The sequence below is a fragment of the Pongo pygmaeus genome, chromosome X (assembly GCF_028885625.2).
Source record: "Pongo pygmaeus isolate AG05252 chromosome X, NHGRI_mPonPyg2-v2.0_pri, whole genome shotgun sequence".
Classification (NCBI taxonomy): Eukaryota; Metazoa; Chordata; class Mammalia; order Primates; family Hominidae; genus Pongo; species Pongo pygmaeus.
Window position 1 is genome coordinate 66,995,570 of NC_072396.2, and position 72,089 is coordinate 67,067,658.

General features: G+C 39.6%; 1 pseudogene; it reads left to right on the top strand.

Annotated features, from left to right (window-relative positions):
- The first annotated feature begins 44,888 nt into the window (after nt 1-44,888).
- LOC129024104 (heterogeneous nuclear ribonucleoprotein D0-like) lies at nt 44,889-58,660 on the top strand (annotated as a pseudogene).
- Nucleotides 58,661-72,089: the final 13,429 nt, after the last annotated feature.

The following is a 72,089-nucleotide window of genomic DNA, read 5'->3' on the forward strand; positions in this document are numbered from 1 at the left end:
TTCACTTGCTATACAAACCAGCTGGGCTCCTGTATTAGTCCGCTTATATACTGCTATAAAGAACTACCTGAGACTGGGTAATTTATAAAGGAAATAGGTTTAATTGACTCATAGTTCAGCATGGTTAGGGAGGCTTCATGGTTAGACAGCCCTCTGCTGTCTAGGGACTTGGTGCCCTGCTGCCCAGCTGCTCCCATGATGACTAAAAGGAGCCAAGGTGTACCTCAGGCTGTTACTTCAGAGGGTGGAAGCCCCAAGCCTTGGCAACCCTCACGTGGTGTTGAGCCTGTGGTGCACAGAAGTCAAGAGCTGAGGTTTGGGAACTACCGCCTAGACTTCAGAGGATGTATGGAAATGTCTGGATGCCCAGGCAGAAGTTTGCTGCAGGGGCAGGGCCCTCATGTAGAACCTCTGCTAGGGCAGTGTGGAAGGGAAATATGGGGTCAGAGCCCCCACACAGAGTCCCCACTGGGACACTGCTTTGTGGAACTGTGGAAAGAGGGCCACTGTCTTCCAGACCCCAGAATGAAAGACTCACCAACAGCTTGCGCTGTGCATCTGGAAAAGCCTCAGACACTCAATGCCAGCCCATGAAAGCAGCTTGGAAAAGGGTTATACCCTGCAAAGCCACAGGGGCGGAGCTGCCCAAGACCATGAGAACCACCTCTTGCATCAGTGTGCCTTGGATGTGAGGCATGGAGTCAAAGGAGATCATTTTGGAGCTTTAAGATTTGACTGCCCCATTGGATTTTGGACTTGCATGGACCCTGTAGCCCCTTTGTTTTGGTCAAATTCTCCCATTTGGAAGAGCTGTACTTACCCAATTTCTGTAACCCCATTGTATCTAGGAAGTAACTAACTTGCTTTTGATTTTACGGGCTCATATGTGGAAGGGACTTACCTTGTCTCAGATGAGACATTGGACTGTGGACTTTTGAGTTAATGCTGAAATGAGTTAAGATTTTGGGGGACTGTTGAGAAGGCATGATTGGTTTTGAAATGTGAGGACATGAGATTTGGGAAGGGCCAGGGGTGGAATGATATGGTTTGGCTGTGTCCTCACCCAAAACTCATCTTGAATTGTAACTCCCACAATTCCCACGAGTCATGGGAGGAACCCAGTGGGAGGTGACTGAATTATGGGGGTGGATCCTTCCTTTGTTGTTCTCATTATAGTGAATGAGTCTCATGAGATATGATAGATTTAAAAACTAGAGTTTCCCTGCACAAGCTCTCTCTCTTTTCTTGTCTGCCACCATGTGAGACATGCCTTTTACCTTCTTCTATTATTGTGAGGCCTCCCCAGCCATGTGGAACTGTAAGTACATTAAACCTCTTTCTTTTGTAAATTGCCCAGTCTCAGGTATGTCTTATCAGCAGTGTGAAATGGACTAATACAAGCACCTAGATAATAAACCAAACCCCCAAAGGAAAAAAAGTGTAAATGCCAACAGTCAGATCAAAATATCTAAGGTTGGCAAACACAATCAATGCAATAACCAGACTAAAACAATAACCAAAATAAGTCAGACTGTAGACAAGTGCACTGAAATGGTGTGGAAATTGTCATTCTGGTGATCCAGCCCTGTAACTGATGACATAGCTTTATAGAAAACTAATGCTATTAGAGAAATTTAGGCCTCCTAACATTAAAGATAAGCACCATGGAGTTTTTTTTGTTTTGTTTTTTTTGAGGCTGAGTCTCACTGTGTCACCCAGGCTGGAATGCAGTGGCATGATGGCTTACTGCAACCTCTGCTTCCCGGGTTCAAGCAATTTTCTTTCCTCAGCCTCCCGAGTAGCTTGGATTATAGGCATGCCCCAACATTCCCAGCTAATTTTTGTGTTTTTAGTAGAAACAGGGTTTCACCATGTTGGCCATGCTGGTCTCGAACTCCTGGCCCTAGGTGATCCACCCACCTCAGCCTCCCAAGGTGCTTGGGATTACCAGCGTGAGCCACCATGCCCAGACAACACCACAGACTTTTATCTCAAAGTGCACACACATGCACACACACACACACACACACACACACACACACCTCAAAGGAATAAATAACCCAACGATAATTCCACAAAGCATCTTATTAGTGAAACTCTGATTTCTTCTTTTGATTTTCCCATCATAGAAAAAGACTTGTTTTTATGTCAACTAAGGACACATTTCCTTACAATTAGGACAATTGGGAACCTTGAGGTTTGATTCCACTGAGAAACAGTGGTAAAAGAGACACTGAGCTGGGGTAGAAAAAAGAAAAATAATGATAAGGATAAAAAAAATACTCTAGTTGGAGAAATCATATATATACAGATGATCCCCTACTTGTTTTGGTTCAACTTATAATTTTTTTTATTTTACAATGGTGTGAAAGCAATAGGCAAATAATTATCAATACAATTATATGATAAAAATATTGTAAGTATTTTCAATTTATGAAAAGTTTATCCAGATGTAACCCCATTTTAATTTGAGGAGCATCTGTATGTGAAACTGACAGCACAGGATAATGATCTAATACATATAAAAATCAGATTATTGTTATTAGGAAAAGAATACAGAATTTTGCTGTGTGACCTTGAACAAATCCCTTCTCTTCTCTGTGCCTTGGATTCTTTATTTCTAAAATGAAGAAATTGGATTCCATTTTTAGAGTGACCTGCTGCCCCTGCTGCTCTTTGGCACTGTAACTGGGGACATTCTGCACTGTGCTAGTGTTGGTACAGACCCCTGAGATCTTGCTCAGAGCATGCATGGGCAGTTCAGTGCTCTCTGACAAATAAAAGAAAAAACATGAAACAAAAACTAGTTCTGTGTAACTTAAAACTGGTGATTTCAGAAACTGAGTGGTCTGGGACCATGAGTTACATCTCCTTGCCTCCCTTTTCATCCCTGTTCCTCTTCTGTTTCTACTCAGCATTTGCATGCATGTGGTCACACACACACACACACACACACACACACACACACACACACAAAGACAAATGTTTCCCTGCCTTTAGATGACTGAACTACTTAGACCAACATCTCTCTGCCTTTAGATTACTGAGCTATTTAGACCAACATCTTCCAGAACCAGGCAGGGAAATTAAAGAGCAGCACTCACCCTGGGACATCTGTGTTGTCTCAGGGGATTTATTTGGCTAAGGAAGTGGCAGGGGATGGCAGCAAAACAAAATTGACCTGTAGGATTTCAATTATCCAGGTGTTTGGAAAGATTGATGTGTGCAGATTTCAATGATCCCACTTGTAGGTGAAATTGATGAGTGGGGATTTTTATGATTTAGATTTTAGATGAAATTGATGGGCAAGATTTCAATGATTTAGGTTTCAAATAAAGTTGATGAGAGGGGATTTTAATGCTTCAGGTGTCAGGTAAAATTGATGTGCAGAGATTTCTATGACAGAATTTTGCCTATTTCCTATGGACATAAATGAATGAAAATACATTGAACAGGATCAAGTGTGTGTCCTATGTCAGACAGTCTTGGGATCAGGCTGCCATTAAGGCTAAGTAAGCTGTTGCTTCATGCTAACTTTTCTTATTTTCAATCATGTCACCAGGCATTCATTGTGGAAGAGGAATTAAAATAAATTAAAGAATGTGTAAGCAGAAACTCAGTTGTATGTAAGAAAACTCAATTCCCCCTGAGAAAGAGAAAGAGCTGGAGTCCTTTAAAAATTAACTGCCTGTTTTTCTGTGGCTAGTGAGCCTTATCTCTCCTCCTTTCTCAGGCATTGTGAAGACCCTGTTTCTCTAGCTGTGCAGCTGTAAGGTCACTAGACAGATAAACTCACATCGTAAAACAGGCTTTTCCTTGAAAAGTAAGAAATGATGTAATGCATGTCTCAATTAATTGAATAACTCTTTGTTTCTCACTTCTGTAATATGCTTCCCCCTGCACAGATCTCCCTATATCCCACAAAATGCTTAAGAGGTAACTTAACTCTTTGTGCAGGGCTCAGTCCTTTGGATGTTAATCGGACTGGGCCAGTGCACCTAAAAAATAAATATCCTCCTGAACCCCATTGGTCTTTCTGATTCCTTAAAAAATCCCACTACAGTTGGGGCCCTTCTATGTTCAGTATGGGGTAGTAAAAACTACAGCAAACTGAGTGTTAGGAGAAATGGATTTGAATTTCTTCTCTGCTCTGCGACCTTGACCAAGTCTCTTCTCCTCTCTAAACCTAAATATCCTCTTTCGTTAAATGGATAAGACATTTGTCATGTCACATTCACAGGATTTCTTGAGGTTCAATTAAAATGATAGAGAATGAAGTGATTTTTATACTATAAAACATCATATTATTATGAGGTGCCCAGTCTTTTGAGCACTATAAACTACCTACCCTTGAAAAGTTTACAATTCAGTAGAGGATGTGAGAGATATAGGTGAAACTGAATAATAAACCAAGGTAGGGAATAATCAAATCCAAATTTGTATTCTACAGACTAAGTGTTACAGGAATTCAGAAATGGGGGAGATCAATCTTGGGGCAGAACAGATCAGAGAAAGCTTACTAAATAAATAAATAAAATATCAAAAGATTATTTTAAAACTTATTTTGTATATTTGGTCAGATTTTCTTTGAACATAGGATACCACTGCAATTAAAAAAAATCAACACAAACCACCAACCTGGTTCAATTTCTTTTTTTTTCTTTTTCTTTCTTTCTTTCTTTTTTTTTTTTTTTTTTTAACAGGATCTCACTTTGTTGCCCAACCTGGAGTTGTGTGATTGCAGCTCACTGCAGCCTCAAACTCTCAGGCTGAAATGATTCTCCCACCTCAACTCCCAAGTAGCTAGGACCACAGTCTTGCACCACCACACCTGGCAAATATTTACTTATTTTTTTTGTAGAGTCGGGGTTTTGCCATGTTGCCCATGGTGGTCTTGAACTCCTGGGCTCAAGCCATCCTCTCTCCTTGGTCTCCCAAAGTGCTAGGATTACAGGCATCAGCCACCACGCCTGCCCAATTCTTTCATTTTCCAGATGGAAAAGCTAAGGCCTGATGCTTGGGCCACAGCAGGGAATTGGCATTTCTTGAATTGTTGGGCCTTAGTGTAATGATCCAGTCTAAAGTACTTTGTCTTTTGGTCATGGTGCCCACCTCTGACAGTTGGAACTAAAACCCAGACAACCTACTTGTCAAACTCCTGTGCTTTTGATGACAGACTGCTCCTCACAAGAAGGAAGCCAGGGGTTCTGGACATCTGAAATACTGGCTATTAGGAAGATTTAATTTCACAGCATGGGCTGGAAGGACTGGAGACAGGGGAACTTGATGGAATATTGTTTCAGTAACCCAAGCTAGAGAGTAGAAAAGCCTTGACCATGGAAACAGAAAGGAAGAGAAGGAAACTGACAAAGCAAACACTTGATAGGACATATTGATTGATGCTACAAGACAAGATGAAAGAGAAATTGCAAGGTTTGTATCCAGGATGGGGTGGGAATATACAAGGATATCCTTGACAAAGGCATAGTGGTGCTGATTGCTGTGGAAAGTGACAGAGAACAGTAGAGGTACTGTCAGAGGCGTTTGAACCAGAGTGACTCAATTTTCAGTGAGGGCTAGGAAAGTGAAGCTGGGACTTGCTGGGTTGCATTCTCAGAAAGTTAGGTATTCCTAACCTCTAGATATTTACAGTTAAGGGAACAAATTAATAATGTTTACTAAATAGACCCTAACTTGGGAGTGTCCAGATAGCCCAATATCTGGAGAACAAAGGCATTCTTAATTTTGCTTTAAAGATAATAACATCGATTCTTGCAAAATATAGTAATTAAGAAAATTAATCCTTTATCACAAACTCTTGTAGCAGAATACATCTTTCCATGCATACAAGCATTGTACCTAGGATGGATGCATTCCTTCTCTTACTTTCGGGAACATCCTACTCTGTCTATGGAGCAGCTGTCTTTTCACCACTTTACTTTCTTAATAAACTTGCTTTGCTTTGTACTGTGAATGAGCCCTGAATTCTTTCTTGCATGAGATCCAAGAACCCTCTCTTGGGGTCTGGGTTTGGACCCCTTTCCTGTAATTGTACTTTATTTCAGATAAGTTGTATTTGAGATGATGGAAGAGTGTACAAGTACACATATCCTCCAGGTAATGAGACAGGAATTTAAGATGCAGATTGAGTAGAGATATGAAATTACACAAGGCAATGAATTTTCTGAATTAGTTCAAAGGATAAAGACTGGAGCATCTGCACGGATAAAGGGACACATAGATAACGAAGATCCAATGCAGGAAGCCAGAACAAAATGCAGCAGTCCATACATTACTGTCTGCAAATCACTGTCATATATATTATCCCATAGAATCCTCATAATAGCTCTTGCAGATTCCATTCATTCGTTCATTCATATGTTCATTCAATACATATTTGAACACCTATTTTGTAAACAATATTCTCTAAAAGGGAAATTAGATAATAAACAAATGAGAAAAGGTTAGTCAGGCAAGGATAAATAATATGAAACAAAATAAACCAGGGTTATGAGATTGAGAGAAACAAGGGGTGCTGTTTAAAATGGGTGGTTGTAGCAGTGCTCCTTTCAAGTGGGCACCAGCTATGGGGAGTCTGTTCCTTGCAGACCCCTGACCCAGTGAAGGATGAATAAATTACACTGACACACAGATATTCTGCTCTGCCAGTCCAGCTGAGGGTGTCCAAACTGCTTACAGACTTCCTGTTGAGTTCTGCAAACAGTTGCAACTCCACGCTGATCAGCTAGTCAGACTCGCACTTATTCAGTAAGATTAATTAACAAAAGCTTGAGTCAACACCATTAAAGGGTAACTGACATTGTGGACTTCTTGAGTAAAAAGCACTTAAGCACCTGTGGTACATCAAAGGTTACTCTTAAGACTATATGAGTCCTTTCTTATTACTATTTTAATTTGTTTAACTAAAGATAAAGGGATCAGGCTGCCTTTGGCCAGATGTATTACCAAAGTTATGCAAACTTCTTGGCCTTCCAAGAAGATTTGTGTCTATTTCTATAACTATCTCTAATATTTCTCCTACCAGCTTGGTTGGACTCCAACAGGTGGTCAGGGAGGGCCCCTCTGATAAAGTGACATTTGAGTAATAGCCTGAAAGAAGTGATGGAGTAAGCCACTCAATATCTGAGAGCAGAGCCGTCCAAGCAAAGGGGGAAAGTAGGTTCAAAGGCCCCAAAGCAGGAAGGCACCTGTGTGTTTAAAGAAGCAAGAAAGTCAGTGTAGTTGGAGTGGTGTGAGCAAGATGAGCAGAGTACAAGATGAGGCCAGAGAGAATAAGGTCATGTAGGGATTCTGTGGGCCATTATCAGGACTTTTGATTTTATTCTGTGTGGATTAGAAAGCCATTGGAGGGTTTAAAGTAGAAAAAAATGTAAAGCCACTTATGTAAAGCTATAGAACTCATGAGTAATAGTGCCAGGATCCTAACCCAGGGTGTACTGCCTCTAGGTCCACAGAGTAGTCAGAGAGGTTGAAGGAGAATTAGGGAAGGAGCAAATAAATGACTATTTGGTAACCAAGCACCCTCCTTTCAACCCCCTAAAAGAAAATGGCTTTGGCCTCACAATCCTGGAAGTCAGATGCCCCCCATGCACACTATCCTCAAAATGAACCTCCTTTGTCCAACACTTGTTTCTTCCCTCCCATAGGTCAGAAAGGGGAACATATACCAGGATATTCAATAGAACAGCTACCAAGAGATGAAAATAGAACCCTCCCTTTCAGACCAGTAAACATGCTCATTCTTAACAGTTGCTTGCAAAATGAAAGGGTCCAAAGAGGAAAGGGCATCTATGTATGCTGCAGCCTAAAACGGAATGATGTTTGGTGTGACTTTTCCCAGAGAGGGACTAAAAGTGACTGGACCCCTAGGACTACCCCCTCTCTGTGGTCTGGCATCTGGCCCACTCAGGGAAGTATCCCTGTTGACCCTTGTACCTTCTGCCCATCACCTACAGAAAACATGACCCTCAAATGACTGGAGAGTGTTTCATTCTCATGAAAATTTAGATAGGGTCACCATCATCTCCCACTGGAGGGATCCTCACCTCACATTCAAAATGCAAGTGGTCCTCAGACTTTGGGAAAAATACTTTTCTAGAAAAGGCACATCTAGGCAAATCAAATGTAAGCTGAATCTGATGTTCCCATAAAGGTAATGTCATAACTGGAAATTAGAGACTTATCCGAAGCTTATTATTTAAATTTGTATAGTAATCTACCAGAGATCTTAAAAGCAATAGACTTCCAGGGCTGGGCACGGTGGCTCATGCCTGTAATCCCAGCACTTTGGGAGGCTGAGGCAGGTGGATCATGAGGTCAGGAGATTGAGACCATCCTGGCTAACATGGTGAAACCCCGTCTCTAAAAATATAAAAAACAAAATTAGCCAGGTGTGGTGGCGGGCATCTGTAGTCTCAGCTACTCAGAAGGCTGAGGTGGGAGAATGGCGTGAACCTGGGAGGCAGAGCTTGCAATCAGCTAAGATCGCACCACTCCACTCCAGCCTGGGTGACAGAGCGAGAATGCATCTCAAAAAAAATAAATAAATAAATAAAAGAATGGTTTCCAAAAATCAAATACCACATGCTTTCACTTGTAAGTGGGAGCTAAACATTGGGTACTCATGGACATAAAGACGGCAACAATAGACACTGGGAAGTACCAGAAAGGGGAGAAAGGGAAGGGGACAAAGGTTAAAAAACTAACTATTGGTTACTATGCGTAGTATCTGGGTAACAGGATCGTTCATACCACAATCCTCAACATCACAAAATATACCCAAGTAACAAACTTGGACATGCACCCCTGAGTCTAAAATAAAAATTAGAAAAAAAAAAAGAAGTTTCCCCCTTTCCCCCAACACCAGGAGAGAAATGTACCTGTAATCTGGAGCCAAAAAAGAGGATTTTTCTAAATCAGAAAGATCAATTGAGTTACACAGGACAAAAGCTGCTTGCTTCAAGTTTTGCATATATGCTCATGGGTACAATTAAGGAATGAAAAAGGTAATGAAGTCTGTAATGGAGGCTCATTGACTTGAAAGTAACCTATAGGTCACACAAAACATCGAGTTCAAACTGTACCTGCTTCTGTGGTTACACTAACAGGAAATCCTCTGTATTAGCCTGTTCTCATGCTACTGTAAAGACATAACTGAGACTGGATAAATTATAAGGAAAATGGGTTTAATTGACTCACAGTTCTGCAGAGCTGGAGAGGCCTCAGGAAACTTACAATTATGGCAGAAGGGGAAGCAGTCATGTCCTTCTTCACATGGCAGCAGGGAAAAAAAGAACAAAAGCCCAGTGAAGTGGAAAGAACCTTATAAAACCATCAGATCTTGTGAGAACTAATTCACTATTACAAGAATAGGATGGGAGAAGCCACCCCCATGATAATATTACTTCCCACATGGTCCTTCCCACCGCATGTGGGGGATTATAGGAACTAAAATTCAAAATGACTTTTAGGTGGGTCCACAACCAAACCATATCATTTCATCACTGGCCTCTCCCAAATCCCATGTCCTCACATTTCAAAACATAATTGTGACCTTCCAACAGTCCCCCAAAGTCTTAAATCATTCTAGCATTAACACAAAAGTCCAAGTCCAAAGTCTTATCCGAGACAAAGCAAATACCTTCCACCTAGGAACCTGTAAAATCAAAAGCAAGTCAGTTACTTCCTAGATACAATGGGGCTACAAGCATTGGGTAAATACACCTATTCCAAATGGGAGAAATTGGCCAAAAGAAAGAGGCTACAGGCCCCATGGAAGTCAAAAATCAAATAGGGCAGTCATTAAACCTTAAAGTTTCAAAATGGTCTCTTTTATTTATTTATTTTATTTTATTATTATTATACTTTAAGTTTTAGTGTACATGTGCACAATGTGCAGGTTTGTTACATATGTATACATGTGCCATGTTGGTGTACTGCACCCATTAACTTGTCATTTACCATTAGGTATATCTCCTAATGCTATCCCTCCCCCCTCCCCCCACCCTACAACAGTCCTGGGAGTGTGATGTTTCCCTTCCTGTGTCCATGTGTTCTCATTGTTCAATTCCCATCTATGAGTGAGAACATGCGGTGTTTGTTTTTTTGTCCTTGTGATAGTTTGCTGAAAATGATGATTTCCAGTTTCACCCATGTACCTACAAAGGACATGAACTCATCATTTTTTATGGCTGCATAGTATTCCGTGGTGTATATGTGCCACATTTTCTTAATCCAGACTATCGTTGTTGGACATTTGGGTTGGTTCCAAGTCTTTGCTATTGTGAATAGTGCCGCAATAAACATACATGTGCATGTGTCTTTATAGCAGCATGATTTATAGTCCTCTGGGTATATACCCAGTAATGGGATGGCTGGGTCAAATGGTATTTCTAGTTCTAGATCCCAAAAATCACAATCATTCTTATACACCAATAACAGACACACAGAGAGCCAAATCATGAGTGAACTCCCATTCACAATTGCTTCAAAGAGAATAAAATACCTAGGAATCCAACTTACAAGGGATGTGAAGGACCTCTTCAAGGAGAACTACAAACCACTGCTCAATGAAATAAAAGAGGATACAAACAAATGGAAGAATATTCCATGCTCATGCGCAGGAAGAATCAATATCATGAAAATGGCCATACTGCCCAAGGTAATTTATAGATTCAATGCCATCCCCATCAAGCTACCAATGACTTTCTTCACAGAATTGGAAAAACTACTTTAAAGTTCATATGGAACCAAAAAAGAGCCCACATCACCAAGTCAATCCTAAGCCAAAAGAACAAAGCTGGAGGCATCACGCTACCTGACTTCAAACTATACTACAAGGCTACAGTAACCAAAACAGCATGGTACTGGTACCAAAACAGAGATGTAGATCAATGGAACAGAACAGAGCCGTCAGAAATAACGCCACATATCTACAACTATCTGATCTTTGACAAACCTGAGAAAAACAAGCACTGGGGAAAGGATTCCCTATTTAATAAATGGTGCTGGGAAAACTGGCTAGCCATATGGAGAAAGCTGAAACTGGATCCCTTCCTTACACCTTATACAAAAATCAATTCAAGATGGATTAAAGACTTAAACGTTAGACCTAAAACCATAAAAACCCTAGAAGAACACCTAGGCATTACCATTCAGGACATAGGCATGGGCAAGGACTTCATGTCTAAAACACCAAAAGCAATGGCAACAAAAGCCAAAATTGACAAATGGGATCTAATTAAACTAAAGAGCTTCTGCACAGCAAAAGAAACTACCATCAGAGTGAACAGGCAACCTACAAAATGGGAGAAAATTTTCGCAACCTACTCATCTGACAAAGGGCTAATATCCAGAATCTACAATGAACTCAAACAAATTTACAAGAAAAAAAAAACCCATCAAAAAGTGGGTGAAGGATATGAACAGACATTTCTCAAAAGAAGACATTTATGCAGCCAAAAAACACATGAAAAAATGCTCATCATCACTGGCCATCAGAGAAATGCAAATCAAAACCACAATGAGATACCATCTCACACCAGTTAGAATGGCGATCATTAAAAAGTCAGGAAACAACAGGTGCTGGAGAGGATGTGAAGAAATAGGAATACTTTTACACTGTTGTTGGGACTGTAAACTAGTTCAACCATTGTGGAAGTCAAAATGGTCTCTTTTGACTCCTTGTCTCACATCTAGGGCACACTGAGGCAAAACGTGTGTTTCCATCACCTTGGACAACTCTACCCCTGTAGCATTGTAGGGTACAACTCCCCTCTCAGCTGCTTTCATGGGCTGGCATTGAGCGTCTGCAGCTTTTCCAGGTGCACAGCGCAAGCTGTTGGTGGAGCTACAATTCTGGGGTCTGGAGGATAGTGACCCTCTTCTCACAGATCCTCTAGGCAGTGTCCCAGTGTGGATTCTGTGTAGGGGCTCCAATCCTACATTTCCCTATTACACTGACCTAGCATAAGTTCTCTATGAGGGTTCTGCCCCTGCAGCAAACTTCTGCCTAGGCATCCAGGCATTTACATACATCCTCTGAAACCTAGGTGGTGATTCCCAAACTTCAGTTCTCAACTTCTGTGCACCCACAGGCTCAGCACCACATGGAAGCCACCAAAGCTTGGGGCTTGCATCCTCTGAAGCAATGTCCTGTGCTCTACATTTGCCCCTTTTAGCCATGACTGGGATGCAAAGCACCAAGTCCTGAGACTGCACTAAGCTGCAAGGCCCTGGGCCTGGCCCACAAAATCAATTTTCCTCCTAGGCCTCTGGGCCTGTGATGGGAGGAGTTGCCATGAAGACTTGTGACATGCCCTGGAGACATTTTCCCCCATTGTCTTTGTGATTAACATTTGGCTCCTCATTACTTATGCAAATTTCTGCAGAAAGTTTCCATTTTTTCTCAGAAAATGGGTTTTTCTTTTCTATAACATCATCAGGCTGCAAATTTTCTAAACTTTTATTCTCTGCTTCACTTTTAAACATAAGTTCCAATTCCAAACCATATCTTCCTGAACATATAAAATTGAATGCTTTTAACAGCATCCAAGTCACATCTTGAATGCTTTGCTGCTTAGAAATTTCTTCTGCCAGACACCCTAAATCATCTCTCTCATGTTCAAAGTTCCATAGATCTCTAAGGCAGGGGCAAAATGCTTCCAGTCTCTTTGCTAAAACATAGCAAGAGTCACCTTTATTCTATTTCCTATCAGGCTCCTCATCTCCATCTGAGACCACCTTAGCCTGGACTTCATTGTCCGTGTCAAATGGTCAAAGCCATTCAACAAGTCTCTAGGAAGTTCCAAACTTTCTCACATTTTTTTGCCCTTTTTCTGAGCCCTCCAAACTGTCCCAACGTCTGCCTATTACCCAGTTCCAAAGTCACTTCCACATTTTTGGTTATCTTTACAGCAGCACCTCACTCTCCCCCACTCTTTGTTGTACTTATTTATTACATTAGTCCATTTTCAGTTGCTATAAGGACATACTTGAGACTGGGTAATTTATAAAGGAAAGAGGTTTAATTGACTCACAGTTCCACAAGGCTGAGGAGGCCTCAGGAAACTTACAATCATGGTGGAGGGGAAAGTAAATACGTCCTTTTCCATATGGTGGCAGGAAGGAGAAGAATAAAAGCCCAGCTAAGGGGGAAGCCCCTTATAAAAACATCAGATCTTGTGAGAACTAACTCACTATCACATGAACAGGATGAGGGAAACCACCTGCCATGATTAAGTTGCCTCCCACTGGGTCCCTCCCACCACATGCGTGGATTATGGGAAATACAATTCCAGATGAGATTTGGGTGGGAACACAGCCAAACCATAGCACCCTGGCATCAGGCCATCTTGAGTAATTCCAGGTGTCACAGTCTCTAAAACAAGCCCTAGCCCACACATCACTGACCTTGGGAATGTGGCCTATGCATAGATGTGCATCTTGACTTAGAGCTCCTGAGGGGAGAGAGCAGGACAGCCAATGAACCTTTTCAATGGGTATCTTGAGGGATCCTTCGTATCACAAACCCCTTCATCTGGGTGGTGAAAGAGTTGTCACATCAAAAAAGCAGGTGTCAGCAATGAGGCAGGGAACATGATAGGCCTTAGCAAAAAGACACAGCTCTTTTTAGGTTGTGTCAAGTTTCCCTCTACCAGTTTTATACTTCCCTAAATGCCAGCCTTCCTAGCCCTGCTATACATCCATCTTCTGATTGAGAGACCTGTCATGCTGCTCTCACAGAACTGTCTGGTTGTAAATGCAAAGAATAGAGAAGAATAGATTGACTGGCTGTAAGAAGGGGAAATTAGTTAAAAAAAAAAAGAGGGACTAGGGCACTAAAATGCTGATTACCGGTTGTCTTGCAGGTGCTCTTCAGAGAAGGCATGCTGTGGCAGAGGAAAATCAAAACTCAATCAAAAATGATAAGTGTGAAGTCCCTGTTGATGTATGTGTTTACAAAATAAGGATATTTAAAAAGTGGGATGCAAAATTCTCCATGCATGCAGACCACAGCTAGGCATAAAAAGATCGGGAGGGAGTTTCAAAGAAAGGGTTTCTTCCATTAGTGTGCTGGAGCTGACCTGCACAAGCTAGTGAGGAAAGCTATTGTGCCTTCTTTCCACCTACACATTCAGTAACATCATGTCAGTAGCTTGGAATTGTCTATGGTTTGAGTATTTACACTATGGAAATTGTCAATGAATAAAAATCACGTTGTTGTTGCTGTTTTTCTGGGGAGTCGATTTTGTTTTTTTGAGATGGAGTCTCGCTCTGTTGCCAAGGCTGGAGTGCAGTGGCGCAATCTCAGCTCACTGTAACCTCTACCTCCAGGATTCAAGCAATTCTCTGCCTTAGTCTCCTGAGTAGCTGGCATTACAGGTGCCCAACACCATGCCTGGCTAACTTTTTTGTATTTTTAGTAGAGACAGTGTTTCACCGTCTTGGCCAGGCTGGTCTTGAACTTCTGGCCTCATGATTCACCCGCCTCAGCTTCCCAGAGTGCTAGGATTATAGGCGTGAGCCACCACACCTGGCTGAGAGTCGATTGTTAAACATTTACCAAGACATCACTTAACAGAGCCTGCTTCAATTCTCAAAAGATTTGAGGAGCAGCTGAAAGGTAAGGCTGGTATTTTATGTCCAAGGGTATTGGATCTCCTCCACTAGACTATAAGCCACTTGGGGATAAAACTATCCCTTGTTCTTATATGCTTTCTCAACACCAACTGCAATATCTGACACATTGTAGGTGCTCAATCAATATATTTAGATATAAATGTGTACATTCTAATGCAACAATTGATTTTTGAAATTCATGAGTTTTCCTACTCAAGTGAAGAGCATAAATAATTTTTTCCAAAGGTTGCATTTCATTTATTTTGAACACCTCCTTTATTAATATTATGTATACACAACAGTGTGAAAAATAGCACAGCTCTGTATCAGGACAGAAAAAGTCTAGTGTGAGGCTGCCATGCTGCATTACTATGGATAAATAACATGGGAATTGTACCCTCCAGAGTTGCGTGGTAGGACATCCCTGAGTCCTGACTCTATAATTGGCTGGCTGTGTGTCCTCAGCTTCCATTTCAGGTCCTGTAAAATGGCAGGGTTTAATGTAAGCAATTGTTTTCCAAGTCTTTATTTTGCTTTTGCCATGGAACCCTTTCTTCAAGTCACCTTTGGTGAATTCTTAAAGTTCTAGACATCATGGGCTGAAAACCACAGGCCTAGCTAGCTTTTTCTTAAAGGACCTCCAGCTCAGCAATCTCTAATTCAATGGTGGGCTTCAGGAACATTTGTTAAATTATTAGTTACGTAAAGTTGGTTTACTTAGAAAAAGGGATACTTGCAACTTCATATTATATTTCTCACCAAAGTGGTTCTCTCAAACCTTGTAGACATCACATAACCTAGTGGGGCAGCTAGCTTATAATAAGTCCACTTTTCTTCTGCCAATTTTGCATGGGGAATAAGATGTTAAGACCTCTGGATCTCCTTTTCCATGCCCTTATACCTTTATACCACAGAGGTAAATCTCTAAAGAGATTTTGCCCCATGGTTTAGCTTTGAGACTTGGATTAAGAAATGGCCTAGTGATGTGGGCTTTCTGTCCTTGATATTTTTGATTATGAAAAAGATATGAGATCCCTACCTCCGAATCTTCAAGTGAGTCTACTTCCAGCCATATCAGACTACTCACTATCTTCTCAATGTATAAAACGTATCCTTTACCACTAGTCTCTTTATGCATGCTTTACATATTCATTTACTCAACCAACATATATCCATTAGGTATAGACATACATTGCTTAATGACAGGGATATTTTCAGAGAAATATGTTGTTAGGCGATTTCCTTATTGTATGAATATCAGAGTACTTACACAAACCTAGACTGCGTAGCCTACTACACACTTAAGCTACATGTTATAGCCTATTTTTCCTAAGCTACAGATCTGCACTGCATGTTACTATACTGAGTACTGTAGTCACTTGTAACACAATGGCAAATATTTTTGTATCTAAACATATATAAACATAGAAAAGGTACAGTAAAAATGGTATAAAAGATTTTTTAAATGGTACACACTGTATAGGCTACTTATTCTGAATGGAGCTTGAAGGACTGAAAGTTGCTGCAGGTGATTCAGTGAGTAAGTAGTGACTGAATGTGAAGGCTTAAGACATTACTGTACACTACTGCAGATTATATAAGCACTATACACTTAGGCTATGCTAAATTGATATAAAAACCTTTGTCTTTCTTCAATAATAAATTGACTTGCTTACTGTAACTTTTTACTTTATAAACTTTTTATTTTTCTAACTTTTGGATAGTTTTGTACTAACACTTAGCTTAAAACACAAACACGTTTTACAGGTTTACAAAAATGTTTTCTTTCTTTATATCCTTATTTTATAAGCTTTTTCCCATTTTTCATTTTTTTATTTTTTATTTTTTTACTTTTTAAACTTTTCTGTTAAAACAAAGACACAAACATATATATTATTCTAGGCCTACACAGAGTCAGGATCAACAGTATCACTGTTTTCCACCTCCACATTTTGTCACACTGGAAGGTCTTTGGGGGCAACAGCATGCATGGAGCTTTCACATACTGTAATAACAATGCCTTCCTCAGGAATACCCCCTGAAGGCCCTGTGGGGTTATTTTACAGGAACCACCATTGTACATGCAGTCTATTATTTATTGATTAGTGATTACTGATTATTATTAATATGTTCTATCATGACTTGAATTTACTATGTGCTTAACACTGGATAAAAAGAACAAACAAGACAAACGTCATCCCTGCCTCATGGAACTTCAAATATAATGGAGCTGTTCCATTTTTTTTGAATTGCATCCTCATTCTCATCACAATTATTTTTCATTCAGAAAACTCTTTTTCATCCTTCAATTACCAACTCAGATACCAACTTCTCTGTTGAGTAGTTTTTCCTACAGCACTAAGTACCATATGTATCTTTATAAGTGTATAGCACTTATGTTTATCTTTTCAACTAAATAGGAACTTTTAAAAAGCCACAACTTTGTTTAATTTGCCTTTTTACATCCTCCTATTACATATCTGGCACAAAACAGGTAATAAATATTCGAATGACCATTTCTGTAGGTAATATCATTCTCAAAGTATTTTCAAATTATATTTATTATTCTTAAAGCACTGATTTCTTTGGCTTCACAACACAACCATCAGGTACTTATCTCCGGCTTCTCAAGACAAAATAACAGTAAGTCAGGTAGGCAAGGCAAAGATTACTATTTCCAGGTTACAAGTGAGTGAACTGGGCCCTGGAGCAGGACTTTGCATCCCTCAAGTTCAAGGTGGGATTGTAGCTGGATCCCTCAACCCTACCTCACTGTTCTTTTCTGTCCATTATACTGCTGCCCTAAATTCAAGGCCCATTATTAACCTTTTAATACACCTGGCAGTCTGCAGACGTAAGGGAGGGGGGCTGCACACTATTTTAAAAAATTAAATTAGCATCCAATAGTTACAAATAAGGAGATTTCACATTTAAAAATTCAGATTTCTACTCTTTCTTACATATTTGCCCATGATCCTAATCAGTTGGAGCTGAGGTCCAGTTGCTCTCTTTAGTCAGAGTGTGTAGTTGCTCTCTTTAGTCAGAGTGTGTAGTCTTCAGTGTGCCAAAATTCTCACTACTGTTTATTGTATTGCATTAAATATCCTCCATTTATTTACCCATGTTCGTGATTTGGGGCTCATTTGTGTATGCACCCTTGGACTAATCTGAATGCCATCTTTTCCCAAATGAGAAAATGGAAGGATAGGGAGAGAAAAGAACATGTCAAAGGTCACAGAAAAAAATCTAGACCTCTCTCACTACTCCTACTCAACATAGTGTTGGAAGTTCTGGCCAGGGCTATCAAGCAAGAGGGAGAAATAAAGGGTAATCGAAAAAAAGACAAGGAGTCAAACTGTCTTTGTTTGCAGATGACATGATCCTATTTCTACAAAGCCCCATTGTCTAAGCCCAAAAGCTTCCTAAGCTGATAAGCAACTTCAAAGTCTCAGGATACAAAACTGATGTGCAAAAATCATAAGCATTCCTATATACCAACAACAGACAAGCTGAGAGCCAAATCATGACTGAACTTCCATTCACAATTGCTACAAAAAGAATACAATACTTAGGAATACAGCTAACAAGGGTAATGAAGGAAATCTTCAAGGAGAACTACAAACCACTGCTCAAAGAAATCAAAGAGGACACAAACAAATGAAAAAAACATTCCCTGCTCATGGATAGGAAGAATAAATATCGTGAAAATGGTCATACTGCCCAAAGTAATTTATAGATTCAATTTTATTCCCATCAAGCTACCATTGATAGTCTTGATATTCTTCACAGAATTAGATAAAACAATTTTATAATTCATATGAAACAAAAAAAAAGCCCAGGTAGCCAAGATAATCCTCAGCAAAAAAAAAAAAAAAAAAAAAAACAAAGCTGGAGGCATCATGCTACCTGACTTCAAACTATACTACAAGGCTACAGTAACCAAAACAGCATGGTACTGGTACAAAAACAGACACATAGACCAATGGAACAGAATAGAGAACTCAGAAATAATACCACTCAGAAATAATACCATTTACAACTATCTGATTTGACAAACTTGACAAAAACCAGCAACGGGGAAAAGATCCCCTAGTTAATAAATGGTGCTGGGAGAACTGGCTAACTGTATGAAGAAAATTGAAAGTGAATCCCTTCATTATACCTTATACAAAAACTAACTCAAGATGGATTAAAGGCTTAAATGTAAAACCCAAACTTATAAACAACCTAGAAGAAAATTTAGGCAATACCATTCAGGACATAGGCATGGGCAACAGCAACAAAGGTGAAAGTTGAAAAATGGGATCCTATTAAACTAAAGAGCTTCTGCAGAGCAAAAGAAGCTATCATCGTAGTGAACAGACAACCTACAGAATGGGAGAAAAGTTTTGCAACCTATCCATAAGACAAAGGTCTAATATCTAGAGTCTACAAGGAATTTAAACAAATTTACAAGAAAAAAGCAAACAACCCCATTAAAAAGTAGGCAAATGATATAAACAGACACTTCTCAAAAGAAAACATTTATGCAGCCAACAAACATATGAAAAAAAGCTTAACATCACTGATCATTAGAGAAATGCAAATTGAAACCACAATGAGATACCATCTCACTCCAGTGAGAATGGTGATTACTAAAGTCAAGAAACAACAGATGCTGGCAAAGATGTGGAGAGATAGGAATGCTTTTACACTGTTGGTGGGAATGTAAATTAGTTCAACCATTGTGGAAGACAGTGTGGCAATTCCTCAAAGACCTAGAACCAGAAATACTATATGACCCAGCAATCTCATTATAGGTTATATAACCAAAGGTATAAAATAATTCTATTATAAAGATGCATGCATGCATATATTCATTGCAGCACTATTCACACTAGCAAAGACATGCAATCAACCTAAATGTCCATCAATAATAGGCTGTATAAAGAAAATGTGGTACATACACACTCTGGAATATTATGCAGCCATAAAAATAAATGAGTTCATGTCCTTTGCAAGGAAATGGATAGAGCCGGAATCCATTATCCTCAGCAAACTAATGCAGGAACAGAAAACCAAACACCACATGCAATGAAAACAGATGGAGACAGGGAGGGGAACAACACACATGGTGGCCTATTGGGGAGGGTGGGGGGAGGGAGAGTATCAGGAAAAATAGCTAATGCATGTTGGGCTTAATACCTAGATTATGGGTTGATAGGTACAGCAAACCACCATGGCACACCTTTACCTATGTAACAAACCTGCACACCCTGCACATGTACCCCAGAGGTTAAAAAAAAAAAAGAATCTAGGGCAGTGAAAGTTCAAGTACACAGGCCTTCAGTCCCTAGGTTAATGCTTTCTCCTCTGCCTGGGTTTGCCTGACCTATACCCATCTGCCATTTCATGGGTGTGCTTAGGTAAGCTAGGAATCCATGCATCTTGCTACAGTGCCTAAAGACTTGTCAGGTCACACTATGTGAAGGGAGACACATGCAGCACAAGTTGGGTCATGTTCTTTCACCCTGTAGTCTGGCTGAGAAAAAGAGGTTGGTGCTGCTCCAGAGATAGCAAAAAGAAGGAAGTTCTGGCTACTGGCAGGTAGGGGAACTGGACTCTGTAGAGGGTCAGGGCCTTGGAGGGCTTGCCATGGAAGTGGGGATTGGGCCTCAGTTTTGTAGGGCCAGAAGTAGAATTTTACTGCCCTATGTTGAGATACGCCAGCTGAGGAACACAAATCCCCTTAACTGAAGTTTTCAGAGCATGATATAAGAAAGATCTTCTGTCACCTTGCTAATTTCCCCTGGGGACAGAGATTATCAAGTCACCCACAAGCACAATTCACCCAGTAGCCTTTTTTCCTGGTAGGTCATTTGGCTTGAGAAACTGAATGTATCCACAGGAAGCTTCTTGGTCATAAGAGAATTAGGACAAAGGAGGTTTAACATTCCTCAAGGATGTTTCTCTTGATTTAAGGAGACTTTGGTTCAAATTTTCCTCTGAGAATCAGAGCCAAACTGACTCCTTAGAAATCATAAAACTATACTACTCCCCCTTTTCCAGCTTCTACATACCCCCTGACACACACACTCTGTTAAGACAACACAACAATGACCTCAGACAAGTTACAATACATTTGAGTGGAGTCATCAAGTATTTTAGCTAGGAGGTACTTAGATATCCCCTGGTCTTATCTCTTCATTTTAGAAATAAGGAAACCAATCTCCACTGAAAAAGCAGGATTTTCTGAAGATCATGTGGTAAATTAAGAGCAAAGCTAGTATCCAAACTCTAGGGTTCTCAATCTCCATGAGAACTTCTCTCTCCAAAGTAAGATACTTTTTTGAGGATCAACTTATCTACCTGACTGAATTGAGAAACACAGGGATCCTGTCACCAGCCATTTGCACATGCCCTCTTCAGTTTTTGGCTGGGTCACTTTTGTAGTCAGCTAGCCTCATCTAGTATGAGTTTATGTTTGCTAGTTTTTATTTCAGGGATCTTGCCCTGCTTTCATACCCTGTGACTGTTAATTTTATGTGTCACCTTCATTGGGTCCAGGGGTGTCCAAATTAAACACCATTTCTGGGCGTGTCTGTGAGAGTGTATCCAGATGAGATTAGCATTTGAATTGGTGGACTCAGGGAAGTAGATTTTCTTTCCCGTTGTAAGGAGGCATCACCCAATCTGTTGAGAGCTCAAATAAAACAAAAGGCAGAGGAAGGAGGAATTTGTGGGGATTCTTCCTGCTTCAATGATTGAGCTCGAATCTCTCATCTCATCTCATCTCATCTCATCTCATCTCATCTCATCTCGTCTCGTCTCGTCTCGTCTCGTCTCGTCTCGTCTCATCTCATCTCATCTCATCTCATCTCCCCCTTGGACTGGGATTTACACAGTTGGCTTCCCTGGCTCTCAGGCTTTTAGACACAAACTAAATTACACCACTGACTTTCCTGAATCTCCAGATTGCAAATGGCAGATCTTGGAACTTCTCAGCCTTTATAATCTGGTAAGCCAATTCATATGTATCACATGTCTGTTTCTCTGGAGAACCTTGAGTAATATATACCCCATGTCCTGGGACTGTAGCTTCTTTGACTATTGTAGGTCTCAATACACACCCATAGTGGGTTGTGGTCCCTTTCTTTGCTGGAGGAGCCTCCTTCATATCTGGAAAAAGACTTTGAAGTGGGGTTGCAATCCTCCTGAGAACTTCTCACATTTAAGTTTTTTCTTCTGAAAAACAGAAAAAGGATCATAACCCACTCCTCTAGAGACTCATTAACAGAAATGGGAAGCCCTTTCTGGCCTGAATGTTTGTATTCCTCCAAAGTTCACATGTTGAAATCAAGTCACCAGTTTGCTGGTGTTCAGAGCTGTGGTCTTTGGGAAGTGATTAGATTGTGAGGGCAGAACACTCATGAATGGATTAGTACCCTTATAAAAGAGGCCCCAGAGAGACCTCTTGCACTTTTCATCATGTGAGAACACAGTGAGAAGGTACTGTTAATGAACTAGATAGTGAACCCCCACCAGACACCAAATCTGCTTGTGTCTTGATCTTGGACTTACCAATCTCCAGAACTATTTCTGTTGTTTATGAGCCACCACAGTTAATGGTAATTTCTTATAGTAGCCTGAACAGACTAAGCCATCATTCATGAAACCGCATGCATTAAAGAATGTTCCTTTCTCCACTGACACCTGACTGGCCTGTCCCTATGGTTCTCTTGGCATCTTTCTGTCATCTGCCTTTATATCCAGAATAGAAGCCCCAGGTAAAGACAACCATTCACCTTTAGTGTCATTGGCAGAGGAGGACACATACACACACACAAAAAACATGCACACACACAAACACACACACACACACACATATTGCGTGAGGCCCAGTATCAGCTGTGTTTCTCATCAGAGGTGTCTGGGAAAGCAAGACAAATGGGTAACTTTAGCCCATCCAGAGATGGAATAAAGGTATACTGGAATGTCTGTGTCTTGACACTAACTGTATAAAAGAGTCTCAGGTCTAACTTTCATCCCAGTTTTTAGCACCTCATCTCTTTCCTGGAGCTTAGGGATGGCTCTGTCCATATGAAGCTTAGAAGAGGACTGAGAAATGCTCCAGACTCATTCTGAAGGGTAAATGAAAATGCCCTCTGCTTGCTTTTCCATAGTCTTCTAAACACCATCCTCCAGAGACAATCTTCATCCTCCTGCAAGAGTCAGAAGTGTTCTTTCCACCAAGAGTCACCATAATCTCTTAGGAAAGACTGCTCAAAAGTTGCTATTGTCATCTTCAAAGCATGCTTAAAATATCCAGAAGGAAAAAATGATTTAGCTCTTTAAGTAAGAAAATTTTTGAAGAAAGAGAGACTTCTTTGAAATTTCTCCTGTAATAAGGTAGATATAACAATATACAGAATTTTGTCATCTAAACTCTAGGGAAGATGAGATGACCAGATACATATTATTTAATGTACTGGATAGGAAAGGCTGGAGGCTTCTAGAGTTTTATATGCTTCCATCCTGAACTCCAGCGACCAAGGTTCTGGAAATAAAGAAAACTGAACCATAGTGGAATGATATATGCATAAAGCCCAGTCACAGTGGCCTGAAGACCAGAAACAAGGAGACAGGGATTTTGGTATATTTTAGGAAAAGAAAACTAACATTTACCCAACATCTGCCATAGGACACACTGTGCTAGACACTCTACATGTTATCTTATCAATCCTCATAACAATTCTATGTAGTGGGCATGATTATTTCAATCCTACCAATAAGCAAAATGAGGCACAGAGAGGGTGATATGTATTTTGGCTGCCAAATATGCATTTCCCCTCCTCTCGATAAAATACCCCTGGTTTTATTTTAAAGACACAAGCTCCCCTCTGTTCTCAGTATATGTGCTTCAGGCACAGTTCCAAGAGCTGAGCATGTGGCCCAGCCATAGCGAATCATCACACCGATTCCCAGCCACCATGAACTATACATGCAGCCACAGAGAACTGCATATGATCTGAGGTGGTCAGATTAGAGTGAATTCTATACTTGCATGGGAATTTCGAGGAAGCATCCCTTTTCCAACACACACAGACATGCACGCGTGTGCACCCCCCCCCCCCACACACACACACTTAGAATGATGTAGCATGGAACTGCTGGCAGATATCTTGCCACCATGAAAGGAGAACCTTCCTATGTGTGTAGCCAACCAAAGAAACAGGGCCAAGAGAGAGAGAAAGAGATAGAGAGACAAAGACAGAGACAAAGGCTTGATACAAGTGACAGCCTTGGAGCCCCTGGATCAAGCTCCATCTACCCCTGAACTTTTCAGTTATATGGGCTCATACATTCCTTTTTCTGCTTAATCCAATTTTAGTTGTAATCTCTGTCACTTGCAATGAAAATAATTGACTAATAGAGTAAATGACATGTTCATATTTATCAACCTAATAAGCAAAGAAACTGGAACTGAAATTTACGTAACTAAGCTTTTTCTCAACTATGTTGCCTCCTAGAGGATCTTTAAATCCTCTAGGCCAATCCTTTTCTTGAATCGACTTCAAGTCTATGTATACCCTGGGCACTCTCCTTTAGCCATGTTTCAGATAATTAAATGCTTTCTTAAAGGGTAGGGCCAGAACTAAATGCAGTCCTTCAGTTATGGCCTGGGCAGCCAGGAAAGAACAAGATGACTGCTTTCCTTCTTATAGAGCACATACTTCTATATGTGTAGCGTCAGATCACATTAGCTTTTTTAAAAGCCATGCCACACTGTTGACTCACTATGAATATAACTATTAACTACTATCCCTGAATCAGCCAATGCTAAACTACACTTTTCTCAGCCTGAAGTTGACTTACTAGATATTTTTAATTATTGTTACAATTCAGCATTTTTAGTATATTCACCAAGTTGTACAACCATTACCACTATCTAATTCCAGAACATTTTCATCACCCCAAAAAGAAACACTTTCAGGACCTGCACCACATTTTCCCTTCCTATCACCTTCTAGAAGCCACTAATGTACCTTCTCTGTCTATGAATTTTCTCATTATGGACATTTAATATGGGTGAAATCATACGGTAGGTAGCCATCTGTGTCTTGCTTATTTCACTTAACATGTTCTCAAGTTTCATACATGTTATAGAATATATCACTATCTCATTGCTTTAAAATTTTTATTGTGGGAAAATATATACAGTATTTATCATCTTAATCATTTGTAAGTGTACAATTCAGTGGCATTAATTACAACCACAATGTTTTATAACCATCGCTAGTATCTGTGCCCAAAACCTTTTCATCATTCCCGACATAAAATATGTACCCATTAAACAATACTTTACCTTCCTACCCATCTTCCCTCAGCCCCCAGTTACTTCTATTCTATTTTCTGTCTCTATGAATTTGCCTATTTGAGGTATCTCATATAAGTAGAATCATATGATATGTATCATATTGTGGTTGGCTTATGGTAATTATCATAACATTGTTGCATGTAGCAGAATTTCATTCCCTTTTAAGGTTGAATAATATTTTTTGGTTATACAATATTTGTTGATCCATTCATCTGTTGACACAGGTGGTTGTTTCCACCTTTTAGCTATTGTGAATATTGCTGCTATAAACATTGGTGTACAAGTACCTGTTTTAGTCCCTGATTTCAATACTTTTGGGTGTATACCTAGAAGTGGAATTGCTGCGTCTATTTCTAACTTTTTGAGGAACCACCAAATTGTTTTTCAAAGCAGCCATACCATTTTATCTTCCAACCAGCAATGCATGAGAGTTTCAATTTCTCCACATCTTCAGCAACACTTGTTATTTTCTGTTGTGTTATATTTCATTTTGTTTCTAGCCATCCTAGTGGATGTGGAGTATGACATTGTGATTTTGATTTGCATTTCCCTAATGTCTAATGATGTTGAGCACCTTTTCATGTGCTTTGTGGCCATTTGTATATCTTTTTTGGAGAAATGTTTATTCAAATATTTTGTTAATTTTCAATTGGATTATTTGTCATTTTGTTGTAGATTTGTAGAAGTTCTTTATACATATATATTTTTTCTTTTATTACTATTATTATTATTATTATTATTATACTTTAGGTTTTATGGTACATGTGCACAATGTGCAGGTAAGTTACATATGTATACATGTGCCATGCTGGTGCGCTGCACCCACCAACTCGTCATCTAGCATTAGGTATATCTCCCAATACTATCCCTCCCCCCACCCCTCACCCCACAACAGTCCCTGAAGTGTGATGTTCCCCTTCCTGTGTCCATGTGTTCTCATTGTTCAATTCCCACCTATGAGTGAGAATATGCGGTGTTTGGTTTTTTGTTCTTGCGATAGTTTACTGAGAATGATGATTTCCAATTTCATCCATGTCCCTACAAAGGACATGAACTCATCATTTTTTATGGCTGCATAGTATTCCATGGTGTATATGTGCCACATTTTCTTAATCCAGTCTATCATTGTTGGACATTTGGGTTGGTTCCAAGTCTTTGCTATTGTGAATAATGCCACAATAAACATACGTGTGCATGTGTCTTTATAGCAGCATGATTTATAGTCCTTTGGGTATATACCCAGTAATGGGATGGCTGGGTCGAATGGAATTTCTAGTTCTAGATCCCTGAGGAATCGCCACACTGACTTCCACAAGGGTTGAACTAGTTTACACTCCCACCAACAGTGTAAAAGTGTTCCTATTTCTCCACATCCTCTCCAGCACCTGTTGTTTCCTGACTTTTGAATGATTGCCATTCTAACTGGTGTGAGATGGTATCTCATTGTGGTTTTGATTTGCATTTCTCTGATGGCCAGTGATGGTGAGCATTTTTTCATGTGTTTTTTGGCTGCATAAATGTCTTCTTTTGAGAAGTGTCTGTTCATGTCCTTCACCCACTTTTTGATGGGGTTGTTTGTTTTTTTCTTGTAAATTTGTTGGAGTTCATTGTAGATTCTGGATATTAGCCCTTTGTCAGATGAGTAGGTTGCGAAAATTTTCTCCCATTTTGTAGGTTGCCTGTTCACTCTGATGGTAGTTTCTTTTGCTGTGCAGAAGCTCTTGAGTTAAATTAGATCTCATTTGTCAATTTTGGCTTTTGTTGCCATTGCTTTTGGTGTTTACACATGAAGTCCTTGCCCATGCCTATGCCCTGAATGGTAATGCCTAGGTTTTCTTCTAGGGTTTTTATGGTTTTAGGTCTAACATATAAGTCTTTAATCCATCTTGAATTGATTTTGGTATAAGGTGTAAGGAAGGGATCCAGTTTCAGCTTTCTACATATGGCTAGCCAGTTTTCCCAGCACCATTTATTAAATAGGGAATCCTTTCCCCATTTCTTGTTTTTGTCAGGTTTGTCAAAGATCAGATAGTTGTAGATATGTGGCATTATTTCTGACGGCTCTGTTCTGTTCCATTGATCTATATCTCTGTTTTGGTACCAGTACCATGCTGTTTTGGTTACTGTAGCCTTGCAGTATAGTTTGAAGTCAGGTAGTGTGATGCCTCCAGCTTTGTTCTTTTGGCTTAGGATTGACTTGGCGATGCGGGCTCTTTTTTGGTTCCATATGAACTTTAAAGTAGTTTTTCTCCAATTCTGTGAAGAAAGTCATTGGTAGCTTGATGGGGATGGCATTGAATCTGTAAATTACCTTGGGAAGGATGGCCATTTTCATGATATTGATTCTTCCTACCCATGAGCATGGAATGTTCTTCCATTTGTTTGTATCCTCTTTTATTTCCTTGAGCAGTGGTTTGTAGTTCTCCTTGAAGAGGTCTTTCACATCCCTTGTAAGTTGGATTCCTAGGTATTTTATTCTCTTTGAAGCAATTGTGAATGGGAGTTCACTCATGATTTGGCTCTCTGTTTGTCTGTTATTGATGTATAAGAATGCTTGTGATTTTTGCACATTGATTTTGTATCCTGAGACTTTGCTGAAGTTGCTTATCAACTTAAGGAGATTTTGGGCTGAGACAATGGGGTTTTCTAGATATACTATCATGTCATCTGCAAACAGGGACAATTTGACTTCCTCTTTTCCTAATTGAATACCCTTGATTTCCTTCTCCTGCCTAATTGCCCTGGCCAGAACTTCCAACACTATGTTGAATAGAAGTGGTGAGAGAGGGCATCCCTGACTTGTGCCAGTTTTCAAAGGGAATGCTTCCAGTTTTTGCCCATTCAGTATGATATTGGCTGTGGGCTTGTCATAAATAGCTCTTATTATTTTGAGATACCTCCCATCAATTCCTAATTTATTGAGAGTTTTTAGCATGAAGCGTTGTTGAATTTTGTCAAAGGCCTTTTCTGCATCTATTGAGATAATCATGTGGTTTTTGTCTTTGGTTCTGTTTATATGCTGGATTACATTTATTGATTTGCGTATATTGAACCAGCCTTGCATCCCAGGGTTGAAGCCCACTTGATCATGGTGGATAAGCTTTTTGATGTGCTGCTGGATTCTGTTTGCCAGTATTTTATTGAGGATTTTTGCATCAATGTTCATCAAGGATATTGGTCTAAAATTCTCTTTTTTTGTTGTGTCTCTGCCAGGCTTTGGTATCAGGATGATGCTGGCCTCATAAAATGAGTTAGGGAGGATTCCCTCTTTTTCTATTGATTGGAATAGTTTCAGAAGGAATGGTACCAGCTCCTCCTTGTACCTCTGGTAGAATTCGGCTGTGAACCCATCTGGTCCTGGACTTTTTTTGGTTGGTAAGCCATTGATTATTGCCACAATTTCAGCTCCTGTTATTGGTCAATTCAGAGATTCAACTTCTTCCTGGTTTAGTCTTGGGAGGGTGTATGTGTTGAGGAATTTATCCATTTCTTCTAGATTTTCTAGTTTATTTGCATAAAAGTGTTTGTAATATTCTCTGATGGTAGTTTGTATTTCTGTGGGATCGGTGGTGATATCCCCTTTATCATTTTTTATTGCATCTATTTGATTCTTCTCTCTTTTTTTCTTTATTAATCTTGCTAGTGGTCTATCAATTTTGTTGATCCTTTCAAAAAACCAGCTCCTGGATTCATTTATTTTTTGAAGGGTTTTTTGTGTCTCTATTTCCTTCAGTTCTGCTCTGAGTTTAGTTATTTCTTGCCTTCTGCTACCTTTTGAATGTGTTTGCTCTTGCTTTTCTAGTTCTTTTAATTGTGATGTTAGGGTGTCAGTTTTGGATCTTTCCTGCTTTCTCTTGTGGGCATTTAGTGCTATAAATTTTCCTCTACACACTGCTTTGAATGCATCCCAGAGATTCTGGTATGTTGTGTCTTGGTTCTCGTTGGTTTCAAAGAACATCTTTATTTCTGCCTTCATTTTGTTATGTACCCAGTAGTCATTCAGGAGCACGTTGTTCAGTTTCCACGTAGTTGAGCGGTTTTGAGTGAGATTCTTAATCCTGAGTTCTAGCTTGATTGCACTGTGATCTGAGAGACAGTTTGTTACAATTTCTGTTCTTTTACATTTATTGAGGAGAGCTTTACTTCCAAGTATATGGTCAATTTTGGAATAGGTGTGGTGTGGTGCTGAAAAAAATGTATATTCTGTTGATTTGGGGTGGAGAGATCTGTAGATGTCTATTAGGTCCACTTGGTGCAGAGCTGAGTTCAATTCCTGGGTATCCTTGTTGACTTTCTGTCTCGTTGATCTGTCTAATGTTGACAGTGGGGTGTTAAACTCTCCCATTATTAATGTGTGGGAGTCTAAGTCTCTTTGTAGGTCACTCAGGACTTGCTTTATGAATCTGGGTGCTCCTGTATGGGGTGAATATATATTTAGGATAGTTAGCTCTTCTTGTTGAATTAATCCCTTTACCATTATGTAATGGCCTTCTTTGTCTCTTTTGATCTTTGTTAGTTTAAAGTCTGTTTTATCAGAGACTAGGATTGCAACCCCTGCCTTTTTTTGTTTTCCACTTGCTTGGTAGATCTTCCTCCATCCTTTTATTTTGAGCCTATGTGTGTCTCTGCACGTGAGATGGGTTTCCTGAATACAGCACACTTATGGGTGTTGAGTCTTTATCCAATTTGCCAGTCTGTGTCTTTTAATTGGAGCATTTAGTCCATTTACATTTAATGTTAATATTGTTATGTGTGAATTTGATCCTGTCATTATGATGTTAGCTGGATATTTTGCTCGTTAGTTGATGCAGTCTCTTCCTAGTCTCAATGGTCTTTACATTTTGGCATGATTTTGCAGTGGCTGGTACCGGTTGTGCCTTTCCATGTTTAGTGCTTCCTTCAGGAGCTCTTCTAGGGCAGGCCTGGTGGTGACAAAATCTCTCAGCATTTGCTGTCTGTAAAGTATTTTATTTCTCCTTCACTTATGAAGCTTAGTTTGGCAGGACATGAAATTCTGGGTTGAAAATTCTTTTCTTTAAGAATGTTGAATATTGGCCCCCACTCTCTTCTGGCTTGTAGGGTTTCTGCCGAGAGATCCGCTGTTAGTCTGATGCGCTTCCCTTTGATGGTAACCCGACCTTTCTCTCTGGCTGCCCTTAACATTTTTTCCTTCATTTCAACTTTGGTGAATCTGACAATTATGTGTCTTGGAGTTGCTCTTCTCGAGGAGTATCTTTGTGGCATTCTCTGTATTTCCTGAATCTGAATGTTGGCCTGCCTTGCTAGATTGGGGAAGTTCTCCAGGATAATATCCTGCAGAGTGTTTTCCAACTTGTTTCCTTTCTCCCCGTCACTTTCAGGTACACCAATCAGACGTAGATTTGGTCTTTTCACATAGTCCCACATTTCTTGGAGGCTTTGCTCGTTTCTTTTTATTCTTTTTTCTCTAAACTTCCCTTCTCACTTCATTTCATTCATTTCATCTTCCAGGGCTGATACCCTTTCTTCCATTTGATCGCATCAGCTCCTGAGGCTTCTGCATTCTTCACGTAGTTCTCGAGCCTTGGTTTTCAGCTCCATCAGCTCCTTTAAGCACTTCTCTGTATTGGTTATTCTAGTTATACATTCTTCTAAATTTTTTTCAAAGTTTTCAACTTCTTTGCCTTTGGTTTGAATATCCTCCCGTAGCTCAGAGTAATTTGATCATCTGAAGCCTTCTTCTCTCAGCTCGTCAAAGTCATTCTCCGTCCAGCTTTGTTCCGTTGCTGGTGAGGAACTGCGTTCCTTTGGAGGAGGAGAGGTACTCTGGTTTTTAGAATTTCCAGTTTTTCTGCTCTGTTTTTTCCCCATCTTTGTGGTTTTATCTACTTTGGTCTTTGATGATGGTGATGTACAGATGGGTTTTTGGTGTGGATGTCCTTTCTGTTAGTTTTCCTTCTAACAGACAGAACCCTCAGCTGCAGGTCTGTTGGAGTACCTGGCTGGCCGTGTGAGCTGTCAGTCTGCCCCTGCTGGGGGGTGCCTCCCAGTTAGGCTGTTCGGGGGTCAGGGGTCAGGGACCCACTTGAGGAGGCAGTCAGCCCGTTCTCAGATCTCCACCTGCGTGCTGGGAGAACCACTGCTCTCCTCACAGCTGTCAGACAGGGACATTTAAGTCTGCAGAGGTTACTGCTGTCTTTTTGTTTGTCTGTGCCCTGCCCCCAGAGGTGGAGCCTACAGAGGCAGGCAGGCCTCCTTGAGCTGTGGTGGGCTCCACCCAGTTCGAGCTTCCAGGCTGCTTTGTTTACCTAAGCGAGCCTGGGCAATGGCGGGTGCCCCTCCCCCAGCCTCGCTGCCGACTTGCTGTTTGATCTCAGACTGCTGTGCTAGTAATCAGCGAGACTCCGTGGTCGTAGGACCCTCTGAGCCAGTGCGGGCTATACTCTCCTGGGGCACCGTTTCCTAAGCCCGTCGGAAAAGCACAGTATTCGGGTGGGAGTGGCCTGATTTTCCAGGTGCCCTCTGTCACCCCTGGAAGGGGAACTCCCTGACCCCTTGCGCTTCCCAAGTGAGGCAATGCCTTGCCCCTGCTTCGGCTGGTGCACGGTGCACTCACCCACTGACCTGCGCCCACTGTCTGGCACTCCCTAGTGAGATGAAGACGGTACCTCAGATGGAAATGCAGAAATCACCCGTCTTCTGCGTCGCTCACACTGGGAGCTGTAGACTGGAGCTGTTCCTATTCAGCCATCTTGGCTCCTCCAAGTTCTTTATATATTACGGATGTTAATAGCCTGCCAGATATATATTTTGTAAACGTTTTCTTCTGTTTTGTGGATTGACTTTTCACCTTGATATTATTCTTTGATGCACTAAAGTTCTTAATATTGCTGAACTCCAATATACCTATTTTTTGTTTTGTTTGTTTTCTGTACTTTTGGCAAAATCCAATGCTATAAAGATTTTCCCGTTAGTTGATGCAGTCTCTTCCTAGTCTTGATGGTCTTTACATTTTGGCATGATTTTGCAGCGGCTGGTACCAGTTGTGCCTTTCCATATTTAGCACTTCCTTCAGGAGCTCTTTTAGGGCAGGCCTGGTGGTGACAAAATCTCTCAGCATTTGCTTGTCTGTAAAGGATTTTATTTCTCCTTCACTTATGAAGCTTAGTTTGGCTGGATATGAAATTCTGGGTTGAAAATTCTTTTCTTTAAGAATGTTGAATATTGGCCCCCACTCTCTTCTGGCTTGTAGGGTTTCTGCCGAGAGCATTCTCAGTAAACTATCGCAAGAACAAAAAACCAAACACTGCATATTCTCACTCATAGGTGGGAATTGAACAATGAGAACACATGGACACAGGAAGGGGAACATCACACTCTGGGGACTGTTGTGGGGTGGGGGGAGGGGGGAGGGATAGCATTGGGAGATATACCTAATGCTAGATGACGAGTTAGTGGGTGGAGCGCACCAGCATGGCACATATATACATACGTTAACTAACCTGCACATTGCACACATGTACGCTAAAACCTAAATTATAACAATAATAAATAAATAAATAAATAAAAAAGATTTTCCCTACATTTTTTCCTAAAAGTTTTATAGTTTTAGCTCTTATGCTTAATACATAATTTTATATAGTTATAAATTATATAAATTATAAAATATAATTTTATATAGTTATATATAATTATATATAAAATATATAATTTTATAATTTTAGCGCTTATGCAGAATCTGTATTCTCATCAGCACATGGAATGTTCTCCAAAATAGACCATATGACAAGCCACAAAACAAGTCTCAATACATTTTTAAGAATCAAAATCATATTAAGTACCTTCTCAGACCACAGTGGAATAAAACTAGAAATCCATTCCAGAAGGAACCCTCAAAATTATACAAACACTTGGAAATTAAACAATCCACTCCTAAATGAATTTGGGGTTAACAATAAAATCAAGATGGAAATTTAAAAATTCTTCCAAGTAAATGATAACAATGACACAAGTTATCAAAACCTCTGAGATACAGCAAAAGCAGTGCTAAAGAGGACAGTTTATAGCATGAAATGCCTATATCAAAAAGCCGGAAAGATCACAAATTGACAACCTAATGTCACCTCAAGGAACTAGAGAAACAAGAACAAACCAAACCCAAAGCTAGCAGAAGAAAATAAATAATAAAGATCAGAGCAGAACGAAACGAAATTGAAACAAACAAAAAGAAAACAGTACAAAAAATTAATGAAATGAAAATTTTGTTCTTCGAAAAGATAAAATTTATAGACCATTAGCTAGTTTATCCATTTTTTTGGTTAATTTTTATAAGGTGGTAGGTAATATTTCAATTTCATACTTTTGCATGTAGTTATCCAATTCTCCCAGCATGATTTGTTAAAAAGACTGTCCTTTCTTCATTTAATGTCTTGACAACCTTATCAAAAATCAATTGACCATACATGTGTTTTTTTTTCTGGACTCTGTTTTATTCAGTTGGTCTACATATATGTCCTTATTCCAAAAAACATATTTGATTGCTGTACCTTTGCAGTAAGTTTTGAAGTAAGGAAGTCTGGGTCCTCCAACTTTAGTTTTCTTTTTCAAGATTATTTTGGCCACGTTGTGCCCCTTACAACTGCACAAGAATTGGAGGAATGGCTTTTCCAGTTCTGTGAAAAAAACCTGTTGACATTTTTTTAGGAATGTTGATGAATCTATAGATTACTTTGGGTAGTACTAAAGTCTAAACAATGCTAAGTCTTCCTATTCCTATTCATGTCATTCATTTATTTATATCTTTAATTTCTTTTCACATTGTTTTGCAGTTTTAGCATACAAATCCTTATCCTTAGTTACATTTATTTCTAAGTATTTAATTATTTAGATACTATGGTAATAGAGTTAGTTTCTTAAATTCCTGTTTGGGTTGTTCATTCTTGGTATATAGTAACACAATGGATTTTTGTGTGTTGATCTTGTAGCCTATAACTGCTCAATTTGTTTTTTAGCTCTAGTAGCTTTCTTGTGGAGGCTTTGGGATTTTCGTATACATAGAATCACGTTCTCTGTGAATAGGGATAGTTTTACTTCTTCCTTTCCAATTTGGATAGCTTTTATTTCTTTTTCTTGTCTAATAGCTCTGGCTAGAACTTCCAATACAGTGTTGAATAGCAGAGGTGAAAGTGGGCATCCTTGTCTTGTTCTTAGGTGAAAGCTTTTCTTTATTCACCATTGAATATGATGTAAGTTGTGGATTTTTTACAAATACCGTTTTTCATGTTGAGGAACTTTATCTCTATCATTTGCTGTCTGAGTGCTTTTATCATGAAAGATAGTTGATTTTTATTCAATTGCCCTTTCTGTGTTAATTGAGATAATCATTTGTTTTTTTTTCTTTATTTTATTATTGTGAATGTATTACATTGATTCTCTTTTTTTGTTGTTCTTGTTGCTGTTGTTTTTGTTTTTGTTTTTGAGATGGAGTCTTGCTCTGTTGCCCAGGCTGGAGTGCAATGGCATGATTTTGGCTCACTGCAACCTCCACCTCCCGGGTTCAAGTGATTCTCCTGCCTCAGCCTCCCGAGTAGCTGGGATTACAGGCATGCACCACCATGCTCGGCAATTTTTGTATTTTTAGTAGAGATGGTGTTTCACCATGTTGGCCAGGCTGGTCTCGGCTCCCTGATCTCGTGATCAGCCCACCTCGGGCTCCCAAAGTGCTGGGATTACAGGAATGAGGCACCTCGCCCGGCCATTACATTGATTTTCTAATATCGTACTACCCTTGGATTTTTAAGAAAAATTCTGCTTAGCCATGGTGAATAATTCTTTCATTGTGCTGTTAGATTCTATTTGCTAATATTTTGTTGAAGATTTTTGCATCATACTCATAAGGGATATTGGTCTGTAATTTTCTTTACTTGTGATGTCTTTACTTGGCCTTGCTATCAGGGTAACACTGGCCTTATAAAATGAGTTAGAAAGTATTTTCTCCTTTTCAGTGTTTTTGGAAGCATTTGAGAAGAACTGGTATTACTAATTCTGTAAATGTTTGGTAGACTCGAATAGCCAAGCCAGAACTTTTAGTTTTGTGAAGGTGTTTGATCAACTTTTTAACTTGTTATAAGTCTATTGAGATTTACTGTCTCTTCTTGACTTAGTTTAGGTAATTTGTGTGTTTTGAAAAATTTGTTTATCAGGACCAGGTTGGGCAACATCGTGAGACCTCATTTCTCTATATTTTTTTAAGCCAGGTCTGGTGCATGCCTGTATTTCTAGATGCTTGGGCGGCTGAGGCAGGAGGGTTGCTTGAGTCCAGGACTTCAAGGTTGCAGTGAGCTATCATTGTGCCACTGAACTCCAGCCTAGGCAATAGAGCAAGACCCTCTATAAAAAAAAATAGACCCTAACTAAAAAAGTAATAATAATAAATAAATTTGTTCATTTCGTGTTATCTAATTTGTTTGCTCATAGTATTATCTTATAATCTATAATCTTTTTTTGTCTCTGTAAGGTTGGTAGTAATGTCCTCACTTTCATTTCTGATTTTAGTTATCTGTATCTTCTTCAGTCTAGCTAAAGGTTTGTCAATTTTGTTAATCTTTTTAAAGAACCAATTTTTGGTATTATTAATTTTCTCTGTTATTTTTCTATGTTCTACATTGTCCTATTCTATTATCTACATTCTCTACATAGGTCATCTCTGCAAATATTTTTTCTTCTGCAAGTTCTGGGTTTATTTTGCTCTTCCTTTTCCTTAAGGTTTAAAGTTAGATAATTTATTTGAAATCTTCCCTTTTTTAATGAAGGTATTTGCAGCTATAAATTTTCCTTCTGAGCACCACTTTTACTGTATCCCATGAGTTTCGGTATGTTGTGCATTTATTTTCATTTGTCTCTAAGTGTTTTCTAATTTCTTTCGTAATTTATTCTTTGATTCACTGGATGTTCAAAAGAATGTTGTTTAATTTCTGGTGAGATGTGCGATCTATCCTGGAGAATGCCCCATGTGCACTTGAGAATATTGGGTGTTCTGCTATTATTGGATTAGTGTACTGTATGTATATGTTAAGCATAGTTTATCGTGTTGTTCGAGCCCTCTAGTTCCTTACTTAGCTTTTGTCCAATTGTTCTATCCATTATTGAAAGTGGGGGTATTGAAATGTCCACCTCATTGTAGAGTTGTCCATCACTCCCTTCAATTATGTCAATGTTTGCTTCATATATTTTGAAGGTTGGATATTAGGCATGTAAATTTTTATAATATTTATGTATTCTTCCTATATCAAAATTTTAATTAAAATATAAGGTTCTTTTTTTTCTCTCCTAAGCTTGTTAGATTTAAAGTCTGTTTTGTCTGATAGCATTATAGCCACTAGCTATCTTTTGGTTATTATTTGTATGGAATATCTTTTTCCATCTCTTCATTTTCAATCTATTTGTGTCTTTAGATCTAAAGTGAATCTCTTATAGACAGCATATAATTGGGTCATTTAAAAAAATCCATTTTGCTTATCTTTGCCTTTTGAATAAACTACTTAATCCATTCACATTTAAAGTAATTACTGATGAGAAAGGACTTAGGTCTGCCATTTTGCTAGTTGTTTTCTGTATGTCTCACATAACATTGTTCCTCATTTTCTTCATTAGTGTTTTCTTGTGTGGTTTGCCAAACTTTTGTAGTGAAGTGTTTTGATTCCCCTCTCATTTTCTTTTGTGTATATTCTATAGATTTTTTTTTGTTACGGCTACCATTGGGATTACAATTAACATGCTAAGGTAATAGTAATCTAATTTAAATGTATACCGACTTAACTTCAACAGCATATAAAAATTTTACTCCTAATCAGCTTCAAACACCTTTTTGAATTACTTATGTCACAAATTACATCTTGTACATTGTATGCCCAATAACATAGGTTAATAATTGCTTTTATGCATGTCTTTTAAATCATGCAGGAAATAAAAAGTGGGGTTGCAAACCAAAATTATAATAATTCTAGCTTTTATAGCTGTCCATGCATTTACCTTTAATGAAAACCTTTATTTTTTCATATGGCTTTGATTTACTATCTAGTATCCTTTCATGGCAATCTGAAGATCATCCTTCAGCATTTCTTACAGGGTAGGTTTAATGGTAATAAGCTCCATTATCTTTTATTTATCTGAGAATGTCATAGTTTCTCCCTCATTTTTGAAAGACAATTTGTTGAATATAGAATTCTCAATTGGCAGGATTTTTTTCTTTCAGCATTTGTAATGTATTAACTCAGTGGCTTCTGGTTTCTAACATTTCTGGCGATAAATCTGCTGATAATCTTATTGAGGATTCCTTATTTCTAACAGGATGCTTTTCTCTTTCTGATTCCAAGGTTCTGTCTTGACTTTCAACAGTTTGATTATAATGTGTCTCAGTGTGGGTCTCTTTCAGCTCATTTTATTTGGATTTCATTGAGCCTCTTGGACATGTACAGTCATGTCTTTCATTAGATTTGGAAAGTGTTCAGCCATTATTTCTTCAAATATTCTTACTGTTTTATTCCCCTCTCCCTTCTTCTTCTGGGATTGACACAATAAATATGTTGGTCAGTTTCATGGTGTTCCACATGTCCCCTAGACTCTGTTTACTTTTCTTCTATCCTTTTTCTTTCTCTTCCCCAGACTTGAGTATTTCAATTGTCCTATTTCATATTTGATAATTCTTTGTCTGTCAGATTAAATCTTTTTTGAACCATCTAGTTTCTTCTTCATTTCAGTTATTACACTTCTTAACTTCAGAATTTCATTTTAGTTCCTTTTTATATTTTCTCTTTATTGATAGTCTCATTTGGTTCATACATTATTTTCCTGTATTTGTCCATGTCTTCCTTTAGCTCTTTAGGCATCTTTAAGACAGTTGTTTTAAAGTCTTTGTCTGGTAATCTCCCAGCTACTTTTCTTCAGGAGAGGTTTCTGCTCACTTATTTTGTTTCTTTAATTGAGTCATACATAGTTTCCTGTTTCTTCATATGCCCAGTGACTTTTTTTTTGTTAAAAATTGGACATTTGCATCATTATAATCTGGTCAATCTGGAAACTAGATTCCCCATTTTTTGAGAGTTTGCTGTTTATTATTATTTATTGTAAAATGTTTCTTTGCCAGGGATCAGCCTGAGGTGAAAAAATAAAGTCTTCTAAGGTATTTTCTGAATCTGTGTCTTTCCCTGGGAATATGCAGCAGTTTTGTAAATCCCTCCTGTATATTAAGTTGCTTTGAATATTCTAGCCCTTAAATGTCTTTCTCCCAAAAAAGGTGAAAATTGGAAAAGTAGAAGACACAAACAACAAAACCAAAAAATAATCACAAAACAAAAGCAACAAAAAAAGGAGCTGTCAATTTAAGTCTTTTGGAAGCTACTTCAGCTCAAGAGGGATGAACCAATACATGTAGGGGATTAAACAATAGCAGCCTGCCTCTGTGTCTGCACCAATGTGATCAGAAGCAGCAACCATCCATTAGAGCACAGATTCCTGATATCTGGAGGATAAAGCCCATATTGCTGACTCTGTCTCTCTGCAAAACCCTTTCCAGAATAAGGACATGGCTGCCTATCATGAGGCTGAGCTGGGGAATGGGTAGTTGATACTGCATTAATGGCTGAAATTGATTGAAACTGATTACAAGTTATCATCCAGCTTTTCCCTTTATGCTGAAATTGTTTGGATAGAATCCAGAGTTCCAAAATAGACACTTCATAAGTTTTGATCCCACAGTTCTTGTCTAGGTGGAGAGACAGATTTCTGATGCTTCTTACTCTGCATTCTTGCATCTTTCCTGATGTCATGTGTATTTCTTTGCTTTTAATGATGTTGAATAATATTCCATTGTACAGATGTACCATATTTTGCCTATTCATTCTTTAATTGACGGAGATTTGGATTGTTTTCACTTCTTCGGCTATTATAAATTGTGCTGCCATAAAAATTGTTTACAAGTTTTTGTGTGGACATAAGTTTTCATTTCTCTTGATTATATATCTAGGAGCGGGAATGCAAGGTCATGTAATTACTGTATGTTTAACTCTTTCAGGAATGACAGACTGTTTTCCACAGGGGTTATACCATTCTACATTTCCACCAGTAATTTATAAAGGTTCCGGTTTCTCCATATCCTCACCAACTGTTGTTAATTTTTATTTTTTATTATAGACATCATAAGAGATATAAAGTGGCATTTCATTGTGATTTTAATTTCCATTTTCCTAATGATTAATGACGTTGAGCAACTTTTAATGTGTTTATCAGACATTAGTATATCTTCTTTGGAGAAATGCCTACTTGGATCCTTATGCATTTTTAAATTGTATTACTTGTCTTATATTGTTGACTTTTAAGAGTTATTTAGATGTTCTATATACCAGACACTGAGAGAAATGATTTACAAATATTTTCTCCCATTCAGTGTGCTGTCTTATAACTTTCTTGATTATATTCTTTGAAGTGTCAACTTTTTAATTTTGATAAAGTTTATCTGTGTTTTCTTGTGGTGGTTAAGCTTTTGGTGTCATACCTTTAAAAACTATTGCCTAATTCAAAGACATGAAAATGTGTAACTATGTTTTTTTTCTAGGATTTTTGTCATTGAAGTGATTACATTTAAGTCTTTGATCCATTTTGAGTTATTTTTTAGTATACGGTGTGTGGTGGGGGTCCAAACTTATTATTTGTCATGTGAATCTAGTTTTTCCAGACATTTATTAGAAAGCCTATTCTTTCCTCACGGAATGGTCTTGTCATCCTCATCACAAATCAGTGGACTACAGATTACTGCTCTATTTATTATTACAAGTCAAAATATCTTTGTATTTAACCTGATGCAGTTTATACTATTAATTTTAATAATTTAGCAGCAAATGGTGAGAGCAAGATGGGTGACTGGAAGCTCCTAACAATAAACAATAAAACAAAAATTTTAAAAAAATAAACAAAAGCAATGAATAAACAAGTACTTTTTGGATAAAATAACCAAAAAAGAGCACCACAGAACAGCATAAAAGCAAAGAAATTCTATAGAGCACAGGAACCCAGGATGTCTGAATGGAGAATGGAAGAAAGTGCCTTGCCTCCACCACTCTATTCCTCCAGTTGGGATTATCTCAGAACCAGGAGAGACTGCATGGAAAAGGTAAGCAAGAGGACCCCAGGAGCCCCCATCACCGGAGCAGAACATGCAGTCTTTGTTACTGAAGACTCCTGCAGTCATCACAGGCTTGATCACATCTGTGGAAGCTCCCCAAAGTCTACATACTGAGCTAATCCCAGAGGAAAAGCTGATGCTATGCCTCAACTCCAACCCCATGGCCCATGCTGCTACTACTTTGCACTATATTGGAGCTGGAGCCACTACTAGAGTGACTCCATGGGTGAACAGCTATTGCTTCTCTTTATTCCTGAAGCTCAGCCGCTTCTGCATCATGCCCACCCAGTAGTGTGCTGTCATTGAGCGGAGCTGCTGCTATGCCCTACCCACTAGAGCCAAGCTACTGGAAAGCTGTTCCATCCCCCTCATCCCAGTTGCTGGTAAACCTTCTCTTAGGGCTGAGCTGAAGTGGCACCCTAAACCCCAGGACCCAAAATCTAGATGGACCATAGAAATCATGCCCTCTAAATGCCACAGCTGATGTAGCACCCTATGCCCCAGGTCCCTCAGGCTGCCTGCACACTGGAACAGTCATGCTCCCTTGGCACTACAGCTGAGATATCACCCTGCTTCCAAGGGACCTCAGGCCTTCTGTGCACCAAAGCAGTGGTGCCACTAGCCCCAGAGCAGATGCAGCACCCCACCAGAGACTTCAGCCTTCCTGTACATCAGAGTAATTACTCCCTCTAGAACCACAACTGAGACAGTGCCCTGCTCCCAGAGGACCCCACACCTCATGCACACTGAGCAGTCACATTCTTTGGCCCTACAGCTGAAGGAGTCCCATGCTCCCCACCCAAGGACATCAGGCCTCCAGCACACTGGAGCAGTTGTACCTCTCAGCACGACAGCTGATACAATGCCCCACCCTTAATGATCCAAAGGCTACATTGACCTATGTAGCCACTTTCTGAGGCTGAGCAGACAAAGCGGCTTAAATCCCATTAAATCAGAACCTTGGCTGATTTGAGCCACCCTACCCTCCAGGCCATACATCCAGAGAATTTCACCCACCTGGAATTCAAGCAGCATCCCGTGGTCTGAGCCGCTGTTACCCTTTCTCTCCAAGAAGTAGACTCATCACTGTACTGTTCCCCCTCCCACTGGGGCCCAAGCCACAGTGGCATCTTGCCATTCCTGGATCCTTCTTGCTGCTGTACCTGGCCTCACAGATTCTAGCCTACTTTCATGTTCCACCATCCTAGAATTTAGAGTCACCCAGGAGCCTGAGCTACCACTGTGCCCTGTTGGTTCTAGGTCCCAAATTGCAGCTGTGTCCTGCTGGAGTACCCTTTCTTCTCTTGATCAATACCAGGGCCAGAAACACAACTATATCCAGTCCTCTGGGACTGAGCTGCTGGGATGTGCCTCAACAATAGACCACAAGTTAGTGAGAGAACCACAATTGGTCATGCCTTAACGAATAAACCTGCATCTCAAGTTCCAGGTGGTATAGTAGTTTTGCATGACTCTGAGCCCAGGGACCTGGCTCCACAGCCATTCCAAGCACCTGAGGCCTGAATCTCTGTTCTGTTTTAGCTGCTTGTAAGCCATGCCAAACTCAATCCCAAGAGAGATTCCCTCAGCTAAAACTCTGCACTGTGAGTAAGACAAGAACAGAAGGACCCCGAGAGCCCTTGCTTAATAATTTACACAGCCACCATCAGAGCCCCAAACTCCTGAAGCCTAGACCACTGAGGCATCCACAGTCATTGCTGATGACTACAACTGAAGAAGCAACATGGACACCACACCACTGCCCACATGAAACCAGAGCCAGAACACCTTGCTCAACTGGCACCTTCAGTTAAAAGCCTTCTCCTATGAATGCCACTCTTTAAAGTTTGAAAGACGTAACTGCATCATCAGAAACACAGACATCAACACAGGGACACAAAAAATATGAAAAAGCAAGGAAACTGAATATCACCAAAAGAATACAATAATTATTCAGTAAATGATTCCTAATAAACCAAAAATTATAAATTGCCTGAAAAAGAATTCAAATTAATGATCTTAAGAAAGCAAGATAAAAGAAAATACAAATAGACAATTCAATGAAGTCAAGAAAATAACTCATAATCTGAATAATAAATTTAACAAAGAGAAGGTATCATAAAAAAGAACCAAACAGAAATCTTGGAGCTAAAAATTCAATCAACTAAATAAAAAATATTATTGAAAGCTTCAGCATAGACTAGGTCAAGAAGAAAGAATCTGTGAAATTTTAATATAGGTCTTTTTAAATGACTCAGAAGGAAAAAAGAAAGAAAAAAATATTAAAGACAGGCTATAGGACTTATGACACACTATTAAGTGAATAAATATTTGCATTATGGTATTTACATAAGGAAAGACTCCCACAATAGATTCACCTCAATGAGGTTCTCTCCCACATTATAATCAAATTATCAAAATTCAAAGACATCACTAATCATTAGAGAAATGCAAATCAAAATCACAGTGAGATACCATCTCACACCAGTCAGAATGGCTATTATTAAAAAGTAAAAACATAACAGATGCTGGTGAGGCTGTGAAGAAAAGGAAATGCTTATACACTGCTGGTGGGAATGTAAATTAGTTCAGTCATTGTAGAAAGCAGTATGGCGATTTCTCAAAGAACTTAAAACATAGTTAGCATTCAACCCCACAATCCAATAATTGGGTATATACGCAAAGGAATAGAAATCATTCTACCATAAAGACACACACACACATACTTTATTGCAGCACTATTCACAATAGCAAAGACATAAAATCAACCTAAATGCCTATCAGTGGCAGGCTGGATAAAGAAAATGTGGTACATACATACCATGGAATACTATGCAACCATAAAAAAGAGTGAGATTATGTCCTTTGCAATAACACAGATGGAATTGGAGGCCATTATCCTAAGTGAACTAATGCAAGAACAGAAAACCAAACACTGCATATGTTTACTTATAAGTAGAAGCTAAAATATTGAGTACACATGGACACAAAGAAGGGAACAACACACACTGAAGTCTATCAGAGGCTGGACGGTGGGAGGAGGGAAAGGATTGAAAAACTACCTATTTGGTACTATACTTACCATCACCATTACCTGGGTGATGAAATAATCTATAAACCAAACACCCATGACATGCAATTTACCTATATGACAAACCAGTACATGTACCCCTGAACCTAAAATAAGTTTTTTTTTTAAACTCAAAGACAAGGCTAGGCATAGTAGCTTATGCTTATAATTCCAGTACTTTGAGAGGCTGAGACTGGAAAATCGCTTGAGTTCAGGACTAGCCTTGGAAACACGGTGAAATCCCATCTTTACAAAAAATACAAAAAAAAAAAAAAATGTTGGGCATGGCAGAACACTTGTGTAGTGCCAGCTATTCAGAAGGCTGAGGTAGGAGGATTACTTGAGCCAAGGATGTTGAGGCTGCAGTGAGCCATGATTGTGCCACTGCACTACAGCCTGGGTGACACAGTAATACTATGTCAAAAAAAATAAAAAGAAAGAAAATCTTAAAAAATAGCAAGAGAAAAGTATCAAATCACATATAAGGAAATGTCCATTAGACCATTGGGATATTCTTCACATAAACCTTGTAGAGAAGGAGAGAATGGGATGATATATATAATGTGCTGAAAGATTAAAAGTGCATCGAAGGACACTCTTTCCAGCAAAGCTGTCCTTCAGAAACGAAGGAAAAATAAAGTCTTTCATAGACAAGCAGAAGCTGAGGTAATTTGTTACCACCAGACCTGTCTTGCAAAAAATGTTTAAGAGAATTCTTCAAGTAGAAACAAAAGCTCAATAATTACTATCATAAATAAATATGAACATATAAGACTCACTGGTGGAGGTAAATATGTAGTCAAACCCAAAATACACAAATACTGTAACGGTGGTATGTAAATCATATATATCTCTAGTATGAATGTTAAAAGTCAAAATGGTCAAAATAAATAAGGCCATAATAAGTTGTTAAGGGATAAGCAATATAAAAAGATGAAAATTGTACATCAATAATGCAAATTTGGGGAAGGATGGTAAAAGTCTAGAGTTTTTGTATGTGACAGATGCTGTTATTAGATTAAAATAAATTATAAGATGTTTTATGTAAACCCCATGGTAACCATAAAACAAAAAATGCAGCAGATATACAAATAATGAATAGAGAGGGATCAAAGCTTAGAAATACAGAAAATGATTAAATCACAACAGCAGACAACAAGAAAGGAAGAAAAAAAGGAGGCATAAAGCAGCCAGAAAACCAAAAAATGCAGTAATAAGTTCTGAACTATTGATGACGGCTTTGAATGTAAATGGATTATATTGTCCAAGCAAAAGACAGACTGGCTGAATGGGTTAAAATTAAATAGGATCTAAGGGCAGAGCAAGATGGCCAAATAGAAGCCTCCACTAATTGTCCCCCACAGCAGGAAAACCAAACTTTGCAACTAGCTACACACAAAATAGCACCGCCATAAGTACCAAAAATCAGGTGACCAGTTACAGTACCTGGTTTTAAGATTACATGACTGAAAGAGGCACTGAAGAGGGTAGAAGAGACAGTCTTGAATCACTAATGTCACCGTCTGCCACCCCCCAGGAGCAGCCATGTGGTACAGAGAAAATCTCTACATGCGGGGGAAGGAGAGCACAGCAACTGAGGAACTTGGAATTGAACTCTGTGCTGCCCTGTAGAGAGAAAGAAGTGCTGGGCTCAGCAGGTGCCCATGAGTGGGCAACTCATGGAAGGAGCATTTGAAGCAGCCCATGACAGAGAGAAATCATCCATCCTAGCAGTTGGAATTGAGATGCTCTGGGATACTAGGTAAACGTGAAAGGCAGTCTAGGAGAAAAGAACTGCAATTCCAAAGCAAGTCCTAGTGCTGGACTGGGCTTAGAGACAAAGGACTAGAGCAGCACATAACTTAGGGAGACACAGGCAGAGCAGCGAAGAAAGTGTTTTCACCACCTGTCCCTCAATCCCAGGCAGCGTAGCTCACAGCAACAAAAATAACACCTTCCTTCTACTTGAGGAGAGAAGTGGGAAAAGTAAGAGGACTTCTTGTTGCATCTTGGATACTAGCTCAGCCATAATAAGATAGGGCCCCAGGCAGAACTGTGACAGCTTAGCTCTTGAACAACATTTCTGGACACATCCTGGGCCAGAAGAGAACATGGTTCCTTTTAAGGGATGATGCCAGTCCTGATAGAATTTATCGCCTGCTGATTAATGAGACTCTGGGCCCTGAATAAATAACAGCAATACCCAGGTCACATGTCATGGGCCATGGGTGAGACTCAGATGTGTTGGCTTCAGGTGAGACCCAGAACATTCCCAGCAGTGGTGGCTACAGTGAGAGACTCCTTCTGCTTGAGAAAAGCAGAGGTAGAAGTAAAGGGGACTTTGGCACCTTCAGTATCAGCTCAGCCACAGTGGGGTGGAGCACCAAGCAAGCTCTTGGGGTCCCTAGCTTCAGGCCTAGGCTTTTGGACAGCATTTCTGGGCCTGTCCTGGGTCAGAGAGGAGCCCAATGTCCTGAAGGGTGAGTCTCAGGCCTGGCAGCATTCACCACAAACTGACTGAAGAGCCTTTGGGCTTTAAGTGGACATTGGAGGTGGTCAGGCAGAATTCCTCAGGAAGCAATGATGGTAGTGGCCACTGGGAGGTACTTCTCAGCCTGTAGAAAAGGGAGAGAAAAACAATAAGGACGTTGACTTGTAATTTGAGCTTCAAGCTTAGCTTCAGTAGAATAGACCAGGAAGTAGATTTCTAAGGTTTTTGATTCCAATCCCTGGCTCTCAGACAAGATCTCTGGACCCAACAGAGGCCTGGCAGAACTTGGTGCTCTGAAGGGAAGAATAGAAACATGGTTGGCTTCACCATCGGCTGATTGTACAGAACGAGGGACTTGAGTGAACATAGGTGGTAGCCAGGTAGTGGTTACAGCAGGCCTTGTGTGAGACCAAGTGTTATACTGCTTAAGTTCTGACCCATTGCAGTCCCATTGGTGGTGGCCAAAGGGGTGCCTGCATCATCCCACCAACAGCTTCAGGTGGGTCAACATAGAGAGAGTGACTCAGTTTGTTTGGGAGAAAGTAAAGGAAGAGAACAAGAGTCTCTTCTTGGAAATCCAGAGAATTCTTTCAGATCTTATCCAAGACAACCAAAGTGGTACCTCTAAGAGACTGTAAGAACCACAGCATCACTGGGCTTGGGGCACAAGTCACTTTGAATATCTAGAAAATCTTTTCAAGAAAGATGGGCAGAAACAAGTCCAGACTGTGAAGATTGCAATAAATGCATAACTCTTCAATGCCCAGACACCAGTGAACATCCCCAAGCTTCAAGACCATTCAGGAAAACATGACCTCACCAAATGAACTAAATAAGTCACCAGGGACCAATCCTGAAGAAACAGAGATATGGAATCTTTCAGAAAGAATTCATAATAGCTGCCTTGAGGAACTTCAAATAAACTGAAGATAACACAGAGAAAGAATTTAAAATTCTGTCAGATAAATTTAATAAAGAGATTGAAATAGTTTAAAAGACTCAAGTATAAATTCTAGAGTTAAAAACTGCAAGCCTCATACTGAAGAATGCATCAGAGTCACTTATTAGCAGACTAGATCAAGCAGAATAAAGAATGAGTGAGACTGAAGACAGGTTATTTGATAATACACAGAGGAAACAATAAAAAGACTACCAGCAATAAAGCAACACCAACAAGATCTACAAAATAATCTCAAAAGGTCAAATCTAAGGGGTATTGCCTTTAAAGAGTAGGTAGACAAATGGAGAGGGATAGAAAGTTTATTCAAAGGGGTATATCAGAGAACTTCCCAAATGTAGAGAAATATATCAACATTCAAGTATAAGAAAGTTATAAAACACCAAGCAGATTTAACCCAAAGAAGATTACCTCAAGGCATTTAATAATCAATCCCAAATAACAAGGATAAATAAAGGATCCTAAAAGCAACACAAGAAAAAAAGAAAAAAAAAATAGATAACATACAATGGAGCTCCAATGCATCTGGCAGCAGATGTTTCAGTAAAAGCTTTACAGGCCAGGCTAGAGTGGCATGACATGTTGAAAGTGCTAAAGGAAAAAGAAATACTTTTACCATAGAATAATATATTCAGTTAAAATATCCTCCATGCATGAAGGAGAAATAAAGACTTTCCCAAACAAAAGCTGAGGAATTTCATCAACATGAGATCTATCTTACAATAAATGTTAAAGGGAGTCATTCAATCTGGAAGTAAAGAATTTTAATGAGCAACAAGAAATCATCTTAAGATGCAAAAGTCACTAGTAATAGAAAGCACCCAGAAAAACACAGGCTAATATAACACTGTATTTGTGGTGAGTAAACTACACTTATAAGTAGAAAGACTAAATCAAAAATAATAACTACAACATTTCAATACATAGAAAGTACAAGAAGACATAAAGAGAAACAATAAAAAGATAAAAAATTGTAAGATGAAAGTGTGGAGTTTTTATTTGTTTTCATTGTGTGTGTTTGTTTATGCAATCAGTGATAAGTTGTCATCATTTACAATAATGGGTTATAAGACAGCATTAGAAAGCCTCATGGTAACTTCAAATAAAAAACATACAACAGATACACCAGAAACTAAGATGCAAGAAATTCAATCATATAACTAGAGAAAATCTCCTTCACTGTAAAAAAGATAGGAAAGAAGAAAAGGAAGAGAAGACCACAAAACAACCAGAAAACAAGAAATGGGCAGGAGTAATTACCTACTTACCAATAATAACACTGAATGTAAATAAACTAAACTCTAATTAAAATACATAGAGTGGCTGAAAGGATTTTTAAAAAATACAAGACCCAATGATCCATTGCCTACAAGAAATACACCACCTATTAAGATACACATAGACGTTTTTTTTGGAGCCAAGATGGCCGAATAGGAACAGCTCCGGTCTACAGCTCCCAGCGTGCGCGACACAAAAGACGGGCGATTTCTGCATTTCCATCTGAGGTACCGTGTTCATCTCACTAGGGAGTGCCAGACAGTGGGCGCAGGTCAGTGGGTGAGTGCACCCTGTGCCAGCCGAAGCAGGGGCGAGGCATTGCCTCACTCGGGAATCAGAAGGGGTCAGGGAGTTCTGTTTCCAGGGGTGACAGACGGCACCTGGAAATTTGTGCCACTCCCACCCGAATACTGTGCTTTTCCGACGGGCTTAGGAAACGGTGCACCAGGAGATAATAGCCCGCACCTGGCTCAGAGGGTCCTACACCCATGGAGTCTCACTGATTGCTAGCACAGCAGTCTGAGATCAAACAGCAAGTTGGCAGTGAGGCTGGGGGAGGGGCGCCCGCCATTGCCCAGGCTCGCTTAGGTAAACAAGGCAGCCAGGAAGCTTGAACAGGGTGGAGCCCACCACAGCTCAAGGAGGCCTGCCTGCCTCTGTAGGCTCCACCTCTGGGGGCAGGGCACAGACAAACAAAAAGACAGCAGTAACCTCTGCAGACTTAAATGTCCCCGTCTGACAGCTTTGAGGAGAGCAGTGTTTCTCCCAGCACGCAGCTGGAGATCTGAGAACGGGCAGACTGCCTCCTCAAGTGGGTCCCTGACCCATGACCCCTGAGTAGCCTAACTGGGAGGCACCCCCCAGCAGGGGCAGACTGACAGCTCACACGGCCAGCCAGGTACTCCAACAGACCTGCAGCTGAGGGTTCTGTCTGTTAGAAGGAAAACTAACAGAAAGGACATCCACACCAAAAACCCATCTGTACATCACCATCATCAAAGACCAAAAGTAGATAAAATCACAAAGATGGGGAAAAAACAGCAGAAAAACCGGAAACTCTAAAAAGCAGAGCTCCTCTCCTCCTCCAAAGGAAAGCAGTTCCTCAACAGCAATGGAACAAAGCTGGATGGAGAATGACTTTGATGAGCTGAGAGGAGAAGGCTTCAGACGATCAAATTACTCCGAGCTACGGGAGGATATTCAAACCAAAGGCAAAGAAGTTGAAAACTTTGAAAAAAATTTAGAAGAATGTATAACTAGAATAACCAATACAGAGAAGTGCTTAAAGGAGCTGATGGAGCTGAAAACCAAGGCACGAGAACTACGTGAAGAATGCAGAAGCCTCAGGAGCCAATGCGATCAAATGGAAGAAGGGTATCAGCCCTGGAAGATGAAATGAATGAAATGAAGCGAGAAGGGAAGTTTACAGAAAAAAGAATGAAAAGAAATGAACAAAGCCTCCAAGAAATACGGAACTATGTGAAAAGACCAAATCTACGTCTGATTGGTGTACCTGAAAGTGACAGGGAGAGTGGAAACAAGTTGGAAAACACTCTGCAGGATATTATCCAGAAGAACTTCCCCAATCTAGCAAGGCAGGCCAACATTCACATTCAGGAAATACAGAGAATGCCACAAAGATACTCCTCGAGAAGAGCAACTCCAAGACACATAATTGTCAGATTCAACAAAGTTGAAATGAAGGAAAAAATGTTAAGGGCAGCCTGAGAGAAAGGTCGGGTTACCCTCAAAGGGAAGCCCATCAGACTAACAGCGGATCTCTCGGCAGAAACCCTAGAAGCCAGAGGAGAGTGGGGGCCAATATTCAACATTCTTAAAGAAAAGAATTTTCAACCCAGAATTTTATATCCAGCCAAACTAAGCTTCATAAGTGAAGGAGAAATAAAATACTTTACAGACAAGCAAATGCTGAGAGATTTTGTCACCACCAGGCCTGCCCTAAAAGAGCTCCTGAAGGAAGCACTAAACATGGAAAGGCACAACCGGTACCAGCCACTGCAAAATCATGCCAAAATGTAAAGACCGTCGAGACTAGGAAGAGACTGCATCAACTAATGAGCAAAATAACAAGCTAACATCATAATGACAGGATCAAATTCACACATAATAATATTAACCTTACGTGTAAATGGACTAAAAGCTCCAATTAAAAGACACAGACTGGCAAATTGGATAAAGACTCAAGACCCATCAGTGTGCTGTATTCAGGAAACCCATCTCACATGCAGAGACACACATAGGCTCAAAATAAAAGGATGGAGGAAGATCTACCTAGCAAATGGAAAACAAAAAAAGGCAGGGGTTGCAATCCTAGTCTCTGATAAAAGAGACTTTAAACCAACAAAGATCAAAAGAGACAAAGAAGGCCATTACATAATGGTAAAGGGATTAATTCAACAAGAAGAGCTAACTATCCTAAATATAGATGCACCCAATACAGGAGCACCCAGATTCATAAAGCAAGTCCTGAGTGACTTACAAAGAGACTTAGACTCCCACACATTAATAATGGGAGACTTTAACACCCCACTGTCAACATTAGACAGATCAATGAGACAGAAAGTCAACAAGGATACCCAGGAATTGAACTCAGCTCTGCACCAAGCAGACCTAATAGACATCTACAGAACTCTCCACCCCAAATCAACAGAATATACATTTTTTTCAGCACCACACCACACCTATTCCAAAATTGACCACATAGTTGGAAGTAAAGCTCTCCTCAATAAATGTAAAAGAACAGAAATTATAACAAACTATCTCTCAGATCACAGTGCAATGAAGCTGGAACTCAGGATTAAGAATCTCACTCAAAACCGCTCAACTACATGGAAACTGAACAACCTGCTCCTGAATGACTACTGGGTACATAACGAAATGAAGGCAGAAATAAAGATGTTCTTTGAAACCAACGAGAACCAAGACACAACAAACCAGAATCTCTGGGATGCATTCAAAGCAGTGTGTAGAGGGAAATTCATAGCACTAAATGCCCATAAAAGAAAGCAGGAAAGATCCAAAATTTACACCCTAACATCACAATTAAAAGAACTAGAAAAGCAAGAGCAAACACATTCAAAAGCTAGCAGAAGGCAAGAAATAACTAAAATCAGAGCAGAACTGAAGGAAATAGAGACACAAAAAACCCTTCAAAAAATTAATGAATCCAGGAGCTGGTTTTTTGAAAGGATCAACAAAATTGATAGACCGCTAGCAAGATTAATAAAGAAAAAAAGAGAGAAGAATCAAATAGATGCAATAAAAAATGATAAAGGGGATATCACCACCGATCCCACAGAAATACAAACTACCATCAGAGAATACTACAAACACCTCTATGCAAATAAACTAGAAAATCTAGAAGAAATGGATAAATTCCTCAACACATACACCCTCCCAAGACTAAACCAGGAAGAAGTTGAATCTCTGAATAGACCAATAACAGGAGCTGAAATTGTGGCAATAATCAATAGCTTACCAACCAAAAAAAGTCCAGGACCAGATGGGTTCACAGCCGAATTCTACCAGAGGTACAAGGAGAAAGTGGTACCATTCCTTCTGAAACTATTCCAATCAATAGAAAAAGACGGAATCCCCCCTAACTCATTTTATGAGGCCAGCATCATCCTGATACCAAAGCCGGGCAGAGACACAACCAAAAAAGAGAATTTTAGACCAATATCCTAGATGAACATTGATGCAAAAATCCTCAATAAAATACTGGCAAACAGAATCCAGCAGCACATCAAAAAGCTTATCCACCATGATCAAGTGGGCTTCATCCCTGGGATGCAAGGCTGATTCAATATATGCAAATCAATAAATGTAATCCAGCATATAAACAGAACCAAAGACAAAAACCACATGATTATCTCAATAGATGCAGAAAAGGCCTTTGACAAAATTCAACAACGCTTCATGCTAAAAACTCTCAATAAATTAGGCATTGATGGGACGTATCTCAAAATAATAAGAGCTATCTATGACAAACCCACAGCCAATATCATACTGAATGGGCAAAAACTGGAAGCATTCCCTTTGAAAACTGGCACAAGACAGGGATGCGCTCTCTCACCACTTCTATTCAACATAGTGTTGGAAGTTCTGGCCAGGGAAATCAGGCAGGAGAAGGAAATAAAGGGTATTCAATTAGGAAAGGAGGAACTCAAATTGTCCCTGTTTGCAGACAACATGATTGTATATCTAGAAAACCCCATTTTCTCAGCCCAAAATCTCCTTAAGCTGATAAGCAACTTCAGCAAAGTCTCAGGATACAAAATCAATGTACAAAAATCACAAGCATTCTTATACACCAATAACAGACAAACAGAGAGACAAATCATGAGTGAACTCCCATTCACAATTGCTTCAAAGGGAATAAAATACCTAGGAATCCAACTTACAAGGGATGTGAAGGACCTCTTCAAGGAGAACTACAAACCACTGCTCAATGAAATAAAAGAGGATACAAACAAATGGAAGAACATTCCATGCTCATGGGTAGGAAGAATCAATATCATGAAAATGGCCATACTGCCCAAGGTAATTTACAGATTCAATGCCATCCCCATCAAGCTACCAATGACTGTCTTCACAGAATTGGAAAAAACTACTTTAAAGTTCATATGGAACCAAAAAAGAGCCCGCATCACCAAGTCAATCCTAAGCCAAAAGAACAAAGCTGGAGGCATCACACTACCTGACTTCAAACTATACTACAAGGCTACAGTAACCAAAACAGCATGGTACTGGTACCAAAATAGAGATATAGATCAATGGAACAGAACAGAGCCGTCAGAAATAATGCCACATATCTACAACTATCTGATCTTTGACAAACTTGACAAAAACAAGAAATGGTGAAAGGATACCCTATTTAATAAATGGTGATGGGAAAACTGGCTAGCCATATGTAGAAAGCTGAAACTGGATCCCTTACTTACACCTTATACAAAAATCAATTCAAGATGGATTAAAGACTTAAACGTTAGACCTAAAACCATAAAAAACCCTAGAAAAAAACCTAGGCATTACCATTCAGGACATAGGCATGGGCAAGGACTTCATGTCTAAAACACCAAAAGCAATGGCAACAAAAGCCAAAATTGACAAATGGGATCTAATTAAACTAAAGAGCTTCTGCACAGCAAAAGAAACTACCATCAGAGTGAACAGGCAACCTACAAAATGGGAGAAAATTTTCGCAACCTACTCATCTGACAAAGGGCTAATATCCAGAATCTACAATGAACTCCAACAAATTTACAAGAAAAAAACAAACAACCCCTTCAAAAAGTGGGCAAAGGACATGAAGAGACACTTCTCAAAAGAAGACATTTATGCAGCCAAAAAACACATGAAAAAATGCTCACCATCACTGGCCATCAGAGAAACGCAAATCAAAACCACAATGAGATACCATCTCACACCAGTTAGAATGGCAATCATTAAAAAGTCAGGAAACAACAGGTGCTGGAGAGGATGTGGAGAAATAGGAACACTTTTACACTGTTGGTGGAACTGTAAACTAATTCAACCCTTGTGGAAGTCAGTGTGGCGATTCCTCAGGGATCTAGAACTAGAAATTCCGTTCGACCCAGCCATCCCATTACTGGGTATATACCCAAAGGACTATAAATCATGCTGCTATAAAGACACATGCACACGTATGTTTATTGCGGCATTATTCACAATAGCAAAGACTTGGAACCAACCCAAATATCCAACAATGATAGACTGGATTAAGAAAATGTGGCACATATACACCATGGAATACTATGCAGCCATAAAAAATGATGAGTTCATGTCCTTTGTAGGGACATGGATGAAATTGGAAATCATCATTCTCAGTAAACTATCGCAAGAACAAAAAACCAAACACCGCATATTCTCACTCATAGGTGGGAATTGAACAATGAGAACACACGGACACAGGAAGGGGAACATCACACTCTGGGGACTGTTGCGGGGTGGGGGGAGGGGGGAGGGATAGCACTGGGAGATATACCTAATGCTAGATGACGAGTTAGTGGGTGCAGCGCACCAGCATGGCACATGTATACATATGTAACTAACCTGCACATTGCGCACATGTACCATAAAACCTAAAGTATAATAATAGTAATAATGAAAAAAAAGAAAAAATATAGGCTTAAAAAAAAAAGGTACACATAGACTAAAAATAAGGATATGAAAAAAGATATTCCATGACAATGGAAACTTAAACAGAGCAGAAGAAGCTATACTTATATCAGACAGAAAAAATTTCCAGAAAAACCTATAAGAAACAAAGTTCATTATATGATAAAGGAATCAATTCATCGACAGGATACAACAATTGTAAATATATATGCACCCAACCCTGGAGTACCAGATATATAAAGCAAATATTATTAGAGTTAAACAGAGAGAGACAGATTTCAATACAATAATAGCTGGAGAGTTCAACACCACATTTTCAGCATTGGACAGATCCTCTAGACAGAAAAGTCAACAAAGAAATATCTAACTTAATTTGCACTGTAGAACAAATAGACCTAAAAGATATTTATAGAACATTTCATTGAAGGCCTGCAGAACCCACATTCTTCTCCTCAGCACATAAATTATTCTCAAGGATAGACCATACATTAGGTCACAAAACAAGTCTTAAAACATTCAAAAAATTGAAATATCAAGAATCTTCTCTGACTACAATGAAATAAAACTAGAAATCAATAACAAGAAGAATTTTGCAAATTATACAAATACATTGCAATTAAACAAGATTCTCATGAATGACCTGTGTGTCGATGAACAAATTAAGAAGGAAATTTAAAAATTTCTTGAAACAAATGATAAAGAAAACACAACATACCAAATCCTATGGAACACAGTGAAAGGATTACTTAGAGGAAAATATAGCTATAAGTGCCTATATTAGAATGAAGCAAAACTTCAAATAAGTAACCTAATAACACATCTTAAAGAACTAGAAAAGCAACAGCAAAAAAACCCAAAATTAGTAGAAATACATAAATAATAAAGATCAGAGAAGAAACAAATAAAATTGAAAAGAATAAATGATACAAAAAATAAATAATATGAAAAGTTAGTTTTTTTAAAAGATAAATCAAATGGACAAACTGTTAGCCAGGCTAACTAAGAAAAAAAAGAGGAAATCAAAATAAATATAAGCAGAGATTTAAAAATTCAAATAATTGATAGTGGCTACTATAAACAACTATATGCCAATAAATTGGAAAATCCAGAAGAAATGGATAAATTTCTAGACACATACAACCTACCAAGATTGTGCCATGAATAAATCCAAAACCAGAACAGACAAATGACAAGTAATAAAATGGAAGCCACAGCAAAAAGTCTCCCAATAAAGAAAAACCCAGGACTTGATGGCTTCACTGCCAAATTCTACAAAACATAAGGAACTAATACAAATACTACCGAAACTAATCTGAAAAATAGAGGAGGAAGAAATACTTTCCAACTCCTTTTATGAGGGTTGTTTTATTCTGATACCAAAACCAGACAAAGACATATCAAAAAGAAGGCCAGGGGCGGTGGCTCATGCCTGTAATGCCAGCGCTTTGGGAGGCCAAGATGAGCAGATCACGTGAGGTTAGGAGTTCAAGACCAGCTTGGCCAACATGGTGAGACCCTGCCCCTACTAAAAATATAAAAATTAGCCATGCATGGTGGCGGGTGCCTGTAATCCCAGCTACTCGGGAGGCTGAGGCAGAAGAATTGCTTGAACCCAGGAGGCGGAAGTTGCAATGAGCTGAGATCATGACATTGCACTCCAGCCTGGGTGACAAGAGCAAAACTCCATATCAAACAAACAAACGAACAAAAACCTACAGGCCAATATCCCTAATGAATATTGATGCAAAAATGCTCAAGAAAATACTAGCAAAACAAATTCAATAATACATTAAAAAATCATTTAACATGACCAAGTCAGATTTATCCCAGGGATGCAAGGATTTGTCAATATACACAAATCAATCATTGTAATACATCATATCAACAAAAGGAAACGCAAAATCCATATGATCATCTCAATTTATTTTGAAAAAGCATTTGATAAAGTTCAACACTTCTTCATGTTAACCACTATTTAAAAAACTGGGTATAAAAGAAACATACCTAAACATAATAAGAGCCATATATGACAGACCCACAGCTAGTATTATACTGAATGGAGAAGAACTGAAAGTCTTTCCTCTAAAATCTGAAACATGACAAGGATGCCCATTTTCACCACTGTTATTCAACACAGTACTAGAAGCCCTCACTAAAGCAATCAGAAAGAAATAAAGGGCATCCAAATTGAAAAGAAAGAATTCTTACTATTCTTACTTGCAGACGATATAATCTTACATTTGGAAAAATCAAAAAGAGCTCAAACAACTCCTTAAGAATAAATTGAATAATCTGATTTAAAAATAGGCTAAACAGCCAGGCGTGGAGGCTCACGCCTGTAATCCCAGCACTATGGGAGGCTGAGGTGGGCTAATCACGAGGTCAGGAGTTCGAGACCAGCCTGGCCAACATGGTAAAACTCCATCTCTACTAAAAATAGAAAAAATTAGCTAGGCGTAGTGGTGGGCACCTGTAATCCCAGCTACTCAGGAGGCTGAGGCAGGAAAATGGTTGAACCCGGGAGGCAGAGGTTGCAGAGAGCCGAGATCACGCCACTGCCGGGACCACAGAGTGAGACTCTGTCCCAAACAGAAAAAAAATAAAATAAAATAAAAAATGGGCAAAACTGCATTTTAGGTGGCCTGTGGGGGCGCCATCAAAGTGAGGAGGAGGCAAGAACTGCTTCCACTGCTGCTTATTTTTTTTTTTTTATTTTTTATTTTGAGACAGAGTCTCGCTCTGTCACCAGGCTGGAGTGCTGTGGCGTGATCTCAGCTTACTGTAACCTCTGACTCCCTGGTTCACGCGATTCTCCTGCCTCAGCCTCCAGAGTAGCTGGGATTACAGGCACGCGCCACCACGCCCAGCTAATTTTTGTATTTTGGGTAGAGACAGAGTTTCACCATGTTGGCCAGCATGGTCTCGATCTCCCGACCTTATGATCCGCCCGCCTCAGCCTCCCAAAGTGTTGGGATTGCAGGCGTGAGCCACCTCCCCCAGCCTGCTTACTCTTTTTCAGTGCAGCCGAAGAAGCGGGAGTGTGAGCCGCTCGAGAGTGGGAGGCGAAGGGGGAAGGCCAGGGAGAGGCGCAGGAGCCCTTGCGGCCATGTGCGCGCCTTCCTTGTCTTGTGTGCTTCGCGAGGTAGAGCGGGCTCACAGCAGCGGTGGGGATTACTTTGCTGCTAGTTTCGGTTTGCAGCATGCCGCGGGTGTAGTCTCGGTGGTGACGGAGACGGTAGCACTGTGTCGGAGGAGTTCAGCTGGGACAGGGCGGCGGCGGCAGCAACCGCGGCGGTAGGCGGCTTGGTGGGCGAGCAGGAGGGAGCTATGGTGGTGGCGGCACAGGAGGCAGCAGCAGTGGCGGGAAGCAGAGCCGCGATCGGGGGCTGAACCGAGTCTGGAGGCACCAAAAGGGGCAGCGCCAACTCGGAGGGGGCGAAGATAGGCGCCAGTAAGAACTAGGAGGATGAAGGCCATTCAAACTCCTCCCCACGACACTCTGAAGCAACGACGGCACGGCGTGAAGAAGGGAAGATGTTTATAGGACACTACAAGGAAAAATCTGAAGGACTACTTTTCCATTTTGATAAAGCTGTAGAGTGCACCCATCACAGGGCGATCAAGGAGTTTTGGCTTTTTAAAGAATCGGAGAGTGCAGATAAGGTCATGGATCAAAAAGAACATAAACTGAATGGGAAGGTGATTGATCCTAAAAGGGCCAACGTCATGAAAACAAAAGAGCCATCTAAAAAAATTTTTGTTGGAGACCTTTCTCCAGACACACCTGAAGAGAAAATAAGGGAGTACTGTGGTGGTTTCAGTGAGGTGGAATCCATAGAGCTCCCCATGGACAACAAGACCAATAAGAGGCTTGGATTCAGCTTTATTATCTTTAAGGAAGAACCAGTGAAGAAGATAATGAAAAAGAAATACTACAATGTTGGTCTTGGTAAATGTGAAATAAAAGTAGCCATGTCAAAGGAATAATATCAGCAACAGCTATAGTGGGGATCTAGAGGAGGATTTGCAGGAAGAGCTCCTGGAAGAGGTGGTGGCCCCAGTCAAAACTAGAACCAGCGATACAATAACTATTGGAATCAAGGCTATGGCAACTATGGATATAACACACAAGGTTATGGTGGTTATGGAGGATATGTCTACACTAGTTACAACAACTACTATGGATATTGTGATTATAGCAGCAGAGTGGTTATGGGAAGGTATCCAGGGGAGATGATCATCAAAATAGCTAAAAAACATACTAAATTATTCCATTTGCAACTTACCCCCAACAAGTGGTGAAGCAGTATTTTCCAATTTGAAAATTCATTTGAAGGTGGCTCCTGCCACCTGCTAATAGCCGTTCAAACTAAATTTTTTGTATCAAGTTCCTGAATGGAAGTATGATTTTGGGTCCCTCTGAAGTTTAATTCTGAGTTCCCATTAAAAGAAATTTGTTTTCATTGTTTTATTTCTTAATTGCTATGCTTCAGAATCAATTTGTGTTTTATGCCCTTCCTCCCAGTATTGTAGAGCAAGTCTTGTGTTAAAAGCCTAGTGTGCTAGTGTGACAGTGTCATGATGTAGTAGTGTCTTACTGGTGTTTTAATAAATCCTTTTGTATAAAAAAATAGGCAAAACGTTTCTCAAAAGATGACATGCTATCTTGACAAAATGAGAAATAAGCATTTCTCAAAAGAAGAAATGCAAATGACAAACAGGCATATGAAAAGATGCTCAATATTACTGATCATCAGAGAAATGCAAATCAAAACTCCAATGAGATATCTCACTCCAGTTAAAATGGCTTTTATCCAAAAGCCAGGCAATAACAAATTCTGATGAGGATTTGGAGAAAAGGGAATCTTTATACACTTTTTGTGGGCATGTAAATTAATACAGTCACTATGGAGAACACTTTGGAGGTTTCTCGAAAAACTGTAACTAGACCCACCATATGTCCAGATATCCCACTGCTGGGTATATACCCAAAAGAAGATAAATCAACATATCAAAGGGATATCTGCACAACCATGTTTGTTGCAGAGCTGTTCACAATGGCCAAGATTTGGAAGCAGACAAACTGTCCATCGACAGATGAAATTATTTTTTAAATGTGCTACATATACACAATGGAGTACTATTCAGCCACAAAAAAGAATGAGATTTTGTCATTTTTAATAACATGGATGGAAGTGGAGGCCATTATATTAAGTGAAATAAGCCAGGAAGAGAAAGACACTTCTCATGCTCTCACTTATTTGTGGGAGCTAAAAATTAAAACAATTGAAATGGAGAGAGAGAATGGAAGGATGGTTCCCAGGGGCTGGGAATCATAGTGGGTGTATTTGAGGTGGGTAGTGAGGCTTGTTAATGGATACAAAAAAATAGCTAGAAAGAATGAATAAGATCTATTATTTGTTAGCAGAACAGGATGGCTATAATAAAAATAATTTAATTGTATATTTTAAAATAACTAAAAGAGTATAATTGGATTGTTTGTAGCATAAAGGATAAATGCTTCAAGGCATGGATATCCCATTTATCCTAATGTGATTATCTTGCATTGCATGCCTGTATCAAAGTATCTTATGTATCCCCTAAATATACACACCTACTATATACCAACAAAAATTAAAAATATAAGATCTAACTATATGTTGCCTGCAAGAGATGTATTTATGCTTTAAGGACACACATAGGCTGAATATGAAAGATAAAAGAAGATATTCCATGCAAATAATAACCAAAAGATTGCAAAGGTGTCTATACTTATGACTAGTAAAATAGGCTTCAAGTCATAAACTATTGCAAGATATATGTATATACATCTTCTTAATGAATTGACATCTTTATCATTAAATATTGACATTCTATATCAGTATATATATATTCTTTTTTTTAAAAAAAAAGATAAAAATGGGGTAGGGGGGCCAAGATGGCCAATTAGAAGCAGCTGTGTTCTGCAGCTCTCATGAAGAGGAATGGAAATGGATAGTGAATTCAGTGCCTTCAATTGAAATATTCAGGTTCTCACACTGGGACTGATTAGGTGGACAATTGGACCCACTGATAATGAAGGAAAGAAGGGTGGGGCAACAACCAACCCTGAGCAAAAGGAACCAAACTGGAGGAATCACATTATGTGACTTCAAATTATACTACAGAGCTATAGTAATCAAAACTGCATGATACTGGCATAAGAACAGACACGTAGACCAAAGGAAGAGAATACACAACCCAGAAATGACATGAAACCAAAGGAACCCCCACCCCTTGCTAAGGGAAGCAGTGAGTGATTGCATGACCCCACCTAAGAAACCATGCTTCTCACATGGATCTTTGCAACCCATGGATCAGGAGATACCCTCATAAGCCCACACCACCAGGGCCTTGGGTTTGATACACATAGCTGTTTGGAGTCTCAGCAGAGCAGTTGCTCAGGCTCACGCAAAGATCCAGGAGTTTTACAGACTCTGGCCCCAGGAATCCCGGCAAGGTGGGAGATCCATCTGTACATTCCTCTAGAAAGAGGACTGAAACCAGAGAGCTAAGCAGCATCATTCTTTGGGTCCCACTTCCATGGCACCTCACAAGTTAAAACCCACTGGCTTGGAATTCCAGCCACCAGTGCAACCAGCTGGAGACTGCCTGAGACGAATGAGTTCCTATGGGGAGGGGCAGCCACCATTTCTGCAGTTAGGTTGACTCAGCCATTCTAGCCTGCTGGCTCTGGGAGATCCAGGTGTTCCTGATGAGGAGGAGCACCCCACAACATAACACAGCTGCTGTACCAGATCGTGGCCAGATTGCTTAAGTGGGACCCCAATCCATCCCTCCTCACTGGGTGGGGCCTCCCAATGGGAATTTCAGCAACTCCAGCCAGGGTTATACAGACAGATTTCTGATCTTTCCTTCAGGCAGAGCCCCCAGGGGTAGGGGTGGCCACAGTCCCTGCAGTTTAATCCACTCAGTCATTTTAGCCTGCTGGCTCTGGAAAGTCTAGGTGGCCTGGACAAGGAGGAGCCCCCACAACACAGCACAGCTGCTGTGTCAGGTTGTGGTCAGACTGCTTCTTTAAGTGGGACCCCGATCCATCCCTCCTCATTGGGCAGTGGCTCCCAGTGGGAATTTCAGCAACTCCAGCCAGGGTTATATGGAAAGAACTCTGATCTCTCTCTGGGATGAAGACCAGAGAGGAGGGTTGGCCAATGTCTCTGTAGTTTAGTTAACTCAGCCATTCTAGCCTGCTGACTCTGGAGAGCCTAGGTACTCTGGACAAGGAAGGGTCCCCCCAATGCAGCACACCTTCTCAATCAAAAAGCAGCCAAGCTTCTTTTTAAAGCAAGTCCTTGATTCTTTTCCTCCTGACTGGATGAGAACTCTCAAACAGAGGTCTCCAGACACCTCCTACAGGAGTCTCCAGGCTAGCATCGGGTCAGTACCCACATGGGATGGAGATTCCAGAGAAGGAAGCAGGCTGCCATCTGTGCTTTTACACAGCAAGCACTGGTGATACCTCCAGGTAAAGAAAAATCTGAGGCAACTAGGTTCTGGAGCAATCCCCCAGCAAACCACAGCAGCTTTACATAAGAGTGACCTGACTGTTAAAAGACAAACAGACAAAATCAACAACAATAACATCAAAAAAAACCCCACAAGACCCCATTCACAGGTCAGCAACTTCAAAAATTGAAGGTAGATAATAAGATCACGAGGAGAAGAAAGAATCAACACAAAAATACTGAAAACTCAAAAAGCCAGAGTGCCTCTTTTCATCTAAATGATTGCAACACTTCTCCAGGAAGGGCACAGAAGTTGGCTGAGGCTGAGATGGATGAACTGACAGAAGTAGGCTTCAGAAGGTGGGTAATAAAAGAATTCACTGAGTTAAAGGAGTATGTTCTAACCTCAAACCAAAAAGAGCTTGTATAGCCAAGACAATCCTAAGCAAAAAGAACAAAGCTGGAGGCATCACACTAACCAACTTCAAACTATACTATAAGGCTACAGTAACCAAAACAGCATGGTACAGGTACAAAAACAGACACAAAGAACAACAGAACAGAATAGAAAACTCAGAAATAAGACTACACATCTACAACCATCTGGTCTTTGCCAAACCTGACAAAACAAGCAATGGGGAAAAGTCCCTATTTAATAAATGGTACAGGAAGATCTGGCTAGCCATATGCAGAAAATTGAAACTGGACCCCTTCCTTACACCTTGTACTAAAATTAATTCAACATACATTAAAGACTCAAAAACCCAAAACTCTAAAAACCATAGAAGAAAATCTAGGCAATACCATTCAGGACTTATGTATGGGCAAAGATTTCATGACAAAAACATCAAAAACAATAGCAACAAAACCAAAAATTGACAAATTGGATCTAATTAAACTAAAGAGCTTCTGCACAACAAAAGAAAATATCTTCAGAGTGAAGGACATATAGAATGGGAGAAAATTTTTGCAATCTATCAATCTGACAAAGGTCTAATATCCAGAATCTACAAGGAACTTAAACAAACTTATAACAAACAAACAACCCCATTAAATAGTGGGCAAAGGACATGAACAGACATTTCTCAAAAGAAGACATTATACATTTATGAAAAAAAGCTCAACATGACTGATCATTAGAGAAATGCAAATTGAAACCAGAATAACACAACCATCTCACACAAGCCAGAATGGCTATTATCAAAAAGTCAAGAAACAACAGATGCTGGTGCGTCATTGGAAAGATGAGAACGTTTCTACACTCTCTGTGGGAATGTAAATTAGTTCAACTATTGTGGAAGACAGTGTGACAATTCTTCAAAGACCTAGAACCAGAAATACCATTTGACCCATTAATCCCATTACTAGGTATATACTCAAAGGAATATAAATTATTCTATTATAAATATACATGCATGACTATGTTTATTGCAGCACTATTCACAATAGCAAGACATGGAATCAACCCAAATGCCCATCAATGATAGAGTAGATGCAGAAAATGTGGTACATATACATCACGGAATACTATGCAGCCATAAAAAGGAATGTGATCATGTCCTTTGCAGGGACATGGATGAGACTGGAAGCCATTATCCTCAACAAACTAATGCAATAAATGAAAACCAAATCCCAGATGTTCTCACTTATAAGTGGGAGCTGAACAATTAGAACATATGGACACATGGGAAGGAACAACCCACACTGGGATCTGCTAGGGGGATTGGGTGGAGGGAGAACATCAGGAAGAATAGCTAATGGATGTTGGGCTTAATACCCAGGTGATGAGTTTATCTGTGCAGCAAACCACCATGGCACACGTTTACCTATATAACAAACCTGAACATCCTGCCTATGTACCATGAAGCTTAAAATAAGAGTTGAAGGAATAAAAAGGAAAATCTATCTAAAATAAATTAATTAACCAAATTAATAAACAGATAGTATAATAAAAATAGTTGGAAGATTCAAAATTTAAAATGAAAGTAAAAATTACAACAAATGCCTCAGAAACAAAAAGGATCATAAGGTAGTAGTAAGAATAATTTTATACCAATAAGTTGAGTAACCTAGAGGAAATGCATAAATTCCTAGAAGAACGCAACCTACCAATATTGAGTCAGAAATATAAAGCTTGATTAGATCAATAACAAATGAAGTTATTAAGGAAATAATAAAAAATCTCCCAACAAAGAAAAGCCCAGGATCAGATGGCTTCAGAGCTGAATTCTATCAAACATTCAAAGAAGAATTAATACCAACACTTCTTTAATTCTTCCAAAAAATAAAGCTAGAGTGAATACTTACAAACACATTTTATGAGGCCAGCATCACCTTGATACCTATGGCAGAAAAAGACATCACAAGAAAAAAAACCTACAACCTGATAAATATTGATGCAAAAATTCTCAATCAGATATTAGTAATCCAGATACAACAACATGTCAAAAAGATTGTGCATCATGACCAAGTGGGATTTACCTGTGGCATGTAGGTCTGTTCAACATATGCAAATCAATTAATGTGATACACCACATTAAAACAATGAAAGATAAAAACCATATCATCATCCCAATCGAGACACAAAAGCAGTTGACAAATTCCTAAATACTTTCTTGTTAAAATCTCTTAACAGTTTAGGTATAGAAGGAAGTTCCTCAACATAATAAAAGCCATTTATGAAAAACTCACAGCTAACATTATAATCAATGGGGAAAAACTAAAATCTTTTCCAGTAAGATTGAGTACAAGGCAAGGAAGCCCACTATCACTAGTTCTATTCAATGTAGTACTGGAAGTACTAGCAAGAACTGTCACACAAGAAAAAGAAATAAATGGCATCTAAATCCAAAAGGAAGTAAAATGATCTCTATTGCAGATGAGATGATCCTACATGTAAAATCTCCAAAGATTTTACAAAAAACATTGTTAAAACCAATAAATTTAGTAAAGTTGCAGAATATAAAATCAACATACAAAATTTAGTGGAATTTTTATACTTAAATAATCTAAAAAAAGAAAACAATCTTATTACACATAGGATTTTGAAAACACCTAGGAATAAATTTAACCAAGGAAGTGAAATATCTGTATACTAAAAACTGTAAAACACAGATGAAAGAAATTGAAGAAGACATAAACAAATGAAAAGATATGGAAGACATAAACAAATTCTCATGGGTTGGAAGAATAAATTTTCATACTACCCAAAGCAATGTACAGATTCAATGGAATTTGTATCAAAATCCGAGTGGCATTCTTCAAGAAATTTTTTAAAAGCCTAAAATTTGTGTGAAACCATAAAAGACCCAAATAGCCAAAATAATTCTGTGAAAGAAGAATAAAGTTGGAGGCATCAAATTTCCTGATTTAAAATAGTATTACAAAGCTATAGTAACCAAAACAGTATGGTACTGGCATTAAAACCAGGTACATAGTGGAACATAATACAGAAGACAAAAATAAATACAAAAATTTATGGTAATTTAATTTTTGACAAGGGCATCAAAAGTACATAATGAAGAAAAAATACTCTCTTCAATAAATGGTGCTTGGAAAACTGGATTTCCACATGCAAAATAATAAAAATTTTACCTCTATCTTACATCATACACAAACTCAACTCAAACAGGATAAAAGACCCATAGAGGACAAGAAGCTATAAAACTCCTAGAAGGGAAAATAGAGGAAAATCTCCTGGACTTTGGCCTTGACAATATTTTTTTTAAATATCACTGCAAAAGCTCAGACCACAAAAGCAAAAATAAGTGGGACGAAATCACACAAAAAAACCTTCTTCACATCAAGGAAACAATCAACAAAATGAAATGGCAGCCTATAGATTGAAACAAAACTATTTGCAAGCCATATATTTGATAAGGAGCTAACAACAAAAAATTATAAAGAACTTATACAACTCAGTAGTGGGAAAACAAATAACCCAATTTAAAAATGGCCAAAGACATGATTGATAATTCTCTAAAGAAAATACAAAATTGGCTAACAGGTGTATGAAAAGGTGCTCAATATAATTATTCATCAGGGAAATGGAAATCAAAATCACTGTGAGATAACACCTCACACCCATTAGGATGACTATTATCAGGAAGTCAAAAGATAAATGTTAATGAGGAGTTGGAGAAAAGAGAACTCTTATATTCTGTTGGTAGGAATGTACTTTGGTGAATCTGACAATTACGTGTCTTGGAGTTGCTCTTCTCGAGGAGTATCTTTGTGGTATTCTCTGTATTTCCTGAATTTGAATGTTGGCCTGCCTTGCTAGATTGGGGAAGTTCTCCTGGATAATATCCTGAAGAGTGTTTTCCAACTTGGTTCCATTCTCCTCGTCACTTTCAGGTACACCAATCAGACGTAGATTTGGTCTTTTCACATAGTCCCAGATTTCTTGGAGGCTTTGTTGATTTCTTTTTATTCTTTTTTCTCTAAACTTCTCTTCTCGCTTCATTTCATTCATTTGATCTTCCATCGCTGATACTCTTTCTTCCAGTTGATTGAATCGGCTACTGAGGCTTGTGCATTTGTCACGTAGTTCTTGTGCCATTGTTTTCAGCTCCATCAGGTCCTTTAAGGACTTCTCTGCATTGGTTATTCTAGTTAGCCATTCATCTAATTTTTTTTCAAGGTTTTTAACTTCTTTGCCATAGGTTTGAACTTCCTTCTTTAGCTTGGATTAGTTTGATCATCCAAAGCCTTCTTCTCTCAACTCGTCAGAATCATTATCTGTCCAGCTTTGTTCCGCTGCTAGTGAGGAGCTGCTTTCCTTTGGAGGAGGAGAGGCGCTCTGATTTTTAGAGTTTCCATTTTTTCCGCTCTGTTTTTTCCCCATCTTTGTGGTTTTATCTACCTTTGGTCTTTGATGATGGTGACGTACAGATGGGGTTTTGGTGTGGATATGCTTTCTGTTTGTTAGTTTTCCTTCTAACAGTCAGGACTCTCAGCTGCAGGTCAGTTGGAGTTTGCTGGAGGTCCACTCCAGACCCTCTTTGCCTGGGTATCAGCAGTGGAGGCTGCAGAACAGCGGATATTGTTGAGCAGCAAATGTTGCTGCCTGATCGTTCCTCTGGAAGTGTTGTCTCAGAGGAGTACCTGGCCGTGTGAGGTGTCAGTCTGCCCCTACTGGGGGGTGCCTCTCAGTTAGGCTACTCAGGGGTCAGGTACCCACTTGAGGAGGCAGTCTGTCCATTCTCGGATCTCCAGCTGCATGCTGAGGGAACCACTACTCTCTTCAAAGCTGTCCGACAGGGACATTTAAGTCTTCAGAGGATTCTGCTGCCTTTTGTTTGGCTGTTCCCTGTCCCCAGAGTTGGAGTCTACAGAGGTAGGCAGGCCTCCTTGAGCTGTGGTGGGCTCCACCCAGTTCGAGCTTACTGGCTGCTTTGTTTACCTACTCAAGCCTCAGCAATGGCGGGTGCCCCTTCCTCAGCCTCGCTGCTGCCTTGCAGTTTGATCTCAGACTGCTGTGCTAGCATTGTGTGAGGCTCCATGGGCATAGAACCCTCAGAGCCAGGCATGGGATATAATCTCCTGTTGTGCCGTTTGCTAAGACCATTGGAAAAGTGCAGTATTAGGGTGGGATTGACCTGATTTTTCCGGTGCCGTCTGTCACCCCTTTCTTTGACTGGGAAAGGAATTCCCTGACCCCTTGCACTTCCCCGGGTGAGACAATGCCTCGCCCTGCTTCGTCTCATGCTCGGTGCACTGCATCCACTGTCCTGCACCCAGTTTCCGATGCTCCCCATTGAGATGAACCCAGTACCTCAGTTGGAAATGCAGAAATCACCCGTCTTCTGCATCGCTTACGCTGGGAGCTGTATACTGGAGCTGTTTGTTTTTGGCCATCTTCACCAATGGAGATTTTTGCTCCTGGGCTTCTGTTCTGGTTAGCTATGATTCTCTGTATCTGCCAATCTGTCTCTTCAATTTTTGGGCAGCATTTTGCTCTATGATTTGAATTATTGTATGGATCTAAGAAGAGATGTTGGCTTTTGATTTGCTCAGTTTTTTTTCTTACTGAAGATGGAAGTGACAACATCTAAGCTTCTTACATGGAAGACCTGAACCTGGAAGTCCATTTATTCTTTTAAAAATTAATTCAGGATTCATTGAGCAGCTACTACATGTCAAGCATTGATGTAGGAACAAGAAATACAGCAGTGAGTAAGATAGACAAAAGTCCTGCTCTTAAGTTTATATTCTGGTTGATGAGACCAAATAAAAAAATAAACATTCAAAGTACTAGCTATGGGGAAGCTGGAAAGATGGCCGAATAGGAACAGCTCTGGTCTGCAGCTCCTAGAGATTTTGACACAGAAGGCAGGTGTTTTCTGCATTTCCAACTGAGGTACCCAGTTCATCTCATTGGGACTGGTTGGGAAGTGAGTGCAGCCCACAGAGGGTGAGTTGAAGCAAGATGGGGCTTTGCCTTACCCAGGAAGTGCAAGGGGTTGAGGAATTCTCTCCCCTACCCAAGGGAGGCCATGAGGAACAGTGCACTGTGGCCCAGATACTATGCTTTTCCCATGGTCTTCACATACCTCAGACCAGGAGATTCCCTCCAGTGCCTATGCCACCAGAGCCCTGGGTATCAAGCACAAAACAGGGTGGTCATTTGGGCAGACACTGTGTTAGCTGCAGGAGTTTATTTTTCCATATCCCAATGGTGTCTGGAATGCCAGCAAGACAGAATTTTTCACTCCCCTAGAAAGGGGGCTGAAGCCAGGGAGCAAAGTGGTCTGGTTTGGCAGGTCCCACCCCCACAGAGCCCAGCAAGCTAAGATCCACTGGCTTGAAATTCTTGCTGCCAGCATAGCAGTATGAGGTCCACCTGGGACGCTCGAGCTTGGTGATGGGAGGGGCGTCTGCCTTTGCTGAGGCTTGAGTACACGGTTTTACCCTCACAGCGTAAACAAAGCTGCTGGGAAGTTCAAACTGGGCACAGCCTGCCGCAGCTCAGCAAGGCTGCTGTGGCCAGATTGTCTCTCTAGATTCCTCCTCTCTGGGCAAGGAATCTCTGAAAAAAAGGCAGCAGCCTCAGTCAGGGGCTTATAGATAAAATGCCCATCTCACTGGGACAGAGCACCTGGGGGGAGGGGCAACTGTGGGTGCAGCTTCAGCAGACTTAAACATCCCTAACTGATGGCTTTGATGAGAGGAGTGGATCTCCCAGCACAGTGTTCAAGCTCTGCTAAGGGACAGACAAATGGATCTCTGACCCGCATGTATCCTGACTTGGACACCACTCCCAGTAGGGGCTGACAGTCACCTCATACAGAGAGCTCTGTCTGGCATCTGGTGGATGCCCCTCTGGGATGAAAATTCCAGAGGAAGGAATGAAACAGGGTCTGGATTGCACCTCCAGCAAATACCGGCAGACCTGCAGCAAAAGGGCCTGACTCTTAGAAGGAAAAATAACAAACATAATGGGATAGCATCAACATCAACAAAAAGGACATCCACTCAGAGACCCCATCCAAAAGTCACCAGCATCGAAGACCAAAGGTAGAAAAATCCATGAAGATGTGGAGAAACCAGCACAAAAAGGCTGAAAATTCCAAAAACCAGAATGACTCTTTTCCTGCAAAGGACCATGACACCTTGCCAGCAAGGGAACAAAACTGGATGGAGAATGAGTTTGATGAATAGACAGAAGTAGGCTTCAGAAGGTGGGTAATAACAAACTTCTCTGAGCTAAAAGAGCATGTTCTAATCCAATGGAAGGAAGCTAAAAACCTTGAAAAATGGTTAGACAAATTGCTTACTAGAATAACCGTTTAGAGAAGAACATAAACGACCTGATGGAGGTGAACAACACAGCATGAGAACTTCATGAAGCATACACAAGTATCAATAGCTGAACAAATCAAGCGGAAGAAAGATTATCAGAGATTGAAGATGCACTTAATGAAATAGAGAGAAGACAAGATTAGAGAAAAAAGAATGAAAAGGAATGAACAATGTGGGACTACGTGAAAAGACCAAGCCTACATTTGATTGGTGTACCTAAAAGTGATGAGGAGACTGGAACCAAGTTGGAAAACATTCTTCAGGATATTATCCAGGAGAAATTTCCCAACCTAGCAGGACAGGCTAACATTCAAATTCAGGAAATAGAGAGAACACAACAAAGATACTCCTCAAGAAGAGCAACCCCAAACACATAATCATGTGGTTTTTGTTGTTGGTTCTGTTGATGTGATGGATTATGTTTATTGTTTTGTTATGTTGAACCAGCCTTGCATCCTAGGGATGAAGCCAACTTGATCATGGTGGATAAGCTTTTTGATGTGCTGCTGGATTTGGTTTGCCAGTATTTTATTGAGGATTTTATCAGGAATATTGGCCTGAAATTTTCTTTTTTTGTTGTGTCTCTGCCAGGTTTTGTTATCAGGATGATGCTGCCTCATAAAATGAGTTAGGAAGGATTCCCTCTTTTTCTATTGTTTGGAATAGTTTCAGAAAAAAATGGCACCAGCTCCTCTTTGTACCTCTGTTAGAATTTGACTGCGAATCCATCTGGTCCTGGACTTTTTTTGCTTGGTAGGCTATTAATTACTGCCTCAATTTTAGAACTTGTTATTGGTCTATTAGGGGATTTGACTTCTTCCTGGTTTAGGCTTTGCAGGGTGTATGTGTCCAAGAATTTATCCATTTCTTCTAGATTTTCTAGTTTATTTGCATAGAAAAATTTTATAGTATTCTCTGGTGGTAGTTTGTATTTCTGTGGGATCTGTGGTTATATCTTTTTTTATTGCATCTATTTGATTCTTCTCTCTTTTCTTCTTTATTTTTCTGGCTAGCAGTCTATTTGTTAATCTTTTCAAAAAACCAGCTCCTGGATTCATCGATTTTTTGAAGGGTTTTTTTGTGTCTCTATCTCCTTCATTTCTGCTCTGATCTTAGTTATTTCTTGTCTTCTGCTAGCTTTTGAATGTGTTTGCTCTTGCTTCTCTAGTTCTTTTAATTTTAATGTTAGTGTGTTGATTTTAGATCTTTCCTGCTTTCTCTTGTCGGCATTTAGTGCTGTAAATTCTTCTCTAAATACTGCATTAAATGTGTTCCAGAGATTCTGGTGTGTTGTGTCTTTGTTCTCATTGGTTTCAAAGAACATCTTTATTTCTGCCTTAATTTCATTATTTACCCATTAGTCATTTAGGAGCAGGTTGTTCAGTTTGCAAGTAATTGTGTGGTTTTGAGTAAGTTTCTTAATCCTGAGTTCTAATTTGATTTCACTGTTGTCTGAGAGACTGTTATGGTTTTTGTTCTTTTGCATTTGCTGAGAAGTGTTTTACTTCCAATTATGTGGTCAATTTTAGAATAAGTGTGATGAGGTTCTGAGAAGTAGGTATATTTTGTTGATTTGGGGTGGAAAGTTTTGTATTTGCCTATTAGGTTCGCTTGGTCTAGAGCTGAGTTGAAGACCTGAATATCCTTGTTAATTTTATGTCTCATTGATCTGTCTAATATTGACAGTGGGGTGTTAAATTCTCCCACTGTTATTATGTGGGAGTCTAAATCTCTTTGTAGGTCTCTAAGAAATTGCTTTAGGAATCCAGGTGCTCCTGTATTGGATGAATGTATACTTAGGATACTTAGTTCTTCTTGTTGCATTGATCTCTTTACCATTATGTGATGACCTTCTTTGTCTCTATTGATCTTTGTTGGTTTAAAGACAGTTTTATTGGAGACTATGATTGCAACCCCTGCTTTTTTTTTTTCTTTTTCTTTTTTTTTTTTTGGCTTTCCATTTGCTTGGTAAATATTCCTCCATCCCTTTATTTTGAGCATATGTGTGACTTTGCACGTAAGATGGGTTTCTTGAATGCAGCACATCGATGGGTCTTGACTCTTTATCCAACTTGCCAGCCTGTGTCTTTTGATTGTGGCATTTAGCCTATTTACATTTAAGGTTAATATTGTTTTGTGTAAAATTAATCCTGTCATTGTGATGTTAGCTGGTTATTTTGTCCATTCATTGATGCAGTTTCTTCATAGTGTTGATGGTCTTTAGAATTTCATATGTTTTTTCAGTGGCTAGTACCAGCTGTTCCTTTTTATGTTTAGTGTTTCTTTCAGGAGCTCTTGTAAGGCCATCCTGGTTTTGAGAAAATCTCTCAGTATTTGTGTCTGTAAAGGATTTTATTTCTCCTTTGCTTATGAAACTTAGTTTGGCTGGATATGAAATTCTGGGTTGAAAATTCTTTTCTTTAAGAATGTTGAATATTGACCCCCACTCTCTTCTGGCTTGTAGGGTTTCTGTAGAGATATCTGCTGTTAGTCTAATGGGCTTCCCTTTGTGGGTAACCCGACCTTTCTCTCTGGCTGCCCTTAACATTTTTTTCCTTCATATCTACCTTGGTGAATCTGATGATTATGTGACACAAGCCTGGTTCAACATAACAAAACAATGAACGTAATCCATCACATCAACAGAACCAACAACAAAAACCACATG